This window comes from Chondrus crispus, genomic scaffold, assembly GCF_000350225.1.
Source record: "Chondrus crispus Stackhouse genomic scaffold, scaffold_131, whole genome shotgun sequence".
Classification (NCBI taxonomy): Eukaryota; Rhodophyta; class Florideophyceae; order Gigartinales; family Gigartinaceae; genus Chondrus; species Chondrus crispus.
The window spans coordinates 136,062-207,935 of NW_005178996.1; the positions used below are offsets into that span (position 1 = coordinate 136,062).

Below are 71,874 nucleotides of genomic sequence, written 5' to 3' on the forward strand. Positions count from 1 at the left end.
GACGCATTGAGAGGGGCATGATGGCCTCACTGTGAGTTAGACGGAGTGTTGCGAGGTAGAAGACTCTTCTGATTGCACACAATGCGAACAAAATGAGCAATGAGACAGAGAGAACGAGTATTTGCGGTCGGCCATTTTCGCAGTAAACTACTGATGGGCGGCCAAAATTAAAAATCTGGCCTGTGGAAAGCGTTTGGGGAAGGTACAGTTGTGATGATTATCGGGCGCATAAAACACCGCAGCAATTATAGATGATCTAAGGGACATGCGGATAACGACCATTTCGGGGCACACTGTGGCCACTCTTGCACGATGCAAAGTCCTTGGAGACCAATGCTGTGGCACTGATGTCTCTCTTCACTTGATGAGGTAAACTACAGTACTTATATATACTATCTCCAGTTGCCCTTCGGGCCGGTTGGGACCTGCTACTCAGGTTTCTTCGACCGTAGGTTCCCTGTCTTCGCCGAATCCGCATGCATCAATATTTCTTGTCACATGCACAAAGCCCATTACAAATACTAACCTCACCTATCACTTTTGGGCGGCAGCCCAAAAAAGGTAACACAACTTACTCGTTGCCTCTTGTCTGAGTCAGCTACCACAGTCCCCCATGGTTCCGTGAACCCGTTAGCTCACAGAATCATTAGAGGGTGCTGAGGAGCTTCTTTGCCTTAGATTCCAACTCAACCTTGTTGCAATTTTGCAGGAAATCATCAAGCGCTTCTGGTACATCTTTGTGCAGTTCTTTCGATGACTGCCAAGTGAAGTCTCATTTGCCTGGTAGTCCATCCCATTGAGTTAAAACCATTATTTCGTCATCTCCATCGTCGATATCCATCAATTTCTCAATGATTTCATACTCTGCTTCAGAGTGCTCGGCGTGCCGCAACAGCGCCGGGGACACTTCAGTCCCCTCAAGATATGCCCGGTAGGGCAGTAGGCTGGCTGCATACACAGTTTCGTGCTTTCCATCAACCAAGCTTTCCACCTCGTAAATCAACTCAGAAACCACCCTCGTCACCCTCCTAGGATCCAACCATCTAAATGACAGCTTGTGTCCTTTTTTCTGAGGCCTGCGAACGAAAACAAAATCACCCTTAACGAAATTAACGCTGACGACATTTGTAAAATGATTGCGAATCTCTGTTTTCTTTCTCCGATTCTAAGAATCGGCGAAAGAAATTTGAGAAGTGTGGAACGGGCAGGCAAGACTGGCTTGCCCGTTCCACAACATATTTGTGTACTGTATCCAGTATCTTTCGAAGCGTGTCTATTTTAATTAACTGCCTTGCTCGAACTCGATCCAGCATCACTGATTCTTCACTCTCCGCTTGCCGAGTGTAATAATATGGATCCTTCCGGTTCGGTTTTTACCCCGTCACGGAGGGGGTGTCCACGGCAGCGGTAAAACTACAACACCACCAACCTCTCTTTGAGGGCGGCGGTTATGACTCCGGTAAACGGGCGAGTGGAATTGCGACCCTGGAGGGGATAGGGCTCCATGGGCATACGATTCCACCAAGCGGTGGAACGACCAAACTGGGGAGCGTGTGCCTCCGGCCCTCAAGAATAACCCGCACGGGACGATCTGCCTCTTTCTCCTAAGTTCTCGCCCCGGGGGTCGCTACCCCCTTTTACTCTGGGAGCGTACTGCCCCCGCCCCTAAGTACGTCGACCTCCGGCGGCCGGGCAGTACAGTAGTGATCTACTTCTACTTTGGATCACTACAGTGGAGTACCTCTACTGTACTCCACCGGGGAGTGACCTGTACAGCGGCACACGTGGCGGTACTCCTGCCACCTGTACTCGCACGCAGAGCGCGCACCACGTGTTCTAGCTGGGACTCCCCCGGCTGACACTCCCATTACACTAATTTCTACGCCCCTACAGTAGGACGTACTAGTTTACTGTACCCGATCGGGACATTATACGTGCGGCGGTACACGTGGCCATTCCGCCGCCACCTGTCACCCGTGGCGGTACGTGCACCCCGTGTACAAGCTGAATTATCCCCTGCCTTTCCAGTATCGTCTCATCACCCCTACAGGATCTCCCTTCGGGTCGTTACGTTTACCGACACCGGTTGGTACCCGTTCTCCCACACACCCCTCTTCTTTGAGTGCGCCACGTCCTCGGGGCGGCCATTACGTTCGTGCCCCGCGCCCGTTAGCCTCCTTCAAGCGGCCGTTGTACGGACGTTACCGACGCCACGGGGCCATTGCGAAACTGGCCCAAGCCGGCCCGCTGTGAACTCCCTTGGGGTCGTGATTAGGCGTCGGTTCGCCTCCGCGACGCCTCTGCACGGCGGCCTTCGACTTCGCGGTACTCCTCCGAACTTGGACACACGGTCTATTCCCGTCAAGCCTTCCGTGCCCTTTCGGGAGTCCTCGCTGCTTCTGTCCTTTGAGGAAGGCCGGCACATTCCCGTCTGACAGAGGGGAGCAGGTGACCTCTCTCGCGTCCGCCCGTCCTGTGGTCGTGTCGCTTCCCCGCCCCTTGCGTAATTCTCGGCCATCGGACGATTCCTTCCTTCGCAATGATTAGGAGGCAGGCCCGCCGCCGAAGGGGCGTGGGCTACGGAGCAACGCCTTTCAGGCCGACAAGTGCGCACAGTACCTCCACGGACGTAATTCAGGGCGAAACCCACTGGGGCGCCCCTCCACCGCCGGGACGAATTCCGCGAACGGTGGCTATAAATACGGACGCGACGGCCTCCCTACCGCCTACAAGTCCGACGCTCGACCCCACATCCTTCATCTCGAAACCCTCTCGAGCACCTCCGACGCCTCCAGCTATGTCTCCTCTCGCGCCCGGGTCGGCGTCCCGCTGGATCAACCCGGCAAAGGAGTGCGACCATCGTCAGCGCCGCACCCCCGCCGAGGCTTCCCAACGTCCTTCCGTGGTGCCGTACCCGGTCTAACAGTACGTGGGCTGGTCCCATTGGTACTTTGACGCTCTCCGTTTTCAAGAAGTCTGTCAAGACGGAATCAGCCTCTCGATCGGGTATCGCCGAAGCAGGGACGAAGCATGGACCGCTCGCTGGCGCCACCTACCCCTGACACCGAACGACCGGACGCGCACGCATGGACGGGCCGATCTATCCCATGTTCGTTCTTGGCCCGAAAGGGAGTATCAAATCCGTCTGCAGACCATCCTCTCCGGTCTTTAACATCTTCCGTGACGTGAGGACGTCGCCCCTGGCGGGAGTTTTCTCCCTGCGGGTCACAGCGTGCTTGGGCTCCTTGCCTTCGAGCCCCCGTATGATCGGTTATATTGGCTTCGCGATCGGCGCTGGTGGGGCGACAACTGTTCCGACGAGTCCCGTGTTCGGAATACGCAGTGGTTCTTCTATGGGTGACATAATTTGGAATTCTTCGACATGCCTTCCCGACTCCGGCAGAACTACTACATCCGCGTGCCACCGCAACCCTTCTATCGGGACGTCCCTCGGTCGCTCTGCGTGCTCACGCCAGCCGTTTTGGCGTATCACGGTAGTTTGGATCTTCAGAAGAGTCGCCTCCGTGCATGGCTTTGGCAGATCGTCGCCGTGGAGTGGGCCGTATCGTCCGTCATGGCCTTCCTTCACGCCGCCCGCTACGAGATTCAGATGAACGCCAAGAACCGTGACTAGCGTCTCTTCCAGGACCGCGGTATCGCTTCCCCTGTAGGTCGGCTGATGCCTCTGCCTACCGGGCTTATTTCGTACGTCCGCGAGCTCGGCGTACAGAATATCGTCCGAGGAACGGAATTCGACCCTCAGGAGACGGAGACGCTTTTGCGATACGCCGCCGAAACCGATTGGACGAAGACCCCGGGGTTCCTTTGGTACGACTATGAGACCGACCGGTTCGCGCCTATGCCGCGTCACTCTGGTGGGCATGACGACGGCAAAGCATATCCCACTCGGGTCGTCCTTCCCGAGCCTCGTCGCTCCCCCTGGCCGGTATTGGAAGTCGCTGATTATTACCCCCGTGGGAAAGGATTCGTTCCGGAGTGCTTTCATCCTCCTGAGGTCGCCGCGGATGCCGTTCCGTTTTTTCCTCCGAATAGTCGCGGGGCTGTCTCGGCCGTGGCGTCCCTATACGGGGGCCAGTCCGTCGCTGCGCCTCTCGAAGGAAGGGGACCGTCTATTCTGGCGACGACGATGTTCCCTCTCCGGTACCGGTGGCTCCTCTGAGGTCCGTGCTGCCTCCAGACGACGGGGGTGGAGCGACCCAATCGGCCGCTGCGGTTGTGGAGGACATCGTTGAAGTTCCTGCCTCCAGCCAGCCTGCCGGGGCGACGGCTAGCTTCGTCGCCGCAAGGCCCGAACTCGTCCTGGAGACGTTCGACCAAGTGGACGTACCGCCCATTGTGGATGAAGACCTCAGGGCAGCTTGGCAGAAGTATCTTGAGAATGCCCAGACCTATGGGGCTGAACCGGCTGCTACAGTTCCGGCCGTCCTTCGTCAAGCGGCGACCCTCATACGGGACTCTCATACCCTTGAGCGTACCCGTTCGGCTCTGAATGAGGTTCAGTCTGCCCTTAGCGGGATTCTGCAGGCCCGCGTTCGGGACGTGACCGACGGCGCTATTTCGGACGTCCTCGTCCGGTTCGGGCTCGAGCCTGACCGTTCTGCCGGTAGCGGGGCCGACGGGGCCTCAGCCTCCAATTCTGCTGGCGCCCCTTCTCGTAAGTGTCCTCGTCCGGGTACTCCTACCTCCAAATAAACTGCCTTCGCATTTCTTTCGTCCTCCTCGCGGTTGTCTTCCTTCGTACGCTCTCCCGTACAGGGATTCTTCCAGCGGCAATCGTCGTCGCTGCGTTCATGATGGGTCGTTCGTGCGTTACTAATATCCATGTGGGGTCGGGACTTCGCCTTCGTTAGGCTAGTGACTGCCCGATCGGGGTTTTCCTTTGCAATAAAAATCGGACTTTTTGCCATTAAAACGTGCCTGGTTTTCTCGTCTTCGAGGCTTGTCCTTGTAAATTAACGAGCTCCCATTGGACATTCCCTCAAATCCTCGTGCCCCAAACCGCCTCCTTGAACCGCCACCAATTTCTTTTTGGGCGTTCCCATTGGGCATTACCATTTTTGGTCGATTTTTCACGTAACGTGATCCACTCTCGTCCACCAGCTTGCCTCTGACGCGACCTTCGGAGGCGGAATTTGGAGCTTGTCGCCCTCCTCGGGATGACCGCTGCGTCAGCTTGCTCGCATCCTTTCCCCTTCTGCTGCTCTAGTCTTCGGCGCCGTCCCGACCGGGTCTCAATTAGTTTTCCCAGAGGGGTCTGCTCTTGTCATGGGGACCTTTCCAACGTGGTCTCGATTGGGTTTTCCCTGAGGGCTCCGGCCGTAGGGACATGCAATCCCGGACGGGTCTTTCTCGGCCCTAATTGTTCGTCTTGTCCGTCTTTCGCCGTTCTCCCGACAGGGTTTACAGGTATATCCCAAGCAGGTTGGCTGGACTATTTGGGCTCTTGCACAGTTCCGAATCTCACTTTAAAAAATTCGGAACCCTTACCCCTCTTCTTGGACCGACCGTCTCGGTCAGTGTCTAGCTCGGTATCGGCAGATGAAGTTCTCTGGGAGGTTATCCGCTCGCTCCCAGGTGTCCTCTTTGGGGCTATAGCCGAGCCATCGGACGCGATAAAGTGGGGAGCCGTCGTCCGACTCGCCATGGGCGACGATGAGGTCTATGGCGTGCTCTGTATCCGCTTCGGCCTCAGCTGGGTCCTGATGGACGGGGACCTCGCTGTCCGGGTCGATGGAGACCGCCGGGGTGGTCTGTGATACGGAGGCCCTTTCGGGTGGTGTGGTTCCGCTTGCCGGGGGTATCGCCATGGGCGTCGACCTTACGGACGAGGGAGCCTTCGGGACGGAGGGTTGCGGCACCTTTGTCACACGGTTTATGGATACTGCATCCAAGAGACCGTTGCGCTCAATCGTGACGGTGTCTCCGCCCACTGGCGCCTTTATGACCCCATAGGGACCTGTCGTTTTAGGAAGGAGTTTCCGGTGGCCGTCCTCATTCTCGAGCGGCGTCGCGGAAAAATCTGGGGGTCTGTCGAGAAAGACCTCCTGTCCGACCTCGAAGGAGGGTAACGTCCTTACGGCCTTGTCGAAATTTCTCTTGTACTGTGCTTGGGAGTGTGTCAACTTGATACCCGCGCGGGAGAAAATCTTCCGCACCCGCTGTAGGGTGATTCGCTTCATTTGTGCCGATGTCGGTTCACTCCCACTTGGGGACGGTATGGCGCTAGAGGGAGCTTGGACCGATATCCCTGGTGGCTGCCGCGTCAAGATGAGGTCAAAGGGGGTCGTACCCGTCGACTTGTGGACCTGCATATTGTACGCGTACATCAGGGGTTGTACGTAATCGTCCCAGTTCCGTTGGTGTTCGGAGACGTAATGCCGCAATCGGGTCGCCAACGTCCGGTTGAACCTCTCGGCCTGACCGTTAGTTTGCGGATGAAAGGCCGTCGTGAGTACACGCCGAATTCTGAGAAGGCCGCATACAGCTTCGAAGAACTTAGCTGTGAACTGGGGTCCGTTGTCGGTCAGCAGTGTATCCGGCATGCCATACGGGTATACCCACGCGTCAAGGAATGTTTGGGCAACCTGCTGGGCTTGAGTCGTCCGAAGGTGTATAGCGCGGCACAGCTTGGTAAAGCGGTCCGTGATGACCAATATGTGGCGGTTCTCGTGTGGGGTTTTTGGCAAGGGTCCATACAGGTCCATGGCGACGAATTCTAGCGGCCCGGCGGCGGGGAACAACGTTAGGTTCTTTTGCTGGCGGTATTGCGTTCCCCTCACGCGGGCGCACGACCGGCAGTCGGCGACCGTCTTTTGGACGTCCGAAGCCATATGAGGCCAGTAGTACAGACGCTTCATTGTCTCGTACATGTTGCTCGTGCCGGGGTGTCCCTGTAATCTCGGGTAATGACTCAAGAAGGAGATTCTCGCCCTCAGGGACGCCGGGACCACGATCTGTATACTCCCGTCCAAGGGTGCGCGCCGGCACAGGAGGACGTGTTGATTGACCTTGAACTGCGTTCCCGATTTCCCGACCTCTTCCATCATGGTCTTACAATACGAGTCTGTCTTCTGCTCCCGAATTAGGTCGTCTTGCATCACGGGCAATATCTCGGCATCATCATGCGCGAGAGTCATCACGTCCGGGTTGCCGGGATAACGAGGTGTCACGCCCTCGGAGGACAGTGGATCTCCTTGTACGTCTTCTTCTGCCACATAGCAAGGTATTTCATCCGTCAGGGTCGAAGTATCCAATCCGGCCGTCTCAAGCCCTGAGAGGGCGTCGGCTGCCTGGTGTTCAATCCAGGCACGGTGTTCGACTATGAAGTCGTATTCCGATAACCGGAGGCGCCAGCGGGCTAGTCATCCCTTGGCATCGGCTAGGTTCAGGACCCACCTCAGGGAATCGTGGTCCGTTCGAACGGTAAATCTTTGTCCCTCCAGGTACGGCCGCAGGAGGAGGATAGCCCGAACAATGGCCAAACATTCCTTTTCCGTCGTAGTGTCGTCGCGCTCCTGCTTCGTCAGGGCTCGACTCCAATACCCAATTGGGACGTAAACGGGACCCTCTTGGTCCTGCAGGAGAGTGCATCCCACCTGATGGTCACATGCGTCTGTGTCCAATTTGTAGCCCCCTTTCTGCTTGGGCAGTGCCAGGATTGGAGGTGACGTGAGACGACGTTTCAGCTCCTCGAACGCCTCGTGCTCTTCGTCCGTGAGGTCGCCGAATTTTGCGGCCTGTCCTTTCTCGAGCTCGCGATTCAAGGGGGTTGCAATGCGTGCAAAGTTTGGCACAAAGCGCCGGAATACGTTACAGAGACCGATGAAGGAACGGATTCCCGTCTGGGTTGTCGGGGCCTTGGCCTGCCGGATTGCTTCGCACGTTCGTGAGCTCACCTCCAACTTTCCAGGTCGAATAACGTGACCCAGATGGTCCACCGAGGTTTGAAAGAAATGGCACTTGAGGAGTTTGAGGGACACTCCCGCATCTTTTAACATCCCCAAGATCGTCCTCATGTGGGTGAAGTGCTCCTGTAAGGTCTTGGAGTATACGATAACGTCGTCGAGATACACCAACGCGTATTGCCATCTAACCCGTGACAGGATAATGTCCACCGCCTTTTGGAAAGTCGCTGGGGCGTTCTTGAGACCAAACGGCATCCGGATGAATCGGTACAACCCCATATGGGACTATGGGACGTGAACGTCGTCTTATCCTTGTCAGCTTCATCCACCTCGACTTGCCAGTACCTGCTGTTGCAGTCGAGGGTGGAGAAGATGGTGGCGTCCCCAAGGGAGTCAATGCATTCGTCCATCCGCGGAATGGGGTAGGAGTACCGACGGGTCAACGCGTTGAGGCGCCGGTAGTCCACACAAAAGCGTAGGGTGCCGTCTTTCTTTGGCACCAGGACTACGGGGCTAGCCCATTCTGAGCTGGATGGCTCAATAACCCCCTCTTTTAACATCCGCTCAATCTCAGTCTTCTCGACGGCTCTGGCTCGATGCCCCGCCTGATAAGGGGGCTGATAAACAGGCCGGGCGCCGTCCTCGAGGTCTATCCGATGATTGGCGCTCGCTATGGTCCTCAATCGCCCGGACCACATGTCTTCGAACTCCCGTAACAGGTCCACAATTCGGGTCTTATGGGTCTGGTATTCGGCGCCTATCTCTAGCTGCTCCGTCCAGTGATCCGGTCGACTACTTCGCTCCTCACCAACTTTTCCTTCTTCCCGTCCCGGCGAGGGTGGACCACCAAAGGGGTCGAGGCCCAGCTCTTGAGCCTGTTGGGACGTTATCGTCAGCACCGCTTGGGGAGCCGGTAATGCGAGCCCTATGACAGCTCCCTTCGGAATCCGTACAGGCCGATCACGGAAATTGCTCATGCGGACCCAAAACGGGAGCCCTGTGGGCTCCATTACCCCGTTCGCCATCAGGCTGAGGTTCTTCTTAACCGTTTTCGGGTGACACTGGAGGAACACCAGGCCTCTTGCCTCGGTGTTTACCAATACCGGCGCTTGTGACATCGGTGGCAGCACAATCTGCTTAGCCACCCGCACCTTGTTGGATCTCGTCCGTGTCGGCAGGTTCCTCATAGTTTTCCGATTCCCTTCGGGCCCCGGGGCGCTCCCCAGCAGGGTCACACTTCTTCCATTGCGGAAGACAACTCGCCTCTCTTTTGGCAAGATGCCCCTCACATGGCGATCAATAAACTCCGTCCCCAAAATGGCGCTCACTGCTAGGTTGCTTCCCCCTAAAAAATGCGTCCTCGTGGTCATATCTCCAATTCGGACGTGTAGCACCACCACTCCGCTAAGAACCATTGCATTCTTTGAAGCGTCCGTTACCCGTGGGGTCGGTTTTCTCGCCGCGTTCTCTCTCCAATTCGGGGGAAGGACGCGCTCGTGGATAATGTTAGGGCTGGCTCCAGTGTCTAGAACACCCCTGATAGGAAGCATAACCGTCGGTCGGCATCCGACTGACAGGTCTAATTTATAGTTCTCCTTTCTCAGGACGCAAACCTGGTCTCTTGCTACATTATTCCCACGAGGCTTTCCCTTCTGCCGGTGGCGGTGTGTCCTTCGGATCGAGGGTGCTCCCCTCCGGACGAGGCTCGGTTTAAGGGAGACAGAAGCCTCTACGTTGCCTCCCTGTCGTTTCCCGGTCTCCTTCCGTGGGCGCCGCCGGAATACGCGCCCGGTTCGATAATCTGGGTCCCCTGCAGGGCCCCCGGAAACGGGGTTGTCCGGAAACTCGGTGACGAATTCGCCCTTGGTGAGTTACAAGCCCGTCCCCCAGGGCTGTAATTCCTCTGGGTGCGTCTCTGTTGGAAGTTTGTCTCCCGTTGGGCTAAAATCCGAGCTCGGACGTCCGGCGACATCCCATGCCAGCAAGGTCTCTCCCGCAAAAGGCAGAGGCGGCAGGGCGTTCCGCTGCTCGCGTCCTGTCGAGGCGGCTCCCAATGCCGGGCGTCTCCTCCCCGAGGGGGTGTGTTTGGCTTGGGCCACATACTGCTCCCACCCTCTGGTGCCGTCGAACCCAGAGAGGCTGTGAAGTACGTCGTGCGTGTCCCCGGGGGCGAGGGGAACGCGGCCGTCTCGACCGCCATCGCGACCCGGCGCTCCGAGAAAACATCCACTTCCTTGAGGGGACCCGGTTCGGACGAATCTTCTGAGAGGAGCAGGCTACCCTGCTGGCGTCCTGTCCGGTGGCCCGAGCGGTCCTGGCTCCCTGCGGTTGCCGGGTAATTCTTTCCGCCCCGGTAGGCCGTCCCCATGCCCTCGGCGTACCGCGTTAGCTCCGTAAAAGCTATGCGGGGATGCGTCGTGAGGTGGTGACGCACCTGTGTACGAATTCCCGGGAGGAGGCCCTCTGCGAAGAGCGACTTGAGCCGATTATCGGAGAAGACATTTCCACAGCGGAGGGCTTTTCTCCAGAGACGGTCGCCATACTCCGTCTCGGACATCCCCGAACTCTGTATAAAGTTCGTTACCTCGGCGTAGGCTTCTGCGATGACTTCATAGGTCGCGTATGTCCTGAGGAGGTAGTTGACAACCTCCGGATAGGACGACAACACTTCGTCCCCACGGGCGTCGGCTACACCAGACTCCCCCACAAAACGGGTCTGCACCTTTGCCAAGGCCGTGCCAGTCATGAAGAACTGGAAGCACCAGAGGGCCGCTCCCTCATGCACGCCGTTCTGGTTGGACGCCGCCGTAAACCTGGAGAGGAAATTTAGCACCGCAATCGGGTCGTCTCCACTGAAGGTCACGCCCTTCATCTGAAGAGCCATCCGCTTTCCGGCCCTCGAAACCGTGCTGGCGACTTTGGCGTTGTATCGTCCCGAACGGTTGTGCAGCCGATACCAGCGGTAATCCATGACCCTTTTAAAGAGGTCGTTTAGGGGGCGAATCCGACCCACATGCCTCACGTCTACTTCAAAATCGTCCCGAGAGGAGTCTGTTTCGTCCCTCGTGGCATCACTAGCTTCCGATTCGTCCGTCTCGTATCCCTTGCCCTTGGTCTTTCTCCGGTACTTCTGCGTCGGCAGCACTACGCGACCGGCCCCGGGCGGAAACGCGGGTGGCTGTCCCATCTCTTGGGCTTGAAGTCGGCCATCGCACTCTTCTCCATCCCACAGGGTCTCACGTCCCATATGAGGGTACGGCGGCCGGGCGTTCCCAAGCATCAGCGACGGCGGTAATACGTCCGTTGCCGCCAACGGCAGTCGCTCTGCCGGCGGCGCTCGAGCGCGCACCTCTGCCCGGGTAACGTCCCCCACGGTTGACGTGATCGTGTCCGAAAAGGGACCGCGTCCGACTACTTCGTCCACGGCGCTCCTTACGAGGGTCCGGCTGTGATCCTCAACGATCTTTCGGAGCGTGCTTGTCAATTGCGCCTCCACGGCAGCCGGGATTCGCTTGTCCAGCTGGGCCGTCAACCACGTGTTTAGGGCCGCCCTCAGGGTCAGGTCCCCTAGGTCCGGGTGGGCCTCCAAGGCGTCTCGGTGGATCGTCATCCTATTTGGACGTTCGTCGCCGATTATGGCGGGGGCCGGCTGGCTCTCTCCGTGTTGTCGGCCTTCGAGGGGCTCCTCCGCCGGCGTCGGTGGTAATGCCGCTCTGGTCTGCGATCGCGTCCTTGCGCGGGCCAAGCGCTCCACATGCGCCGCTCGTGCCTCGGCGCTTCTAACGGAGCCCACGTTCTCTGTAGACCCGTCCGTGCGACTTGGTCCCCCCAGCTGGGACCGATTTACTGACTCGTCGTCCCTTCCGTCTCGGGGGAAGCCCCCCTGCGATCTCGCGTCTTCTCGTCCACTCATCTTGAAACGAGGCGGTGATTCTCGATCCCTTCCAATCCCAGTCGTCCGATTCGGAGATCAATAAAAGAATCCTAGAAATAGATTTCTAGGTTGGGAGACCAGTTGTAATAATATGGATCCTTCCGGTTCGGTTTTTACCCCGTCACGGAGGGGGTGTCCACGGCAGCGGTAAAATTACAACACCACTAACCTCTCTTTGAGGGCGGCGGTTATGACTCCGGTAAACGGGCGAGTGGAATTGCGACCCTGGAGGGGATAGGGCTCCATGGGCATACGGTTCCACCAAGCGGTGGAACGACCAAGCTGGGGAGCGTGTGCCTCCGGCCCTCAAGAATAACCCGCACGGGACGATCTGCCTCTTTCTCCTAAGTTCTCGCCCCGGGGGTCGCTACCCCCTTTTACTCTGGGAGCGTACTGCCCCCGCCCCTAAGTACGTCGACCTCCGGCGGCCGGGCAGTACAGTAGTGATCTACTTCTACTTTGGATCACTACAGTGGAGTACCTCTACTGTACTCCACCGGGGAGTGACCTGTACAGCGGCACACGTGGCGGTACTCCTGCCACCTGTACTCGCACGCAGAGCGCGCACCACGTGTTCTAGCTGGGACTCCCCCGGCTGACACTCCCATTACACTAATTTCTACGCCCCTACAGTAGGACGTACTAGTCTACTGTACCCGATCGGGACATTATACGTGCGGCGGTACACGTGGCCATTCCGCCGCCACCTGTCACCCGTGGCGGTACGTGCACCCCGTGTACAAGATGAATTTTCCCTGCCTTTCCAGTATCGTCTGATCACTCCTACGGTATCTCCCTCCGGGTCGTTACGTTTACCGACACCGGTCGGTACCCGTTCTCCCACACCGAGGAAAGACTTCGAGTCGGAAGCGGGGTGGTTTTAGACTCGTCATGACCTCTCAGGCCGATCGATACAGCCCCTCATTGTTCTTGCCTAAGCTTTCCAAAGGCAACTCATTGAGAATCACCTGCACGAGATTGACAATTAGAGACCAGTCAGTCGGTCCCAGTCTGAACTTTGATAATGAAGCCCGAAACGTTCGCAACACTTTTCTCATGCACTTCTCCACTATTTCATCAGCCCAGGGGGAGTATTCCACCACTAAATGGTGTTTGATAGCGAAGGTTGTAGCTAGGCTTCTCACCACGGCGTTCTTAAAGTGGCTTGCTTGGTCACTGACCCAATAGTCCATTACACCAAACAGAGCAATCCATTTTCTCAGCACCGCCGCTGCAGTCTCGGAATTGGCGCACTTACCTGGCCACAACCACAAATACCTTGCCACATCGTCGCTCATCAACAGTAAATACTTAAGGTCTTTAATGCCGTAGCCACAATACAGAAAATCGAAGTGAAGCACCTCATTGTACCATGGAGCGTCAAGGCAAGGGGACACGGGATCTTGTTGCCAGCTCTGGATGTAATACAGTAAATGCATGCCGACACGAACGCTTGCAGTCCTCCGCCTGTCGCTTCCAAGTAAGGACTCATTGGATTCTGTCCAACGAGGCGTTCTTACCCCGATGACCAGCAGCTCCGCAATGCGCCGCGGCAATAATTGAGAGCTGTAATTGTATGTCTTTCTCTGGAATCCAAGTTTCCTCGTTCTCCTTCCAGAGTCCATCGACCATAGTTGCTTTTACCGGTCGCCCGTCTTCATGCACCGTCTGCGATTTTGCGCACTTTCTCAGCAGTAGGCCATTCGAATCCATCATCAGTAGGTGATGGCACTATACCCTTCCGATTCAGAACTTCCTTTATGTACTTGATAGCCTTCATTCTCTAACCCCGGTACCCTTTGAACCAACGTGTCATGATATCAGCCATCACGTTTTTCTCCGGCTACGTGTTCTATGGTATACTGGAACTGGCCCAAGAACAAACCCCACCGCTTTACCTTCGAGATAATGTGCCTTCCCAGGTTGGGGTGTACAGTATTCGGATAAGACACAAACAGTAAGTTGAAATGGTTAGTAAAGTTATGAGTGAAGGCACAAATAAATAGGTAGTCCAGTTTTTTATAATCTGAAATATTATGTAAGCCTCCTTTTCGAAGGTGCTCCAGTTTCGCTCGGCACCCTTGAAGGCAGCTCCCACAAAAGCCAAAAGATCGTGGCACTGCTCCACCATCGGCTTGTTCAGCTCAGGAGGATTACACTGAGTTACCAAACCAGCCCAGTTCTTCTGAGGCATCGGTAAATCGGCACAAAGCCTTACCCTCCTTCCTATGAGAGCGTGACTGATTGTCGCAGGTGGTCTTGTAAGGCTCGGAACGAGTCGACACATATCTGCCCCCAAGAAAGACTGGAAAATGGAACGCTCTTAATTGCCCTGCGCGTGCGCTCACGCGCAATATCATATGCCTCATCCAGAACTGCTCGTAAAGGTGCAACGGTACCCGCAAAATCTGGGACAGCATGCGCCATCCATTGTAGGCAGTGAATATAGTGACAAAATTCGCCGGCAGTCTCGGGTACGGAAGTATCCCTGATGCCACTCAATCTGTTCGGGTCGAACTGTACGCCTGCAGCGCTGATAATCCGTCCACACCATCGTACTTTGCGCGTGAAGAGCTTGTATTTGCGAGCGGAGAGTTTGAGACCTCGGGAGCGACAGACAGTAAAGAAACGACGCAGTGTCCCCAACAAATCTGCTTCAGCTCGGTCATGTATGAGGAAATCATCTAGCCATGCTTTAAGGTTGGCCATGAGCTCTGAAAGACACGGCTCGACCTTACTTTGAAAGTTGGGCACACTCGTCTTTGCGCCTTGGGTAGTCCTTAGAGGTTTCCAAACACACGTAGGTGTCATAAAGCTGAGAGGATCCTAGCGATCCTCATGTAGAGGAAGCTGCCAGTATCCACTTGTGAAATCTATCTTAGCAAAGACCGAACTTTCAACAACACCCTGGAGCTCAGACTCAATGTGACGCATCGGACAAGGTGTATTATCAATTCCCCGGTTCACCGGGCGATAGTCAAGTGTCATGCGGAACTGGACCGGAGGGTCCTTCGGCACGAGCAGCGGAGCAGAAGCCCAACGGGAATCGGGATTGGGCTCTATGAACCCATATTCATGCAGTTTAGCAGTATAGGAACAGGTAAACGCTCTCTTTTGCGCACTGTACCGACAAGGCTTCGTGATGCATGGCTTGACCCTTGGGTCTAAGCTCAGTCACATCGGCTCGACATCTGCGGGCGGGTTCTGCGCAAGCCGTAAGCGAAAAATGTCTCTGAACTCCTGTAGAAGCGCTTCCAGAGACTCAAATCCCTGCTCGGTCATGTTCTCGGACTTAGCATCCTCAATTACCTTTTTGAGCGCTTCCTGTATGTCCACTTCAGTATCCTCTCCTATATCCAGCCAGCCACTGTCTTCCGTGCCGTCAAGTGCATTGTCTACGGACGCGGCTGTAGAATGATACAGTCCGGGGGACATCAGGAGTGCGACAGTACCGTCGCGATATTCCGTCTCAGACAGTATCTCTGTGACCTTAACCTCACCATGATATTTGTTACAGGCCACCTCCAATGCCTTGCGGGCGTCCAAACCCAATGCTTCCAGTAATGGACAGCTGAGAAGAGGTTCAGGAATGGGTCACTGCCACTAGCCATGTAACATTGCGAAGTGTCGACGTGGTTTCATGACGGATGTGAAGCTCGGTAGTCAACTTGACTGCGCGATCGCACTCCACATACACGGGGATATCTTCAGGAGATGTTACTACTGCCATACCGTATTGACTTGGTACATTGAATACCTTTACGTTGATGTCTGCACCCTCGGATATCAACGCAGCTAGAACATCAGGCGGGAGAAGATTGATATCTGATCCAAGATCAGCGCATGTTTCACGCATCATCTTACCGGCAAAAGTTTCTGTTATCGTAGCCCCATTGTCCTTTGCCCTGCTATCTGCAGAGCGTACAAACTTTGCAGCCTTCTTTTTGTTTCGATGCTTCTGGAGCCACTTGTCCATTTCGGCTTGACCCTTACACTGCGTGCAATCCTTTATAAAATGTCTCAGCTTCTTGTCGGAACACTTCGGATGTAAACAAATGGGCTTCCATTCATCCCTCTTTCTTGTTCCATCTTCAAGTTCCAGGTTCATGGGGTTTTCATTTTTGGATGAACCCGATTTGTTCTTTCCAATTTTGTTCTTGTGAATAATACTGCTGTGAAATTCTCTACTGCTGTCGACGTGTTCAGCTTGTTCTTCCACATATTTTATGTATGATTTAACATCCTTCTTTACAGCTTGACGGTATTCCAGGTCTTTCACAACATTGGCTTTTAAACTGGGGGGTATAAGGCCTCCGTCAAATGAGAAATGGTCTTCTTGGGATTATCATTTCTGAAGTTTCCATAACCCACATTTTCGAGGCGTTCGAACTATTCCACGACGAGTTAACGGACTCGCATACGCGGGTCTTCAATTTGCATAGGTGTAGCATAAGCGCGGATCAGAATTAGATTTAGAATTAGATCGCGAGCGCGCGATCGCACGTGTACTATCAGCGCGCGCGATCACCCGTGTATTAACAGCGCTACAGTAGATGAGCACGTTAGGTCAGCACTGTAACGCGCTACAGTACAGCACGGAATGTACTGTATCCCTGTATGATAGACGCGACGATTTGTTTATTAAAACTACGGGGAGCCGACGGCGGGGAGGGGACGGGCAAGCATCGGCTTGGCCAGACCCTCACCGCCGGCTAACCCGGAACGCTTACTCTAACTCGGGAACGCTCTCTCTGTTCGCGTTTTAGAGAAGAAGGACACGGGTAGCGGGCGCGTGCGTGCGCGTGTGAGCTAGGATCCGCCTCCGCCCGTCGGTACTGGAATGTCACCCAGTGCCGCGCCGGGGCCTCGAGGCGTCGATCCGCTCTACCGCGTACAATAACGCGTTCGCGACCCGACCCGCTCTACCACCGCTACCCGCTCGTGTTCTTCCTCACGCGTTGGTTACTGGTCCTCTCTGTTCTTCTTGCGTTCTACAGGGTCTCTACGCGGACTGTGCATACACCCCCGCCGTTGGGGTGTTTATGCTACACATAGGCATGCGCAGGCCTATTACGGCTGCCTCGATGACTCTAGAGTCTGGCTCTTGTTTCCTGACATTAGTCACGACCTCCTCTATCGCAGCCTTGATGTCTTCAGAAGTGAGAGCCGTAACCTCAACATCCAGCGCGACCGTGACAAACATTCTCATAAAATGCATAGACCTAAGTACGTGTGGTTTGATGCAGAGCTTGTAACTAGCTGTAGTCATTGTGGGCACCTCTTTTTTCTTCTCCTCGACCTCTAACTCATATTCCTCGCCGAGCAGAGATGAACTTAATCATCTCCTTTGGGTCGAGACTTCCAAAAACAGGATGCCTGATGACGTTGAAAACGACTGAGTTACTGTAGTCGACTCCGTCTGCCTCTCGGTAATTGAAACCGGGAGCGTTCATGTCGACTCCCAGTGAGGCGAGCTCGCGGTTAAGCTTCGGCATTCACTCGATAATACAGAAATCGTACGAAAGTGGTTCCGCGGAACCAGTTTTAAGCTGTGGCTACTCTTGCACGATGCGAAGTCCTTGGCGACCAATGCTGTGACACTGACGTCTCTCTTTACTTGATGAGGTAAATTACAGTATTTATACTATCTCCAGTTGCTCTTCGGGCCGGTTGGGACCTGCTACTCAGGTTTCTTGGACGTAGGTTCCCTGTCTTCGCCGAGTCCGCATGCATCAATATTTCTTGTCACATGCACAAAAACCATTACAAATACTAACCTCACCTATGGCATTTGGACGCCAGCACAAAAAAGGAAACACAACTGACTGGTTGCCATTTGTCCGAGTCAGCCACCACAACACTACTAGTAGAGCATGAGACGATGTCGGGCAGGCACGCTCGCATTCAAATAGACGCAAGCACAGCGTGCAAGCGAACACCTGTCGGCAAACGCGTGTTAAGGACTCGGCGTTGTAGCCATAACGGCAGCATCTAGCTAGCAATAATAGCATAGAGGCGGCTGCCCAGCACTTCATGCTGAACAGCATTATATCCCTTCACTTCAGCTCCCCTCCATTCTCACCTATATCCAACCATTGCCATGGCGCCCCATGCTACAAAAGTACAGTAGGCGTGGGGAGCAGTTGCGGTGAATTCTTTCACATAAGCAGTTGTTTTCGAAATCAAAGCCGTTTGATACAGATTGACATCGAATTTACAGAGTTGCAGGGGAATATCGTAATTCAATAATCTTTAATTACGACACGACAAGGCTGACAGCAGAACTGTCCCTCTCCACCAGAGTGTTCATCCTCCGAGTTGGTCCCCATTGAACAAATAGACACAATATCATCGGAAGCCTCTGCATTTTCGCGCCAAACAGAGCAAACGCTACTCGGCGATGGTGCGCGGACACAATTATATCTTACCATGGAACAATTGGAACCCATCTACGGATCACACGAAAATTATTGCACTGTCAGCTCTTCCACACTTGAGACTTCTGCACGCGTACACACAGAAGCCAATCCAATCCTCTGCCCTGCTCATCCATCGCGATCGCCCGTCATGACACGCTCACTCAAGAGTGCCGATCCCGCTGCTGCGCTCCAGATACTTGGGGAACAGGCGGCATTACGGCAAGAGGAACTCGAAAATTTTGACGAGCTCGGTAGCCTTTCGGAGAGTGAGGAGGGGCACCAAAGTGACTCTACTATCATTGACAAAATTTTCGAGGAGAACGGCAATTAAGCCATCATGGACATAATACATTTTACTCTGAATGAGTTCATGTCCATTTGGAACAATGTGACCGAACACGTACGCCAAAACTATAACACTGGACGAGGTAGCAAATCGCCCATTCATGCCAAGGATTTGTTTTTATGACGATTACCGTAATGAAACATGGAAGCAAATGGAACATGATGGCATATCTTTTTGGAATGAAGGCACCGACGTTCAAAAAAAGAGTGACCAAGATGATCAAAATGCTTTCGAAACATGCTTACTCCAAGTTTGTCACATTCTATGAGCGCCGGTACTCGACGACCAGGCTCATATCGGAGAAGAAAACTTTCAAAAATTACAAGAGATGTCGCTTAGCAAACGACGTGACGTTTGTCCGGAGTTTTCGTCCTGGTGGCTCGCTTGAGGAGTCGAAAAAGTATTTTTCCGACATGCATAAATTGTACGGATACAAGATTGAAGTATCGGTTCTTCCTAATGGTCTAGCGATTGGATCAAGTCGGCATCATCCAAGATCTGTTACTGACATTGAAATAATGAGAGATATGATCGGCTTCATGCGGATTGTCTGGAAAAATCGGAGGAGGAAAAGGCAATCATCGACATCGGAAACGGGGCTGACCTGCACGCAGAAAACTGGTGCGTGCTACTAGACAAAGGCTACGTGGGAATCGAAGGTGGAATAAGAAGCATTATTCCCAAGAAGAAACCCCATGGAGGCGTGTTGAGCATTTCGGACAAGAGGGAGAACGAGACTAAGTCGGCTGACCGAATTTTAGTTGAGAACTTTTTTGGAAGACAGAGCACGCTGTGGGCAGTAGTGGCTAATAAATATTGCTGGGTTGAGGATTGGTTCGATGACATATTTCGTTTGACAATGGCATTGACTAATGTACATATGAGATGGAATCCGTTGCGAGACGGTGATGGTACAACGTGTGAACGCTATTTGAAACGTTTGCACGACATAGCACAAACCGGCGTGAATACGCGCAAACGTGCTCAGGCCTCGTATCGAAAGCGTAGGAAGCGCACAATGGAGCGCACGTTGCGCACGAGGGAAGAACAGGAGGGGGAAAGTGCTCTGTTTGATGACGAGGAGGAGGGGGTCAGCGATTGAAATTGTTCTGAGCCATTACGTTGACAGTCTGTACCTGGAGCGATGAACGACATTTGAGTAAAAATACCGTTTTTCTGCATGCGTTGCGTTACATCTCGATTCAATGTACCCCAATATGCGAAGATCACTTGCTTTCCGAAAAGGTCAACGATTTTCGCATATGAGAGGCCTACGATGACGAGCTGAACATCTGACTCCCAGACCTGGTAGATGGTGCATTGGGGAATCGCCCCGCGAAAACGTATTCTGTACGTTCGTTGCGCTCTGGTGCCGACAGAGCATACTGTAAAATTGGGCCTTGTGTCTGAGAGTGCCGTATTTTTGTGTTTTCCGGCTCAATTCGTCAGATTATACATGTACAGAACAGCCACTATTTTTTGCTAATTCATAGATCTCGATCCGTAATTCAAGCTCTCCGTGGACAGCTGAATGATATGTTAGATATGCAGGTCACTGCCTATTCTCTTGCTTATCTTTCCGCCATTGTCCAAAGCCATGACTTGGATCAGTTGTGCCTTCAAAAGATCATCTTTTGAAGCGCTCACGCAAGGAAGAGCAGTCGGCATTGTGCTGCTCACCAGTTTTGCAAAACCTGGCTGGAGTTCTGTCTCCGGTAGGAATAACAGGCAGTCACTCACACCTATATTTGTCACCAGGGAAACGACTGGTTTCGTGCAGGGCTGGCTTACCGGCAAGGCAGGGTACGTATTGGAAATCAGTAGAACACATCCGGAAATATGAGGCTCGATGTGGATATTGCTCAAAGACTTAGAAGTTACCGATAATATTTGGTAGTTACTGTGCACACCAAAAAATTCCGCAAATACGTGGGGTATTCCAGGAATATCCCATATGCTAATAATGAAAGCGAATTTATTAAAGCGATGATGCTTTGCGTATAGCAGCATGCTAACACACTATTTACTGTGGGCTTTCAGTAGTTTGATTTGCGCGGAACTTCAAATCAACACGCCTACGCCTTTCTTCACGATAGTTCGCCTGTACGCGCCTGCTTTTATCAATTTGAGTTTTACCAATCTTGTACCAACGATTGGTAATCTTATGGTACAGACGTCCGTCATCTGCCCTAAGGGGATTCCAACGAATATGCCACTTCGTCAGCCTCATGCACAACATGAATTTAGAATCATATATTTTCTCTGACCATTTCCGTTTTGACCCCACAACGTCCCAAATGCCCGACATCCTCCCAAAATAATTTTCCAGAAGTACACGCTTGAAATATGTCGATTCTCTGCAACTTGTGATGGTGACAGAACACCATTACGCGGCTTCTTAGTAGGATTGATAGCACGAAAAACTCCTTAGAACCTTGATAACCCTTGTCTAATAATATCCCCCATGTATCTGCAAATTCGTCTTCCATTGGACCATCATCCTCCAGCTCCAATTCATCAGCACACTTTTCAATTGCTCCTCGTGAAAGTGTCGCATGTCCTGAAAAATGCGAAAATAAGATACAAAACCAGGTTATTGGGCAATACAGCCAATTTCCATCCCATTTAGCAGAACGGATGCCTCAATGTTGTATCCATACAAGCCATGCTTCTTGCTAGAGAACAGCTTACTCTCGCTCAAGTTCCCGTTTGGGCGATTCGATGGCTGGAATCTCACACGTGTGGCATAGCAGGCCATCGGATAGTTGCGAAACAAAGCATTAGTATCGACCATCTCTTTCATACTCCATTTTCTGGCTTGATGGGAATTCCCATGTCTTAACATAATGCTCGTATATTGGTCCGGATATGATTGCGGAAAACGTTAGAATGATTCGTTCAAATGTTGCCGCCTTCATATGGAACATGTTTCCCATGTAATCCCACTGAGATCCATGCTTCAAAACGGCTAGTGTCATGAACAACACATTCTTGGCAGTCTTGTCATATTTCCGTCCTCGTCCGACATTATATTCGGACACTCTGTGCACTTTAAACGCCTCCCGAACCCCTTCAAATTCCACTAAGGAGAAGTTAGTCATCTCCCTGATACCTTCTGCCCCGCTCTGATCATAAAAAGTGTCCATGATTGGACACTCGGAACCGTTTTCCTGGTCAGTGTCCTCTTGGAGCGGTTGAGACAGCTGTACCTTGATTTCATTCTCTCTCTCTACCGGTGCATCGGCGAGTAGAGAGAGGGCAGTAGCTGCGTTAGTTGAAGTAAAGGGAGCCATGGGGAAGGGCTTTTGATGCGGTGGGGTGTGTACTTTGAAGAAGACCCCTGTTCTTCCGAAGTTACTGTATCGTTTTGGAAAAGAACGGGAGGCGTCCTAAAAGACCGCGCAATTTGGATATTACAGAAAGCGCAGAATTTGACTTCGTAATCTCAATTCACATTGCTTGCAATCCAAAATATTTATATTTTGATAAATGGTTGAGTATGTTGGCAATGACAAGTAGGGGTTGTCGCCTCGATTCGAGTGCAGACACGCGCCGAGTGCAGATATGAGCACCGAGGCTTGCCGAGGGCCTCATATCGCACGACGCACAGCGTGTTTGCACGATGGGATCGAGGCGACAATATGCTTGTCTATCGGCTGCTACAGCGACTGTCAGCCATTGTAATTACAGTAAAATTGTTGGCTTGATTATTGTCTGCACTATGGTGCAGACATTTTCGGCAGTAGTGCGGACATCTGCAATTTTTGCACTGCACTGAACCCCGCCAAGCCCTTTTCAGGGCCTCTTTTAAGACAGCATGGACAGCCATGTTTGGATGTATATGTTCGCGATTTTCAAAATATTACATGTCCAATAATTTAATGTATTGTGCCAGCGCGCCGTGATCCGTAAATTGGCTCAAGGGGTGCATCATACCGTATCGTCTCACACGATCCTTCATTCATCCATCCCTCACACATTCCCCATAGCACATCATGACGACACGATCCCCAGGCTCTTCGTCATCAGGAACATCTTCGGACTCCGATTCGTTTGTCGTCGTGGCTGGGGCTGCGTACCACTGGGTGAGGACCAAGTTCACAGGAAAGCGCCGACGCAAATCATATGTCTAGCGTCTCCTTCCATCTCGACATACAGTGTCCTTTGACGACATTACGAGAGCACTAGGCCCCGATCTGTTTCGAAAGTCATACCGCATGTCAGAAGCAGCATTCGCTCTGTTGCTAAACGAGGTGCAAGATCTCATTGACAAACCATTCAAGGCGGCCACAGAATATCGAAGGAGTACAGTTCCTCCCGCAGTTAGGCTGGGAATCACCTTAAGAATATTAGCCGGAGCAAGCTACCTCGACCTTGTCCTTGCCTATCAAGTGGCAGAGAGTACTTTGCACGAAGTATTCAATTCTACGTGTGAGGCACTGATGACGCGGCTTCGTTTGAAAGGGTTTCCTACTAGTAGCGCAGGTTTGCGATCCATTGCAAAGCGCTTTCAAACTTCAAGGAAATCTGTGAATCCGCTTTCGGGTTGCGTTGGTGCGGTAGACGGAATCTGTGTTAAAACTAAGAAGCCCGAACCTCAAGAAAACCCTGCTATGTTCTATTGTCGGAAAGGTTTTTATGCGATCCCGGTTCAAGCTCTTGTTGACTCTGACTATATTTTTCGTTTTTGTTCTGCAATTTGTACAGGTTCAACACACGATTCTCTCGCTTTTTCTGTTTCAGGACTGAAACGGGAAATAGACAAGGGCATCCTCGGCACTTGTTACTACATTGTAGGAGACGAGGCGTACTCCTGCACAGAGCACATAATCACGCCATTTTCGAAATCGGGTGCTGACACTGACCAAGACAACTTTAATTTTTTTCTATCCTCCTTGCGCATGCACGTAGAGCAGGCATTTGGCATGCTAGTTGCCCGTTGGAGAATATTACGTGGTGGGTTGGAGTTTTCTGTAAACAAAAGCACTAACCTTATTTGTTTGCTAATGAAGCTGCACAACTTTGTGCTCGAAAACGACAGAGAGCGCTCTGTGTTGACCCATCAGCTAACAGACTACGAGAAACAAGTTTTAGAAGCTGACATCAATCAGTGGTGCCAGGAATCAAGACAATTGGCTCGTGAGTTTCAGGGCAGATACGAGAGAGATTGCTGCAGTCACGACGGAACACTTCTGCCTGTCAGGAATGGTTCTAATTCCAGAAAGCGAGACAGGTTGGTTCAAATCGTTAAGGAGAAAGGCAGAGAACGGCCTGAAGTACCGCTGCACCATTACAGCGTAGATCATGAACGCATGTGAACAATTTATCAAGTGCAACCGTCTGGCCAATCAGGCAAGTAGTGACGGAAGGGATGTGGAATTGATTTCGCGACAAGTGGCAAACCCAGTCTCTATTTGATCTACTACCGTTGGTCTCACCAGCCTTGCCGGCATTCAGCTTTGCGTACAGCCGAAAATGCCGTCATGCGACGTACCCGACGTGAATGTGTGTGTTGATCGCATGTCGATCGCTGTGTGTTTGGCAAGGCTACGCGTCCTTCCTTTAGGTGGTGAAGCGATGCATGAATGGAAGCGACTGTATAGCGAGCGCACAGAGCAGGCGGACGTGAACGTGAGGACGATAGGAGGCTGGGAAATTCACCGGGTGGAGAGATTTGGAGGACATAGGCGGGTGGTTGTGAAGCGGTGAGGCGGGAGGGAGGAGGCGTTCTGGATGGCGCTTCATCGGCATGATGGGGATGAGAATGGGTTTGGAATGCACGGAGGGGACGATGGAAAGGTGAGGTTTCGATACGAGGGGCGGGAGCGGTATTTCGAGATGGGTGAAGAGCACTCGGCTGTGGAGACGGATGCGGTAGGAAGAAAGAAGGGGTTTGCGACGAGGGTAAAGCGGTGGCGTATGTGGATGTTTTCGGTTTGGTTGTTGGTGTTTCATGGCTCGGGCGCTGTTGACAGCGCTGACATCAGTCAGAAAATCGGACGCCGCTAGCACTGTGTGCGAGGATCGCGCCAACGTAGTACAGGTCCTGTCAAATTAACGTGTCGACATCAGAAGCGTCATTAATGATGGAATCGATGCAGACGCTCTTGTGTGTGATGATTCCGCGCTGCCGTCTAGCGTTACATCTTCACTGCCGAGTCCGAGTGAGAGCGCTGTACCAACCGTGAGTGCTCCTGCATCTATCAGCGCAAATCAGGTACCGGTTGGTAGTGCCACCATCAGCTCAGGTACCAGCTCGCCGTCAGCAAGCGCGGTGGCAAGTGCAAGTGTTCTGTTGCCGGTTACTTTAGAGACGCCGTCGGTCTCTCCGGGGTTTGGTTCTTCTGTCAGTCCTCAAGCTTCGAGCAGTATGCTGCTGCCCCAGATTTCCGCCACTCCATCGACATCTCCTGGCTCGCATGTATCGGTGAGCCCGCAGGTGACGGGGAGCATCTTCGTGCCATTGATCTCGTGTACGCTGTCGCCTAGTGCTACGGGTCCTTCCGTGAGTGCAGCGTCTTCGGGAAATATGTTGGTACCCCTGATCTCGGCCGCACCGTTCCGCTCCGTGCGGCTGATTTCCCTGTTTTTGCCAGCCAGTCGTTGCACATAGCTGTAGATTTGCGCTTCAGATGAATTCGCAGACGTCATCCAACTCTAATGAGGAACTCGAATCATCACGGGACAAACAACCGGAATCTTCTTCTCCCACTTCCTCCCCCACCGCAACGGACTCTGAGTTAGACGAGCCTCAGCTGGACTCCGGTTCTGGTTCTGGCTCAGCCATATCTGGAAACGGAGGCGACGGTCCCGGTAAGCGCCAACCAGATGACGGCGGGGGTAAGAATCCCGAAGGGTCAAGAAACACCAACCCTGTCATGCCAGAGGAAAAGTCGCAACTAGAGCAAGTCAACCACAGCTTCAAGAAAATCATCGAACTACCGGCTGGCATCGTGTCCACAGTCACCAGAACGGCATACGGCTTTTTAACAGATCGCGTCAGGGAGCTGTTACACTTTGTCCCAGCCCCGGTAATCGTCGCTCTCATCTCCACCGTATCTACTATTTCAGGGACCAGGTACAACGCACGTCGCAATAAGATGGCTGCCATTGCCGCACAGCAGAAGGCGGCCAGGGCTAAGAAAGACGAAATTGAGCGGCTGCTGAGAAAGAAGTACATGGAGCTGTCAGCCTCTATTCTGAAAAGCGCTGCAAAGCTCGCTGACAGAATTCACTCTATCGTGGATGCAGACTGGGACCGCGTGGAAAAGAAAGGTCTTGACAGCTCTCTTTCTCCAGCATATTCAGCCTATTTGCTCGGTCGATACTTCGCAATGGTAGAGATTATCAAGCAGGAGAGCATTATTTTGGATTATGGTTTCCATGCAGCAGATAGAGTCTTAAGCAATATTCTTGGTAGGATTCAAGGTGTATTTGCGGCAAGCGACGAAATTCTTATCGAGATGCAGATGACGGAGCATCTATTCCACCCGCCTGATGGGCAAACGGCTCTTCGCGCCGGCCCATTACGTGTTACACCGCGTGCACAAGCTGTCCTTGGCGAGCTCCTGCATCGCAAGCTCTACAGCGGGAAATTGGATTTCGTGGATAAAGCAGAAAACGAGAGGCGTGGGCAGGACGCGGTCCTTTCGTTCCGAGAATTTTCTCGTATTCTGGAAGTAGATGCAACCGTCGCGCGCTGGTACAAGCCTGTGATCCGAGACTTTGAGACTTTGGAGGCCTTCGTGCGACGTACTTCGCGAAGCAAGAGACGATGCGATCGAGTTGGGTCACGACTGTATTTCGCGCAGTCGGCCTTGATGGACTTGGTCGAGTTTTTCGACCCGTTGCCGCAGGCACATGCCATTCCATTCTATCGGCGGAGAAGGCTTCAGCTTGGAGGGGTTTCGTACTCCGAGGAGCAGCGTGCACCGCTAAGCCTTCATCTGTTGTACAGAGAGCTGGCGAAAATCAGAGATCGTCGCTCGATGGTGGGGAGCAAGATGGACCGATTGAAGCTCTGGATCGGTCAGAATCGAGAAGCTGACCGCATCTAACTTTTACATCTGGAAGCAGAAAATCCAGCTACTGCTTGCTCTCCGAGATGTCGATCAATACGTTCTCGAGGAACCCACACACAGATCCTTGTCGATCTCATTGCAAATATTTCGAACCTCCACGCCCGCCGCTCCCACGCACCATCTTCTTCTACACGGCTCCGTGGCCCACTCCCTGACGCATTACTTTCGCCGTCTCGCTGCCGACCCGCCGCGCGCATCACGTGCTGCTATCCGCATGCCGGGCGCGGCCGCTGCGAGGCGTGGCGGGCGTGGCCGCTGCGGCGCGTGACACTGCGCGGCTGCACGACGCAGCAAAACATTGCCCCCCCGCACACGGTGCTGCGCTGCGCCGCCACTCGCAGGGCCTAGACGCGGCGTGGCTCAACACCCTCGTGCGGCTCACGGATCTGCTACTGGGCGAGAGCAAGCGGTACAACCTCACAGCGATCCGCACGCGCGATGCCGTGCGTCTCAAGCACGTCATGGATGCGCTTAGCCTGCTACTGGCGCTGGACTCCGGTACCGTTGTTTACTGGTAGCCCACTACTGCCATCGACTGGGACACCGCTGCCGTCATCAGGTGTTGTTGCAATTGTACCGACCGAGACCCCAACGCCCCTATCAAGTGTGAACGACTTCTCGCCGACACGGACGCCTACTCCTTCATCAAGTGTCAATGAAGCCCCACCGATCAGGACACCAACACTAATACCAACACCAACAACAAAACCAGCGCTTTCATCAAGTTTCGATGAAAACCTATCGACTCAAACACCGATCCCTTCTTCAAGTGTTTCCGAAACCCTTGCAACCGGGAATCTTACGCCTTTACCAGGCGGAACCGAAATCGTACCGACAGAGACATTGAGACCTTCCTCGAGTATCAACAGCATACTACCCACGATAACAGCAACACCTACGCTAAGTATGGTCACAATGCTACTCACGAGGACATCTATTCCATCATCGAGTTTCAACCCAATAGGACCGAGTGTATCACCAGATGCAGCGCAGGTTTCCATCTCGGCTTCACCAGTCTTTCCGAGCCGACCTGCAGATGTTGACGACTCGCCTGATTTATTTTCCGACCCACCGACTCCCGTTGCTCCGTCATCTGAAGTCGACGTTCCCAATCCGGTGATACCGACTGACGAAGAAGACCCAGGATCATCTCCGGAAGCGTAGATACTAGGAACGCCGGAGGGAGTGGCAGTCTGGTTGCCGGTGTCGAACGAAGATTATGTTCCCTTGTTTCCGTGTGCGGATTACGGCCTGGTCTATGACATGCGAGAGCTCAACCACACAAACAATTATCAAAGGGATTTTCCCTTTGATAATTGAAAAACTTCTACTATGGAGATTCCTATCGACTCTGTTTCGTTGCCCGTATTTAGAAAGGTTTTGGAATACGTGTAAACCGGCACAATCGCCCTTCAAGCTGCAGATATATATGATGTTTGCTCGATATCTGCGCAGCTTGGAATCGGTAGTCTGCAAAGCATTGTCTTTTCCTACCTTCGAAACGAGGAGAATGTGCGTCAAATCGTCACCGTCTTAGATCGTGCTCTCCAAGACTCGGAACAGAATCGCTTACTCGTCGTGAGGCTCACAGAGTATCTGGCCGAAAACTGTTCCAAGTTACTCTGGCGTGCCCCGTATGAAGAATTATCTGTCGACCTTATGCTGCACATTGTCAAGCAAGAAAACCTTGGTGCTTCAGAATATGAAATATGGCAAGCGCTTGTGGAATGGGGATGCATGCAATGCAGCGTTTCGCCGCCAAAAGCTGTCTCGGCAATGTCTGAAAGGGAGAAGAAGCGAGTCAGAGAGTGCTTGCAGAGGTTTTGTCGGCCGGGGTACCTGCGCATTCTAAATTTCGACACAGAGACTTTCGCTCGCGAGGTAGAGCCGCTTGGATCATTTCCACCGGCCGAGATGCTTTTGAAGTATCGTTTTGACGTAGTGGCTGGTAACGCCGCCTTCGAGCATGCCTATCACGGAGACCGGTACAGTTTTCTATTGCGAGTTCGACAGCGAACCGCTTGTTATGAATCTACTAGTCATCCACATCCGAGAGGTGGGTCTCAAACGTTCAAGGTTCAAATGCCTCGGTGGGCGACGGAAATGAAAGTGGTTTTTGATCCACGGACGGCTCTGGGGCGATATTCTGAGCTTGCGTTTTGCACTGACGAAAGGCGCGCGATGCGGGTGTATTCGGTGAGGGCTAGTGAAGTGCCAGGGACAATGTGTCTGCTCTCCGATATGGAGACGACGACGCCATATTGGGCGCAATCACGGTTACAGAATCACGGTGAGAGATCCGGCGTCTCAGCGCGCGCGTTAGGAGTCGAACCGATTTACATTAGCGGGAACAGCTTTTGGTGTACCTTTTTGCTCTCCGCAGAACGTCGGCGATTCGGCATGGGGCTACAAATTTTTCGTTTCAATCGCTAGGTAGCTCAACCGAAACCGCAACAAACCCTGAGTTTTCTGAAGAATTGTTATGGCTTGTTTTGCAAGAGTTGACGCTGCCCTCTGCACCCTGCCAATGGTGAGAACGACGACAACTCATTCGTATAGTCTTTTTGGTTCTTCAGGCCTGGCATAATTTCCCGTTCGACACTCGGACGGTTGTCACCGTCACTAACTTCATGGCTTCGGAGGTGTCCTCGATATTGCCATCATATCTGACACCTGCAATACCCTACCATACATTCAATCGCATGCAAGTCACATGCATTGAGGCATGGGACAGCGATTGCAACATGCTCGTCTCAGCGCCTACTGGTTCTGGTAAAACGCTTTGCTTTGAACTTGCCCTTCTTCGCTACTTGCATCTTGCTCTCACTTCATTAGAGAAAAAGTACCTACCTGCCAGTGGTTTACCCAGGAAGGTGGTGTTTATTGCTCCCACTAAAGCCATTTGCATGGAAAAGGGACATGACTGGAAACGGCGATATGCGTTTCTCGGCTTACGGGTTGAAATCATGACAGGAGATGTGTATGCGGCAGGTTCCAATTCAATCTTGCTGAATGCTGACCTGATCTTGACGACTGCTGAAAAGTGGAATAGCCTCACGAGGAATACTTGTTCCCAAGCAGTACCCGGCGTTTTGTCCAATATTGCTTTGCTCTTCGTCGATGAAGTCCACCATATAGGGAACTCACGAGGTGGTACACTTGAATCTGTCATAACTCGCATGTTTGGCACCAGCGACCAACTCAAGCAGAACATATCATCTGCTCAAGTTCAGTCTCTGCGTGTCATTGCATTGTCTGCCACCGTCAAAAATGTCGGGGAGGTCGGACGCTGGCTACGAGTTGACCCGGAACATATTTTGCAGTTCGATCAAAGCTACAGGCCTATTCAACAGCTGATGAACCCACAGCTTTCGGACTTGCAGACAGCGAGTGTCGAGGATTCGGAACAGAAAGGAGGTAATATTGGATGTACGATTGGGTTGGTGTGCCTTGGGGTTGTAGGGGTTGTGCTGGCAATATTTGTTGTTAATGACAGCTCTACGAGGGGTCGCAAGTGCAGCAGCTGCTACCGCACCTGCCGCAGGTGAGGAAATGGCCTGGGAAAACGTCAAAGAAGTGTACAGAGATACAAAATATGAAAACTATAGCTCCGGCAGGTTATCGTCGTCCCCTTCGAGGGGGCCGGTGTTTGCCACTGTCTTTACTGGCTTTAAGGAACGCCTCATCCTCCTATCATGATCTATTGAAGCGTATCTCATCCTATTCTATCGCCGCTTCACAGTCAGCCGGGGGAATCTCTTCTTCCTGTTGCAAATTGCTGCTGACAAAAGGTGGGTTCTGAACCACGTCCCCGTCAGACCGCCGCCCATTGCAAAGATTGCCCATGGGTCGGGACTGCGGCATTAAAAACGCCTTTTTTAACTCCTCCATTTGGAGTTTTGCGCACTCCTCAAAAGACTCATCTGGGTCCAATCCCTGGGCTTTTAAAGTCTTGTAAAGGTTTCCCATGGACACAACACACCATTGGCGCTGATGTAATTGCTGCATTCTCGAATTTTCTATCTCGGTCTTCCTTTTTTTAAACGCCTTCTCTTTTCGTTCAGCGGCCTTCGCTCGCTTTTCCGCAACTGCTGCTTCGGAATAGGTCCTCCACGAGTGCTCAAACAAATTCTCCCCCCGATTAAAACTCCTGCGATTTCCCCGTCCGGACATCCCGCTGGTTCCCTGACTGCCACCCTCGTCACATCCCCTATCGAATGGGATCACCCTCGTGCACAAATTCGCAAACCGGGTGTCCTCATTTTCCGTTCCTTTCCGTGCGCAGACAAAAAGGACTACATTCCGCTTCCCTTCCGCGGTCAACTCCCCCCCCCGAGTCCCTGCGTAACTTTTAAAATTCCCGGTGTTGTTTTGTCCAGACCTTGACCAATTTTCCACACACGTCGTGAAGGACCTCCGTGCATCCAGAAATTTTTCTTTCAAAAATGTAGCCGACCGATGACAAGGCGGTGCCACCTTAGAGTCTACCTCGTCGACATTCCCAACCATGTTGAGATGAAGGCGCAAATTAGGATTGTTAAAGCGCTCTTCTATAACACCCCAGTATGAGTCTCTCGTAAAACCCGCATCCAGCTGACTCCTTGTCAGCTCCTGCCCTGTCCCATCCAGGGCGCATTTCGCGTCTTCATCATCCCGCATGATGACGCATAGGCGAGCGAATTCGCTGATGCTAAACGTGCCCAATCCGCTAACCGGACCAGCCTCTCTCTGACTGCCACTTGTCTCGTCCAATTCTTCTCCACCGTGATCTTCACTTCTCACAACTTGATCCCCATTTTGTCTTGCTTCCTCCAAGTTTCCTTTTTTTCTCTTGAACGTTTCAACCTCTTTCGCTTCCAAAAGCTTGAATAGCTCGGCATCGGCGGGAACACGGGAAAAGTAGAGCGGAGAACGCAGGTCGAGTGTCACACGCTGCTGAAGCCAAGACTCGAATCTGGCCGTTTCTGGGATCGAAGACATAGCAGCACAAATTGTTCGTCCAGATAAAGTAAAAATTTGTAACTGTAGAAAAGCTCGAGCGACGAGGGTGCCCTTGTTACCTGATTGTTTCCACCTCCATTCCTTCAATATGACCCTTAGTTGCTTGACATTTAGGCTTGACAAAAAAGAGAATGCCGCGCACTTATCATCGGCTGTCGAGGCTCTGAACTCACCAGCTGCTCGCTGGTCAACTGAGAGAACGCGAGCACCTGCCAATGGCTCCATTGGCGAATTATTTTGGGAGCCATCGACAGGACTATGTGCGGAGCGAGGAAAAGATTCTTGCTCTGATCTGTGCGTAAACTGCAGCACGCGCATAGTTTGGGCGTTTGGAGATGGCGGAGACGAGGGACATGGTCTAAGGAAACGAGGACTGCGACGGAGAATGAGGGGGGACTTTTGTGTGGTCATTGTGATGGGGATCGGAAAGCGAAGGGAGCGAGGAGTTGGTAGGGCAGGCCGCGGTAGGTTGGGTTCTGGGTGGGTGCTGTTGGGATACGAATTGCATCTCCTTCGGATGCCAGTCTCCCGCCGTTTTTCAAATATAGTGGCATTTGGGAGCATCAATAAAATGATTAAACTGAATTCGATATGTGCAAAATTGGATCTACATTGAATTCATTCACACTTATCCAGTGGCGATAGCCAATGATTTTGTTTTGCATGGCACGTTGGTAGTGATGGAAGCTATTATTTTAACATTGTGTGTGCCATCATACTGTTAAGAAAAGTATTATATAGACCAATCAGGTGCAGGCCGACGTCCATGCATGTCCACACATGCCCGTCCATGCTGTCTTAAAGGAGGCCCTCAGTAACATGACGGTTTTCCCCAAAACCTGTTAATGTCACCGCTGTCACGGCGCGTATGTCCCCGTCAGCCGCCAGACAATGCCTATATGCCTATACCGTATCTGCGCAGGTGCGTACAGTACACAGTTCGTAAATGCGGATGCCCATTCAATTTGCACAAGTGGCCTAATAAATAAAAATAAACTAGATGCACGCGGGGCAGTTTCGAGAAATAGATAGAGTGCGGTGCTGTTTCGAGGTGTCAGCACTTTGTGCTGCTGACCAAAGTGCAACACAACGCAGCATAGATGAGTGCATGCTCCAGCAAGCATCACGACTACGCTCGCAGCTCGCTGCGGCAGGGCACACTTCTGCCAAGTCGTTTCCTGCTCACGACTACAATCTATTCAACATTAGAGGTTGGACCTGCAAATTACCAGTCCTGCTCTCGGCTCTTGGAAGAGGGCCCAACTCTGCACATGCTTGAGGACAATGGCCGCAATGTGTTACACCGTGGTAGTTGCGTTGAAACACGTTTGACGTGGGTCTTGACACTCGACGAGGGCGATATACTGTATCCAGTACAAATCTAGTGCACATCAAAATTTACTTGAGCAAGATCACGCCCCTATCTGGTCACGGAATACATTTACAAGTGCCTGCCCAATGAAACCATCAATCCCAAACCCAACTCCTGTGCTTAAGCAAGGTCCTCTGCAAAGGGACTCTTTCCGGGCTTGTCCGCCATCACCATATTCGCAATTGACACCGGAGAGATGCCATCCGGGAAAGGTTCCACAAGCCTTCTTCTCTTACCACGGCTATCCCCAGCTCCACTTGCCGGTTCAGCTGCCTCGAGGTTCAGATACTGCACCGACGGCCCGGCGGCCGTCATTGGTAACTGATCTGGAAGGAGGACGCTGTCAATGTTTGGTGACTGCGCCAGATGAGAAAAATCCCGCTTCTGTCCTCGGCTGTCTGGCGCAGGCAGCGGAGGGAGCATCCGTTCCACCATCACCGGCGATGTTGCAACCGGCACTTGCGGCGTTGAAGGACCAACGAGCGGAGGCACTCCCGGCTGACCCTCATGGCCTAGGAAAAGGGAAATGTCTTCGTCTAGCAACCATTGCATAGGTTGCGTCGGCGCGAACGGGATTTCAGGCCGCCTTGCAGGTTCCGGTCTCACTTGTCCGCGCTTCGTTCCCTTCTGCTGATCCTTTCGTCGCGACTTTCGCTGCCGCTTCGGCTTAACCACTCGAGCCCCTTGCACGAGAGGGATCGTCGGCAGCGGCAGATTAGGCAGGACCATTTGAGGCAGCTGATGACCTTGTTGCGATGCTTGAGCGGCTTGTGCAGCCTGCGCGGCTAGCTGCCGGTTTTGCGCCTCCCTCAGCGCAGCTGCTGCTTTTCGCGCCCGGCGTCGGTGATTGTTCCTGGTGTACTGCTTACACCTGGCACGAGGGGGACAGCAGTTGCGACAATGCGTGCACTTCCACTTCACGCGGGGATCCTTGGAGATCTCGAAGCTCTCGCGCTCGTAAAGCAACAGACATTTATCACACACAACCTTGCGACACAGGCCAACCTTGGTGTTCGCACAAACGGCAAATTCGATTCGCGAATTCCGACCACAGACATGGCAATAGTTTGAGGCACTCGCCCCCTTGGAGTACCGATTCTTCGACTTCGTCGCTGCTTTTGGAACCTCCGGAATGCCCACCTGCCCCGACGCCTGAGTCACGTACGACGCCGCACTCGTCGCGCTTGGTACCCGATGCATCAAGCTTGTGTCGGCACTTGTTGCTGTCATGGCGCTGTTATATGGCGTGAGCCCAGAGTGCGCAGGAGTACCAATCCTCTGCATCGGAGCAAGACCATGGATAGCCACTCGTGGAGAAGGAATGAGCCACGGAGGAGCAAAATGTCCCGGTGAAAGGTGCGCAGGAGATATGTAGCCAGGAGACATATAGGAAGGAGGCATGTGCCCGGCATTAAGTGCACTCTGCAGGGTTTCTGGTACAAAGTCAGGAGACAATGGCGGTGTCCCTGTCTGAGTCTGCGTCACCCATGCCGGTGAGTGCAGATCGTGACCGATGTTGCCTTCGAAACACGTATGCGGTGTAAGTCCCGGTTCTCCTATGGACTGAGGATAAGGAGGCGAGCCAGGTGAGAGGGCCTGGAACGCCAACTCTGCTGGAGGGTTTCTACGCAGAGCCGATACAAGCGCGGGCGCGTCCTTATTTGCATACATCGGGGTGTCAGGATGTTGTCCAAGCAGCGGCAGATGTGCATTGAAGATGGGCGGCGAAACGGGGACGGGACTTGGCTGAATCTCATCCCGATCGAGATGGGCATTGTTCGGCTGAATCTCATCATCGACGCATTCTGCTTTCGCGTGGCTCACCGGAGTGCTGTGCATCTGACAGGCGGTTTGGTTAGGAGAAGACGCCGGTCGAGGAAGCGGAGCGGAAAGCAAGTCGGCAGGGATCTTGGATGTGTTGTCGTCAAGTTCCAAGTACGAGAGCTTTTTTGCGAGTGTGGGTAGCGGGGTTTGCGGCTCATCGATGGCAGTCTCGATCCAGTTCTCAATAAACTTGAAGTCGGCTGTTTCCGCTGCCGACGGGGTGCTGTTGAACAGGTTGTCAACGGGAAAGGTGGCTTCATGATGCTCGAAGGCAACATGATCTTCATGGTTGTCCATTATTGTAGCTGTAGTGGATGAAAGCTTGCGGAAGAAGTTTGTAGTTGACGTTTTGTTGATGAGTTGTCGTGTAAGACAAGTAATGATGAGAAAAGGCAATTAAAACGGTGTGAAGAGGAGGAACGAATGAATGAGACAAGTCGAAAGAGACCGGGGATGAGGTGCTCGTTACGCAAACAGTGTAAGGAAGAATGTCTGGGAAGTTTTGAAGGAGTTCTTTGATGAGCTGAGGGAGACTGTGGGACTGGGGTGAGGCAGCAGCGGGTGTGTCCGTTCTTCCCACCTCCTTGCCTTTATACGGGTAGGACGGGCATGATCAGAAAGCCCTCACTTGTCTGTAGCACATGTAGATTTTGGGCATACACAGCATAAGCGCCAGACAAGTGAATTTCGCAGGCGACTCGGCGATCATAGGGCTAGTAAGGCGTTGCTTAGGCAAAGCTAAGTTTGCGAGATGCAGAAGCGCCTTAATGATGCGCCGGCCTGAAGAGCGCGGACACCTTTGCGGATAAAAGGGCACATGAACGGCTGAGAATGGGAAATTCACCGGCACAATTTCGTGTCGAGGGAAGAAGAGCGGCCAGAGGTCCCGGAATGGTGATCATTAGTGCGGCAGAGATACGGGCGAGGACGGAATCTGCGACGGGAGGTTGTGCGCACGCGCGCGGCGGACTGCCGTCCGCCCGCCGATGCCGGCGGCCTCGCCGAACGAGGGCAGAGGTGAAGCCAGGTTTTGGCCACGCAACCAGGAAGGGAAACGGGCGGCTGGGCGAGGGACGAATTCATGAGGCAGGAGATCGGGCGGCAGATGCCGGTTCTACGTCCGCGTGACGCGATTGGTCCACGTCAGATTGGTGGACGCACTGCAATTCGCCTTACAGCACGCGCCTTTGGAAACGATCATTGCAGTACAGTACTGTTGTGGCTCGTCCTGAGACACAGTGATTGCCGAGAAAATCTTTTACCTCCTTTCGGCGGGAGGCCAGGCGTCAAGAACTCAAGAGTCCACTTGAGCTCCTTGTCGAGAAATCCACTCGATGCCTGCCTCCTCCTTTTTCTACGCCCCCAACTACCGCTTATGTAACCTTACTCCCCGCTGCTCGCTATAAACTACCACTACCCTCGATCGCAACCCCCGCACGTAGCCCGCCAGTCTTCTCTTGGCCCATTCCTGCGCCCAGTCCTCCGCTTGCGGTTCACGATCTCCTTGCCCGCCTTCCCTCTGGCCCGCTCCTGCGCCTGCGGTCCTCCGCTTGCGGTTCGCGCTCCACCCGCTCGCGCACGCCCTCGTCCAAACGCAATGCCGCGCGCTTCGCTTCGCCCTGTCCTCCAAGCGCAAGTCCCGCGCGCGCCCTTTCCTGCGCAGCGTGCATCCTTGGGCGCTGGGCTTACAGCATTCCTAACAGTACAGTACTGTTGCGCCTTGGATATGATTTCTACGCTACACGTGGCAATTGCGCGGACCGGCGCCCAGATCCCAAGACTGGATCATCCAAAGTGTGCGCGCACACTTTGGATGCGCGGCACCGCCCGACAGTGGCGGGCGTAGGTGGTTACGGGACCGGGGGAACGTTGGATCCAGGGATGTCTGGTGGTTCAAGTGAGACGTAGCCAGTGTCGGGGAGGTTGGGTGGGGGATCAGGAGGACGGCTCGAGCGAGACAAGCGGGGCGCACGGGCGAAGCGAGGCCGTTCGAGGTGAGCGGAAGGCGTCGGTCGGGCGGCTGGAGGAGAGGTGAAGGCGTGGGGAGGACGGTGACGACGGCAACGGGCAGGCGAATCGCGCCGATCGCAGAAGGATGAGGTCGACAGTGGGCGCACAAACGGCAGCCGTCTCGACTGGCGGCTCCCCGTGCCTACAACTGCGCGACAGGGGGCCAGCTAGACCTCGCTCCCAATTTATCAAGGGTATAAGATAGAAGCAGTGCGTAGATAGAGGCGGCATCGAGGAAGCAAGAGGCAACTTGGAGGTAAACTTGAAGACCAACATCAGACTTTGCGGCGCTCTCGATCGGTGAGGTATGGGGCTTGGATTGGCCGCAACAGTACAGTATACTGTAGAGAATTTTTGGTACAGTAGACGCCCCATCCTGCTCCTTGATTGGCTGTTTGCCGAAGTCACGTGCGGGTGTGCGGAGCACATGTCCCAGTTACTCGCTCGGTGCAACACAGAGCCGTGCATTGGACGCACGACTGGCATGGCAGGGGAAGGATGGTGCGGCGATATGCTTTCGGGAACACAGACCGCCGTAGTCAGCTAGTGTCTATCCGACCGGGGCTGGCCGCATATGAGCACAGCTCTTTTTTGCAAAAATATACAAATTAAAATAAACATTTAAAAGGCTATCTTGAACACCCTTCACGTACTTGTTTTCGGCGATAACCTCCTGCAGAACGCCAGGATAGCAGCTTTGAATACGCAGGAAGATTAAGAATTGAATGAAGATTTAGTTCCTCTTCGTCCTTTATACTGGCAGTTCTTGTTTCCATGTTATTTTACATGCGGTTTTAAGGTGATTTAAAATGGTTCTTTTCTACACATATCTAAACACGACCAGAAAGAAAATTCTATTCTGTTGAATTCGGCACCAGTATCAACCTTGATCCGCCACAGGGTTGGTACTGTAATGGACCGATGGGCAATTTGTGGGTTCTGAAATCGGACCCAAAAAATAGAACCATTGAATACGGACTCGAAATCAAGGTCCCCGAAATTCGGTGGTCCACGCACGCGCGAGCATTTGCGTCCACGCCGGATCCCCAGAGAGCTAACATGTGCTGCACCCGATAGCGGGTTAGTCGCCTCGTAGCCATACGGATGGTATTACTGTAATACGGCAAGTATTAGACCAATTACGGGTACTCTTGTCACATAGCACGTAATGTAGGGCTGCGAGAAACCTGTGAACTTAAGCACAAAGATCCGAGCAACGACAGCATAAAAACTACAGAACACAAAAACGAGTAAACCACGACGACATCTTCCGTGAGTTTTATCAGGTTATGCCGCCCAGGACGCCAATTGCGCACCTGTGAATCTGTCACGACACCAGGACCCGAAATCACAACTTTTACTGTACCGCTCGGCGCTTGAGTTCATCGGGCTACATCAGACCTGTGTTAGAACCCTCCGGGCTATTGTGGAGCATCGCTCCGATACCCGTCGAGAACAGAAGGAATCATGGACTCCATCAGAGAAGGCACCGTCGACACGTCAAGCTATCGCATCGCATCACTCACTTCAGAGAACTACTACCTCTGGGCGCACAAAATGGAGTTCATACTTCGCGCAAAGGGGCTTTGGAACATCGTAGCTGGGACCGAACGCCCACCAACTGAAGAAGGAGATCTTGCGAAGTATGAGAGGAGGAAGGACCTCGCGCTCACGACCATCGTTCTAACCATCGATGACTCTATCAGTGCTTCAGTTATCACGCTCCGTGATGCGAACAAAGTATGGACAACACTTCGTACTATGTTCTCTACTGTCTCTGAGGCTCGTGTGGATGCCTATCTAAGCCAGTATCAGAATGCTCGCATGGAATCTGGTGAGAAGGTGCTTCAATTCTCGAACCGACTCAACGAGTTCGAGAACAAGCTAGCAGCTATTGGTCACTCTCTAACCGAATCAGAGAAGAAGCGAGCACTGCTAAGGGGACTTGATGAGCACTTCGCCATTCCTGCAGGCGTGATTAAGGCTACTGCAAAATGTTATCATGATGCTTTGGCCTATCTGGTTGCATGTGAAGTTGAACATGAAGTGGAATCCCTCTCCGGCGCTGGTACCTCCACTACCGCGCTAACCACCAGGGAAGGGACTTGCGAATTCTGCAGGAAGATCGGACACAGCAAACAGGATTGCTTCTTCAATCCTAATAGCCCGAGCTACAGGCCCCAACTGGCGAAGAAGCGCATTGACAGACGCCGGAACCGCGGTCAACCGCGGAATCAGACGCCCCGCAGGAAGAGCTACCATCAGAAACGACCAGGTGACAGCGACAGCGCCTATGTGGACATCTCGCTGGCAACTACTAAAGACCATACCAAGACTAATCTGTCTGGGACGCTACGTGAGAAGTGGTACATCGACTCCGGGGCCTCCGCACACATGTGCAACGACACTGCACTATTTGAGACACTCGAGAAATCAACTCAAAAGCACTGCGTGTCCGTCGGTACTGGAAATCCCGCGGAGGTCATTGGTACGGGATCAGTTTTATGTACGACCACAGTAAGTGGTACTACGACCACAGTACGTTTTACTGATGTGTTGTGTGTCCCAACGCTGGTATGTAACCTCATCTCTGTTAGCAGGATGAGGAAGGCTAAGCTCAAAACCACGTTCGACTCGGACAGTAATGGAGATGGTATGTGTCAAGTCACTACGAGAGACGGCAAAGTGGAGTATCTGCACGGAATTGAAAGCACTTCTGCTGGACTGTATGAAGCGGTACTGAAACCGACTGCAAAATCCTCCGACGCTGTGTTGGCAGTCTCACAAGAGCAGTGGCACGAAAGACTCGGTCATGCCAGTGAGTCGACAATGAAGAAGTCCCTTTCCCTCGTACGTGGAGTTCAGCTACAGGACGTGAAGGACTTGTTGAGCTGTGAGTCCTGTAGAGTTTCAAAGTCGACCAGAGCCCCTCGACCATTGCGTGAAGAGTCCCGCAAGACCACAAAGCCGCTCGATCTCGTGCACACGGACCTGGTAGGTCCCTTCAGGACTTCTTCGCTTGGCGGGTGCCGCTACTTTATGCCCCTCTACGACGACGCATCTGCTTTCTCGCTAATAAGATTTCTCAAATCTAAGACAGAAGCAGGAGCAGCACTGAAGTCAATGATAATGGAACTGGAGAAGCTGAAAACTGGGAGCTGGCGCACGTCATTGGTTAGGAGGGTACGGTCTGATAACGGAACTGAATTCATGTCTAGAAACCTAAAGCAATGGTTGTCCAATCGAGGCATTACGCAGGAATTCACTGCCCCGTACTCGCCGGAGTCTAACGGCAAAGCCGAGCGACTAAACAGGACCCTTCTCGACATGTCTCGCACAATGATGGTGGCTGCAGAAGACCTTCCTCACAAAAATCGGATGTGGGCAGAAGCCGTAAACTTCTCAAACTACCTTCGAAATCGCATGTTTACATCTGCCGGGCACTGCCAGGACATGACACCCTTCGAGTGTGTCACTGGCCAGAAGCCTCACCTCGCACACATTCGGAAGTTTGGAAGCAAGGCATATGCCCACATCCCCAAGGCAAAGCGACGAGGAAAGTTTGAACCTCGAGCAGACAGTGGATACTGTGTCGGCGTTGGATGTGGAAATGGGTACCGCATATTTCTACCGCAACTACATGCAGTAGTCATCTCCAGAGATGTGCAATTCGATGAAACCAAATCTACTGTACCCCCAGCTGCGGACGTAGGTCCTGCGGAGCAACATTGTGACATTGAGGAGATGCTTGACTCGGACAAACCACAGCTTATACCACCTGTATTAAACCCAGTACCAACACCTACGACTACCGATACAGTACCGCATGAGTCCACAATGGACCTGACCTACGTCCCAACTTTGCGCCGCTCCAGCCGTACAGTACGAACCCCACGCAAGTACTCGCCGGAAGACTCCGCCATGGTTCTTGCTCTCGTACATCACATGGGCAATGAAGATCCCCATGTCCCGCTTACATACAAGCAGGCGGTGGATTGCTCCGAAAGTGAGAAATGGAAAGCAGCAATGGATGAGGAAATCTCGCAGCTAAATAAGAACACATGGAAACTTGTACCGCTACCCCCTGGGAAGAAAGCAGTAAGGTCTAAGTGGGTTTACCTCAATAAGACTGATGCTCAGCAACGTGTTACTCGGCAGCGTGCTCGACTAGTCGCGAAAGGATTCACGCAGCGCTATGGGATCGATTACGATGAAGTGTTCTCCCCAGTTGCGAAGTACAGTACGGTACGATTCGTCCTCGCAATGGCAACCCAAGAGCAGCTCGAGCTGCTGCAGCTGGATGTCAAGGCGGCTTTCTTGAACGGGGAACTGAAGGAGGAGATCTATATGGAACAACCTGTTGGCTACTGTAACCCAGATCATCCAGATTTTGTCTACCGTCTTTTTCGAGCCATCTATGGTTTGAAGCAAGCCTCGAGAGCATGGCACATGCTTTGTGATACCTTTTTGAAGTCAATTGGATGTGTTCAGTCGGATGCAGACAAGAGCCTGTACCAGCTGGTGCTCAAAGGAGACAAAGTGTTCATCCTCGTCTACGTTGACGATATGCTACTCGCCGGACGGAGCATGGAAGTTTTGAGAGAAGTAGCTGAGATTATTGGCAACCGCTTCGCAATTCGCATAGAAAAGAAAGTCACTAAGTTTCTCGGTATCGTCATTGACCGATACAGCGAAAAGGGGGAGACCCATATCCACAGTGCAGCTATGATTACACACATGCTTGAAACTTTCAACATGACGACTTGCAGGAGTGTATCTAACCCCCTTGCTCCCGGTACAGTGCTGAATACAGCACAACGCAAACAGGATTCTTACAGCGAGGGCATGGACCAAAAGCCATATCGCCAACTTGTTGGCTCGCTACTGTACTTGGCGAACACCACACGTCCCGACATCGCGTTCTCCACAAGTCTTCTCTCAAGGTTCCTGGAGAGACCTTCTTCTCAACACTGGGAAGCAGCAAAGCGCGTCTTGCGCTATCTTTCGGGGACAAAAACCCTCGGCATCCGGTTCAGCCTGAACAACAAGGCCGGGCTACACGGGTACACCGACTCAGATTTTGCTGCTGACAAGGAGACACGGCGCAGCGTTAGTGGATTCGCATTCAAGTTTGCTGGCGGATCCATCAGCTGGAGAAGTAAAAAGCAGGAGGCTACCGCCCAGTCGACCCTGGAAGCAGAGTTTGTAGCTATGTCGTACGCAGCGCGCGAAGCAGTGTGGCTCCGTCGGTTGTTCAGGGAATGCTTTCCGTCCAACACTACGTTGCCAGCTACAGTAGTGTTTGGGGACAACGAGGGAGCCATGAACCTCGCTTACAATGACGTGGTGAACGAAAGGTCCAAGCACATCGCCGTCAAGTACTTCTTCTCGAAGGAGAAGGTCAAAGATGGCACCATCGTCTTCAACTACATCCAGACATCCGAAAATGCCGCTGACATCTTCACTAAGATATTGTGCGTCGCTACCCACACGGAAATGGTCCACAAGTTAGGTATGAGTCATAGTTACACATCACAGCAATAGTGGGATGCAAGGTTGAGGGGGAGTGTTGAATTCGGCACCAGTATCAACCTTGATCCGCCACAGGGTTGGTACTGTAATGGACCGATGGGCAATTTGTGGGTTCTGAAATCGGACCCAAAAATAGAACCATTGAATACGGACTCGAAATCAAGGTCCCCGAAATTCGGTGGTCCACGCACGCGCGAGCATTTGCGTCCACGCCGGATCCCCAGAGAGCTAACATGTGCTGCACCCGATAGCGGGTTAGTCGCCTCGTAGCCATACGGATGGTATTACTGTAATACGGCAAGTATTAGACCAATTACGGGTACTCTTGTCACATAGCACGTAATGTAGGGCTGCGAGAAACCTGTGAACTTAAGCACAAAGATCCGAGCAACGACAGCATAAAAACTACAGAACACAAAAACGAGTAAACCACGACGACATCTTCCGTGAGTTTTATCATATTCTGACAAAATTCCTTCTGCCCTCAAGGCAGCAGTCAAGTACGATGGCGGGGGTGTCATTTTCCTCTTTGTTGAGAAAGGGCAAGTCAAGAAAAATAAGTCGAAAATGGTTCCTCCTGTGAGAACACCGGCCAGATAAACCTTCGCCGCTAGAGACCAACTAGCAAAATTGATGGGGTAGTTTCTGAGAGCAAGGAAGTACCTTCTGCCGTTTTCAAATGTCTTATGTCGCGCTATCACTCGAAAAGACTCTCTGGCGGTCGCAAGTCGCAGCTTGGAAAACCAAGAAACACGCGTTTCTGGGGGTCTTAGAGCGAAGGACACATTTTTAAGTTGAACTTTTCAAACTGCTTGCATCAAATCGATCATTTCTGCAAACTTTCACTCAGCATCTTTGCTCATCCCATAGCTTCGAGCATCTCTCTGCTCTTCTCTTAAAGGGAAAGAAGTCGTGGAATAGTGGTCCAGCACGCAAGTCCGCAATACTCCTCCGTCCATATTTTCTACTGAAATGAACCATCTTGCTTCTCGGGCATCTGATTCTCCTCTTGCGTCTAGCAAGGGGACAAATTGGCGACAGGACAATCGCATAGTAGATGGATGTAAGGACAATAGATGTATACGGGGCAGCAGTGGATGCCCTGCCGCATAATGCTCTTTTCCGAAATTGCATTGTCAACATTGCCCTAATCCAAAGCTCTTTTGCATTCCGTCTCACAACGTTTCATGATCTTTTTCGTGATTTTTGAAGCCCTGTCCCCTACGCATACTCTCTTTTGCACCAGATATCCGAGTAGGGCATTCTGTTACAATATGGTGTGAAGCATTGTCGTCCTTGCCACAACTTCCGCTATGGCATGTGGAGTGACAGTTGGATTATCTATGTCATGTATCAAGTAAGGGGAGATGAGCTAAGACGATATTGTCATTACCGCCAACACCAAAACATCTGTGCATCTCTCGTTAGATTTGTTGCCAGCGCTATACAATTTTATAACGAGCAGCTACTTGAGAATAGTATAAAGGTAGGCGATCAGGTAACTACAGTAAAAACTCAAGCACGAACCCACAAGCCCAGCCGAACCCGTTTTACATTCTCACGCTGCAACCCGCAATAGACAGAATCGTCGAAGCGAAGTCGAAACAGCTTACGGAAGTAATTTGATTGAGCTGAAGCGACGACGGCAGGGATATGGTTTACGACGGCATCTCATTGCAAGGGTGCATTGGAGAACATACGTCGTGACAAAGACAGCAACAAGAGCCAACTTGAGACTTCGCATGCGAACCACATTGTAGAGGCGAGCAACATCAATGTGCTGGATTTAGCTGCGGCGAATCATAAACGGCAACTCAAGTACGCGTTTTATAGAAAAATAATCAAGCTGTGATGACGTACCATTTCATACATGCATGGCGCTATACTGTACTCATTGTGGGGCCTGCGTTCATAGAGTGATACCGTCGTAATGCCAAGTTATGTCTCGCTTGGGCGACAACTCACCAATCAGAAAAATTCGACCGAGCGAAACTATAGTGTTGTATCCATCAGCGACCTCTTAAAATATTTTATTTCCGACTCTTTTCGAAAAAGACCATATCTGACATTTTGTATGCATTGTGGTGTACGTAGTTATGTAACGGTTGAAGGACAAGCACAGTATGTATGTCTTTGTAGTTTTACTTTTTATAAACATACTGCGCGTGGCTTTCCCGAATGGGCTGGCTCCTCCATTCTTTAAAAGGATGGCATAGAACTACAACATAATTTCTATGCCATACCTAAAAGAATTGTCAAAGGAGGAGTACAGTATCCACTAGTACTAAAGAGGATGGTCGGGGAGATTGAAGGCAAGGACATAAGCGATTGTATGGAGATTAGTTGTAGAGTGAAAGGATAGTTTATTATAGTCTAGCAGGTACTGTATTGTTCTAAGTTTCAGCTACGATTTCTATAAAAGGCGCGGCGTTCGGACGGGGAAAGCAAAAGGGGTCAGGCACAATCACTCACTAACCCTGAGAGCCACCCAACCTGCAACCCCAAGTGTGTCCAACTTAAGAACCGGTTCGCAAACCATTCAACACACGTAAATCACTCTGTTCATTTTAATAACCCTGCGCACCGCTAAAAGTGGTAGCATCGCCAAATCGATCTAAGCCTATTTTTTACCAAAAAATTTCCAGTGTGCGAAATCAACACCAACAGCGCAGATTCCACACGTGGCACAGGCAGCATCAATAGCGAGCCGGAGCCCATTATCGTCGAAAAACAAGGCGAAATTCAAGCTCAGAGCCAATCTACCTCGGCTAACAAGGCAACACCGCTGCCCGCTGAAAAAGAGTTACTCCTTAATATTGCTCTGGAAAAGGGTGAGCTCGACGGTGGGGCTACCTTCGAGCTACCGTCGGCTAACGCAGGACCGAGTGGAGAGAAGTGCTCCACTTGTCAACTTAACAAGCCGTACAACCAATCGTGGCCGGAGCACAACCGGTTTGAGTCCCATATAAGGCACCTCATTTTAAGCCGTGGATTTGGCCCTGCTGTGGAAAACCTTAACCGCGAGCACTCTAATATCCTTACAATAAAGTGCGATTTTTGTCATACGAACTACAGGAACGCCTTATTGTTCAACGCGCATAAGGTTGAAGACGAGCACCGCCGCCGTGTCAAGGAACTACATCGACTAGTACACTTGGCATCGAGCAAGGGCGTGATTGGACGTTGGACAAAGGTTACTAAACCGAGAAAAACGAACCCCGGTGTACTATCGAAGACCTTGGGGCACTTCAAGAAATACTCCAAACGTTTAATTTAGAGGTATTGACTACAGTAGAAATTTTGCATTAAAAAATTGCCTTGTTTGAAAATTTCAAAATTGTCTACTGCACACTATGGAGCCAGATTCAATAATCCAAATGCAAAATGAGATCAGCTCTCTCCGCCAGCAAGTAGCTCAAGCTAATCAGTCATTACAGGAGCAAATAGCTCAGACAAATCAAGCTGTTGCTATCGCCACCCAATCTATTTCTAACGTAAATACCACGAATAGCAATAGCAATAGCCTTTTGTTAAAAATTGGCAAACCTGAAAAACTCAACAGTGAAAATGCCCGAAGCTGGTTGAAAAGTATAGCAAATATTTTTGCAGCGCACAGCAATACAATCGATGACAATACGAAAATCAACTCTGCCGTAAGCTATATGACGGGTGCGGGACTACAATGGTGGGAGTTAGCAAACCTAAATGACAATTCTATAACATCATATGATGAGTTTCAAAAAGAACTATTAAACTATTTTGAACCTGTGAACAGAGAGTTGACCGCAAGAAAAATGTTGAGTGATCTAAAACAAATGGGCAAGTTAACCTTAGCCCGGGAATATAATAGAGAGTTCTCAAGATGGCTCTTGCAGATCCCAAGTATGACATATGCCGAACAGATATTCCACTACAGCCAGGGACTTAAGACCCGCACAAGAATCGAGGTCGAGCGGGCGGAACCACAATCATTACAAGACGCTATGAAAATTGCGGACAGACTTGATAGTCTCTTCAATAGTGGTCAAAACTACTTTGGATTCGCAAGATCAACACCTAATTTCTCCTCTGCGCCTACACCAATGCAAATTGGGGACATGCAACCGCGCAGAAGTACGAAACTGTCCCCAGCAGAAAAATCGCGAAGAACTGAGCATAAGTTATGCTTCGTCTGTGGTAAACAAAACTGCATAGCCAGAAACCACTACAACAATCAGAGGCCTAGACCTAATGCGTTCACCCAAAAGAAAAACTAGTTGTTCCGTTAAATGAAGTCGGCACATTGGCGGATAAATGTACTATAACCGAAGACAAAACTACAAAAACACAAAAAAATGATAAAAACAAAAAGACAAAAAGAAGCAGTATTCAAGAGAGAACAACGGTAAAGAGTCCGTCAAAGTATGTACATTCTCACCATACAAGAAGAGAAGAAATACAAAGAGGCAAGCTCTACTAGTATTCAACGGGGAGGTGCAAGATGCAACCGACAATTCCCGTTGCACTGTTCTAGTAGACAGTGGGTGCGAAGAAATAGTAATATCAAAGGCATATGCAAAGAAATTGAAGTTGAGAAAGGAGAATACTAACCTGAGTGCAGAACTATGGGACCGAATACTTGTTCCTATGGAACGGTGTTGCGAGAACCTTATCATACGGATTAGGGAAGCTACCATTACCGTACGGCCATACGTGGTAGACTGGATTGCTTACGACTTAATCCTAGGCAAAGCGTGGTTATCCGAAGCCAACCCTTTAATCGATTGGAAAATGAACCGTATGCTCCTTAAACAGGAAGAAAGGTTAATAACTCTGGACGCAGAGGCTCATAAGCATGAGGAAGCCCGCCTGACATACATGCTTACGAGTAAACAGTTCGTGAGGTTAGCGAAAAAGCAGAAAAGCACCATATATCATGTCGTATTGAAACCTTCTCAAGAGGAAGGAGAAAATACTATGGAGAGTAGTGAAAAGAACGATTACATGAAACAGTTAGACAGACTCCTGGGAGAATACAGATGCGTATTCCCGCAGGATCTGCCTAAAAGATTGCCTCCGAAAAGATCCGTTGAAATGAGAATAGACTTAGAAATGGATGCAAGACCCAAAACGGGTCCCATCTATAAACTTTCAAGAAAAGAGCTGGAAGAAATGAAGAACCAGCTAGAAGAAGCCCTTGAAAATGGATTCATACGCCCAAGTATAAGTCGTTGGGGTAGCCCTGTCCTGTTCACTCCAAAGAAAGACGGTGGCCTAAGAATGTGCATCGATTATCGAGCACTCAACAAACAGACTATTAAGAACCAAGTACCCTTACCGAAAATCGATGAAGTATGGGATCAAGTAGGAGGATCGAAATACTTCTCCACCATTGATCTAAGATCGGGGTATCATCAAATAAGGTTGAGGGATGCTGATATTCAAAAGACAGCATTCCGGACTAGATATGGTCAATACGAATACCTAGTAACGCCCTTTGGATTAACAGGGGCTCCAGGATGCCTCCACACACTCATGAACAATATCTTCAGACCACACTTACATAAGTTTGTCCTTGTCTACTTAGACGACATTCTTATCTACAGTAAAACGAAAGAGGATCATCTGAACCATCTTAGGACAATACTGCAAATATTGAAGGAGCATCAACTATACGGAAAGCTTTCAAAGTGTAAATTCCTTTGTCATAATCTTGAGTACCTTGGCCACATAATAAGTGAGAATGGTATTCAAGTGAACCCAAGGAAGATTGAAGCTGTTCAAAAATGGGAAGCTCCTCGTAATGTAAAGCAAATTCAAAGCTTTCTTGGTCTTTGTAACTACTACCGGAGATTTGTAAAGGACTTTGCGACGATAGCAACTCCTTTATCTAATCTAACAAGAAAAGGTACACCTTTTCAGTGGGGGCCATCACAAAAAGGAGCATTTGAAGAACTGAAGAGCAAACTAACAGAGGCTCCCGTACCTCGATACGCAGATCCCAGTTTACCGTATGAAGTAACTTCTGACGCATCTCAAACAGATGTTGGTGCTGTCTTGACGCAAACTGACGAAACAGGATGCCGCCCAGTAGCATACGCTTCACGGAAACTGAATAAAGCAGAACAAGGATACAGTACACATGAAAGGGAACTTCTTGCTATTGTGTACTCTTTACAAACTTAGAGACCATACCTACACGGCTCAAAGTTTAAGATACTGACTGACCATCACCCATTGAAATACTTGGATTCACAACGAACCTTATCCCGAAAACAAGCCAGATGGGTTGAATTCATGCAAGAGTTCGACTACCACATTGATTACATCAAGGGAAAGCAGAATACAGTAGCTGATGCATTATCGAGACAGTACTAGGAAGTGCACCAGACATCAGCCAGTGTTGTGAAACAGTTGATAGCATTTACACTAGTAAAGGTGGATGAAAATATTCTCAAAAGCCTTGAACGAGAGTACAGAAAGGACCCCGATTTCAAGAATGCGTTTGAAACCCAACCTGCTCCGTTCAGTAAGAACAAAAACCGCCTTTACTTTGAGAATAGGCTCTGTATTCCGAAAGGAAAGATCAGAGAAATCGTGTTGCACGACAATCACGAATCTCTCTTTGGTGCACATCGAGGATTCAAAAAGACCTTACAATATGTCAGGAGACATTTATATTGGCCTAGCATGAACAAAGAACTACACGAATACATCAAGACATGCCCAAAGTGTCAAGAAGCCAAAAGCCTAACCCAGAACAAAGTGGGAAAATTCAGACCATTTCCGCTACCACTAAAGAAATGGGAACAGATATCTATGTACTTCATATTCGACCTCCCGAGGACAAATACGAACAAAAGTGCTATACTTGTTGTTGTGGACAAACTCTCGAAACACACGCATTTTGTTCCAATTGAATCAAACCATACTGCCAAAGATACAGCAGAGGTGTTCTACAACGAGATATACAAACATCACGGTCTTCCAAGAAAGATAATATCAGACCGTGACACAAGATTCACAAGTACTTTATGGAAGGAAATCATGAAGCTACTACGAGTCAAGTTAAACTTATCAACCGCCTTCCATCCTCAAACTGATGGACAATCAGAAAGGGCATTCAGAACATTGCAAGAAATGCTACGTTGCTTTGTTAGCTATACGCAAAGAGACTGGAGTAAACACCTACCAGGACTCGAGTTTGCGTACAACAATCACATAAGTGACACAACCAAACAAACTCCTTTTTTCCTAGAGTATGGCCAGCACCCACTCTCTGTTTCTGACGTCCTCCACTCTGATGGATCAGAAACACCTACTGTGACCACACAAAGGTTTTTGGAGAACATAAGAAGAGCTAATGAAATAGCAAAGCTGTCCATCACAGCTTCGAACGAACGAAACGCCCAACAAGTCAACAAACACAGAAGAGATCATTCATTTCACCTAGGAGACCAAGTAATGCTCTCGACGAAGAACTTACCACTCAAGACAGGAAGAAGCAAAAAGTTATCACCGAAGTACATTGGACCATTCGAAGTCATCGACATCCTAGCGTCCGGAAACGCATACAAGTTGCAACTACCAGAGAAATATCAAAACCTTCATCCTACATTCCACATATCTCTTCTCAAGCCATACTACAATGATCAACATAGAAGAACTATCGGTCGCGAGTCTGCATTTCAGACCGAAGACAAGATGCCGCCTACAATTGACCTCATTTCCCACCGCAACACTCAAGACTTTATCGATTTCTTAGTATCAGAAACTCAGGAAACATACTTCAAGACAAATGGATTGACGAACAAGACCTTCCAAGCCACAAGCCTTCTATTCAACGTTACTTCGACTCCATCACCTACTACCCACCTCCAAGCTTATTTGAGGACGAATAACCATCTTAAAGGGGGAGGAGTTGTAACGGTTGAAGGACAAGCACAGTATGTATGTCTTTGTAGTTTTACTTTTTATAAACATACTGCTCGTGTCTTTCCCGAATGGACTGACTCCTCCATTCTTTAAAAGGATGGCATAGAACTACAACATAATTTCTATGCCATACCTAAAAGAATTGTCAAAGGAGGAGTGCAGTATCCACTAGTACTAAAGAGGATGGTCGGGGAGATTGAAGGCAAGGACATAAGCGATTGTATGAAGATTAGTTGTAGAGTGAAAGGATAGTTTATCAAAGTCTAGCAGGTACTGTATTGTTCTAAGTTTCAGCTACGATTTTTATAAAAGGCGCGGCGTTCGGACGGGGAAAGCAAAAGGGGTCAGGCACAACCACTCACTAACCCTGAGAGCCACCCAACCTGCAACCCCAAGTGTGTCCAACTTAAGAACCGCTTTGCAAAACCATTCAACACAAGTAAGTCACTCTGTTCATTTTAATAACCCTGCGCACCGCTAAAGGTTTCAATTAGGAAGACCAGTTCCGACTAAAATGTATGCTATTTTCCAACTGTACGGAAAATGACTATTTTAGCAAGTCAGGGCGGGCAGGCGCCCACTAAATTTGAAGACTGTTTCTCTTAACCTCCTTCCTCTTCGCCTCCTTCCCCTTCTCCTCCTTCCTCTTCGTCTCCTACCTCCCTCTCCACTTCCCCCCTACCCTCCTCCCTCTCGCCCCCTTCCCCTTATAACATCACAAACATTTCCATTGACACCTCAGAAGTTGCTCCAGAAGGACAACAAAATGGTTCACTTTCAGAGGGCGTCGTGGAAAGTTTAACACCCTACCCAGCCACTGCAGTCTCGGATGCTCCTAATTCTAATCATACCAACAGGGACGTTGAAAGGGAGTGCAGGCCTCCTGTATGATTCGGAGATGACACAGGGGTAATCTAAAGGGACAACAATACTGCTCTTCTGGTAGTCGGTGACAGAGACAAAGGTCACGTTATCCCAAACAGCCTAAGAGAATCCACGCTGATAAACGATAGTGAAAATGGCTCAATGGTGTTGATGAGGAAGTCGCAGAACTAAAAGTAAAGGTGCATGGTAAATCGAGCAAATGCCACCAGGGGTGAGGACAATGGACTCCAAATTTGTGTTCGCATCGAAACACAAAGCTGACGGATCAGTGGACAAGTACAGTGCAAGGATATTGGCCAAAAGATTTCAGGAAGAGAACGGTGGAAATGTGTACTCCTCTGCTGTTGATTTTGCATCGGTAAGGCTAGAACTCGCTCTCATGGGAAGAGTGGGTGGTGAAGTACACCAGATGTAATGGTACGATTGTGAAGATCAGATGACTGGCTAACTTTTTGACTCGTTACCCCTCGATTCTCTTTTTCTTGAAGTTCTGTGTGTTTTATTTTCTTAGAGTTGCTGCCCGAGATCCAACTTATACTACTGGGCATCTGCAGATGTGGTCTCAGTGCGTTCCAGATCATGTGAGGTAGATGGCCTCAATTCTGCTGAATTACGGAAATCAATACAGTAGCTTGTTGGTTAGGGCCATTGACTACGGGTCCGATAACACCGAATCCAATTTAGCCATGGTGTCACTACAGAACAGTGCTAACGTATTACGTGATCCACTCGTAGAACCATAGAGGAAAAGTGAAGGTGTAGGGCTATTATCAGCAATTGCCACAATTACACAACAAGATGGACGTGAAATCAGAATTCTGAAATGGTAAGTTCGAGAATGATGAATGCATTTTTCTCAATACACGCAAAGGGTTGGAACTGGGATTGAAGCCCGGATGCACTTTGAGGCTAAACAAAGCGCTGTACGGATTGAAGGAGTCCTCGAAGAGGTGGAACAAAAACTGGAACGGGGCCATGCTTAATCTCGGCTTTGGAAAACTTAAGATCGATGAATTTTTTTACTTCCTGAAACATAATTTGCTGCATGGTTTGGGTGCTGTTATATGTCGAAGACGTCCTGGTGATGGGATTGAGTGTGGAAGTTTTGGAACACACAAAGCAATTGATGAAATCTGCCTTTGAGATGACTGATCTTGGTATTACCAAGTTCTTCCTGGGAGTTGAGTTCATATTTGGGGAACATGGAGTAACACTGCGACAATCCTTTTTCATTCGACAGATACCGGATAGTTTCGGTATGCTTGAATGTAAACCAGCAATTACACCTCTCCCAGTTGCAAGTAAGACGGCCAAAGGAAGGTGATGTTTTACATCGCACTACGTATGCACTTGGGAAGTGTTATGGTTTTTATGGTGGAGTAATTTAGTAAAGTACTACTGTAGTATCCGTAACAGTATCTTTTGGGGATAGTGATATATGTAATGATTCATATTTCGGCTAACACTAGGGTAATGTGGGGTTATCTGATCTCGGATGGTCAGGATAATTCGTAAGGCGCTTCGGGAAACTAATTCGGAGGCTTCAGTCAAAAACAGGTGACGACAGGCATCCGGCGGCGAAGTCTAGACAGATTGCAAAAGAGAAACCCCTCAAATTCCGACTTTCGGAGCTCTTGCCGATAAGCATACATATCGGCTACGGCGCACTAAGAATAAAGAAAAGAGGTCATCAAGACCAAAGGAAAGCAAGAGCCACTCCGGGAGTTTCAGGAGCACCCAGGGTATAGGTACAGTAGTAGAGGTATTCATCAGTGGCATTTCCGAAGAAATCGGAGCTCCGAATTTGCTTGCGTATCAAAGTTTGGAATCGACCTCAACGCCAACCGACTTCAAGCCCGTCAGAAGCAGTTTCATAGCCAGACTTCGGACTGCTTTTAAGCAAATTCAGAAGTGACTTCTCGTCACATGCAATCGGTCTTGCTCCATAGTAGTAAAGAACGAGCATCCACACAATAACTCCAGCGGCAACGAAGATCATCCACGACGTCGGTATAACCCACCATAAATTGACGGTGGTTATATTCACATCATTGACAGGAACTTTCATACGAGTTCGAGTTTCCACTGCGTACGCAGCTCCAAAGACGGCCCTTTCGATGTCTCTCGAAATCCGGGTATGTATGTGTGCCCAGTCCGCAATGTCTTCTCTACGTACTCCGATTTTCCGACATCTCACGGATTGTTCGGAAGTCACGTTGCCTCTCAACACTTGTGAGCCGCAAATCCATGCCTTATCGTTGACGTAAGCTATTCCTTCACAAGACTCATATGATATAGGGTTCCCGTCTCTATAAGGACCAGAGCACACCAACTCAGCATTTTCACATTGAAGTATTGACAAAGATCTGCTTCTCACTGGTGTCTCCTTACATTTTCCCACTGCAACAACAATATCTTCATAAGAGAGCGCAAGAGTTTTGACGTAAACTCCAGCGGTATACTTGTTGTAGCAGAGACCATCGATTACAGAACTGAAACGGACCTCTCCGTCCTCAGATCCGGCGCACTGCATGTAAACTTCTGAGGCATTGAACAACCTTTCAATAGTCAAGTCAGTTAGAATGCCCGGTTGGCGCACAGTTACATCCCTTTCAACTAGTGTTGTCGTTGAACGTCCTTGCAACCCAAAGTTACTCAGGAAAATTGCAATTAAAACTGATAGGCGAAGCAAAATCAGTAAGATGCGACATCGACCAGATTTCATTACTATTCCTCCGCCGATATGAGGTACGGAGAATGGAAGAAGGGAGATTTCGTCCACTTGACGCACTCGAGAGTGGTTGTACATTCCCGATATTCTTGATGTAATGTGCATAATGAGCGCAATGAGAAGGATATCGAAAACGAGGAAGTTCAGTGAGGTGGTGATTTCAGAGGCAACCGGAATATCAGCTGAAAACATTGTACCTCAGCCTTCGTCTCTCTCTACGCCCCCTCGCGTTTTATCCCAGTTGACGATTGAGGCTACACTGTGAATAAAGGCACAACAACTTGAAGCAGAAGTCCCTTTATATACATGTTCGCATCTGCAGTTGACGAAATTTCTGTCCAGGACATGTCCGCAGTCGGTTCAGGGAACATTTCTGTCAAGGAAAAGACAGATGAACGTAAGAAATGTTGGGCAATCCTATGCCCACTTTCCATTTCTTCTTCTCGCATTCTAGTCTCGGGAGCATTGCTGTAATTGTATCATATTCAGCATCGGAAGTATTTGGGCTTTGAGTTTAGTGCCATTAGAATACATAATTCAGGCACATGGAATATATATTTTACCAGGTTTATGAGAAGCGGATGTTTCTGTTTGATTTTCTTTGAAAAGAAAAATCATTTTGAACCAGTGCCTTTCTGTTCAAGTTGTGAGTTTTAATACAGCATCCAAAAAAGGCAGGTATATGAAGATTACAATATGTTCGCTTGAGTACCATTTGGACTCTCACTCTGCTTCTGAAGTGGCAGACGAAATATCGACAAATGAGTTTGCGCTTCTGCTCAAGTATCTTATTCTTGTAGGGGAAGCGTCGCAATAGTGCTCCTGGCATGCCCAGACGAACTCCCCTCGCCCCTCCTCTTTTGTGCATACATTAATATTAGCTTGTGGTTGCTTTCTTCAAAGCTAAGCCTTGCGCAGTACCTTGTACGTAAAACCATGTTTTCCTATCGTGGAAGTATTACATGAAATCCCTTGAGGATGGATCGCACCAATCACGAAATAGGAACCAAAAAGGCAATGGCTTGACGCTGCCGAACAGGACATCTGAAGAATTCGAGAATGTTAGTACAGTACAGTATCCCACCAATAGATTGTCACGGCGCCTGAGTGACGCGTAATGACGAAATGTATGATATTCGGACTACTTGCGAGTGCTCCATGCTTTCTGCCATCCCGAGGGTATACTACACTACGTTGCATGATCCTAGTTGCATATTGTGGTGCATTGTATACGTCATTGTGACTTTAGCAGAGCAGTGGCTATTGGAAAAATATGATAGGCGACGATCAATAATGCGGGATATTCTTCTGTCATATTTACAGAAAGCAGAACTATCATCGTACTGAGATCGGGGATGCAACTCTGACGACAAGTGGGAATTGCTCCATTACTTTCCAATGCATAGAACCCCTTCGTGTTCTTCTTCGAATGCGGGCAAATTGGTATACACAACCATGTTGCTATTGGTGTAACCTATCCAAATCCTCTTACGCGCACGGCTCTCTTCATTTAAAGATGGCAGTGGCGAATTTGTTGAGGAAGTCACGGATATCACCCTTAATCTGAGGGCATGGAGAAGAGGCGGGATGTATGGAACATTTTGGTTTGTCACGTGCAGGTTTGCTATTTACATGGTTTTGAAACGGCCTTGCTGTTCTTTCATACATGCTACATGATTTGTAAACATGGTATTCGTACAGTGTGACCTCAGCGTGATCATGCAGCCCCTGCATGGGTGTTTTCTTCTGACGGCGAAAGGCATGCTATCGTCGAAGGTCCAATACTGATGTGGCAGGGAGACATGGTTTCGTGTGTGGTGCTGAGCCTTAAAGGTTTTCCTCATTGGTGCCGACATGCGCTACAAGATATAGGCACATCAACCACGTACTCGCGACAATGATTTCGTTATCGTCGGGCACTCAAGTTGTAGCTTTTCGAAGAAAATGTGACATACCGTTTGAAAGTGGAAAACCCCCCAAGATGTCACAGCGATGAAGAGTAAAACTTTGTGTTCCACACGAAATAGCGCAACCGCTTCTTGTTCAGGCAGGGAGTTCCTCATATGGCGCGCATGGCAGCTCTCTAATACTGATGCGAAGTATATGGCTTCGGGAGGATTCTGCATGCAAGAGGAATACGCATCCCACTAATACTAAATACTGCCATAAAAGCAAACAACGTATACACACGCAGACAAGTGCAGTTGTACAGTATATACAGTACAGTAGTTGAATGCCTTTCGACTCGCCTGCCCCAGCTCAGCCCGGCTGAGTTTCTTGATCAGCAGCACGAACAATTTTCTACAGTGCTGTATAAGAAAATCTTCCACCTCAGCACAGTGCGGTGGACTCCGTTATGGATGAGTTATGGACGCTTGGATGCACATGGGCGTTCTCAAAAAGTCGCAAGTGCGATTCCGTAATCCACGATGTCAACTGGAGACAACATACATGTGTAACGTACCTGATGTCCAGTTTTTTTCGGTATAAATATCGACGTCTACTGATTTCCGGCGTCTCTGCAGGAGCAGTCTCATTTCAGCACCGGGTGCAATGGTTCATTACGTATCCCACGGGGTGCTATTTTATTGGTGTTAATCTGCACGCATGGAACCAACGAAGGAAATGGATATGATAAATCAGGCTTGCGATTCTCGAAATGGGAATCTGAAATTCGGGGTTGATATCGTATACATGGCATATGCGCCAAATACAGTATCCTGCCAGCGGCCATCGTTTTTGCTTTATCGAGAGGCACCTAGCTGGAGCATTAGGAATGAAGTAGCTCTGCATTAGCGATATAAGTAGATACGTTTGCGGATAGATATCAAAAGAAACAACAACGAACAAAAAGAACAGAACAACACAGTGCTTTAATTGCGCAACCAAATCCTAGTGCAACTAGTCCGGCATAGTCGAAGGCTCGAGAGGGCGTCAAGCATTGACAACCGAGCAGTGAGGAGACTGTTGAACCACGCGGCGACATACTTCGCGTTTGAATCTTAGAACCTCGCGCACGGAATCAGCCTATCCAACTCGGCACCCCTGTCTCCGGGCAACGGTGACTTGTTGCATCCGCTGCCCTTCGGTAGTCTACCTTCCTGCTGTACGCGGCCCGTTTGTGGACAAACCGGAGAGACCAACTCCTCCCGACAGTTCCTCTCGTAAGCGGCACGCGCTCTCGGAAGGGTCGGCTTTTCAAGATCTGACTCGACATTGAAGTCAGACATATATTTACGTCGGTAAATATTCTACCAACGCAGAGAACAAATTGTAACGGTTTTGACAATTGGTGATATATTGCGAATCAAGGAAGTCGTTACCACCCTGTTTTCGAATGCCCTGTAGATAGCCTGTCACTATATGCGGTCTGTCTTATCGCCACCACATGTAGGAATAGGGTGCGTGCTTACAAGGAGGGAAAAAGAAATATTTGGTACTTTTTATTTAGCAAATTTCGAACTTGCTCTTTTCCATCTTTCTCGTGGAGGGCTATTGACCTAGCATTTTGTTTGAAAATTTTGGTTCGTACATGTATTGAATAAAGCTAGCCTCCTTCATTTGTATAAAAAGTAGTTCGAGAGCATGTGCCAAGTTCATGGGCGGAACGAAGACTAATGTGTTTGTACACTAGAGCTTCAGATGGTGGGGAAAAGTGTGGCAGCATAGAAAACCTCGCACTGTGTGTCAGAAATTCACAGTCGCCGGAAATAAAACGACCTTGATGACCCACTGTCCCGTCTTGCACAAGCACAGGTCAACCTCAGCATTAACAATTTTTGGATCTTAAAAATTGTGTGTAATTTGAAGCGAAAGCCCGATGGAGGATTAGACGGCATTCCTCAAAGGTCGGTGGAACAACATGAACTGGGAGTATGTAGCGGAACATGTGTTTGTAAGGTACAGAGTACGAAAACGCTCCACATACCCTGGCCCATTCCAATGACAAAAGGAAAAGTTCTGTTGAAATGGTGGCGATACTCCGCCAACAAGGCCATGAAAATGAAGATTCACCACAGCTGTAGTTCTTCGTCATCCAAAAACTAAGGCTAACAGTACCAAGACGAAACATCTAGTGTCACGCAATATTTCCCGAATCGTAGAGCACGCCACAACCATGGATCATGAGAGGAGGGGCATCTGCAGTGTGCGCTACTCATCTTCTCCGACGTGCCAGAGTAACCACGTACACCACAATACATACAAAATGAGCTCAGATATGGTATTTTTCGAAAAGAGTCGAAAATAAAATATTTCAAAGAGGTCGCTGATGGATACAACACTATAGTTACGCTCAGTGGAGTTTTTCTGATTGGTGAGTTGTTGCCGAAGCGAGACATAACTCGGCATTACGACGGTATCACTCTATGAACGCAAGCCCCACAATGAATACAGTACAGCGCCATGCATGTATGAAATGGTACGTCATCACAGCGTGATTCTTTCTCTATAAAACACGTACTTGAGTTGCCGTTTAGGAATCCCCGCAGCTAAATCCAGCACATTGAAGTTGCTCGCCTCCACAAGATGGTTCGCATGCGAAGTCTCAAGTTGATTCTGGTTGCTGTATTTGTCACGACGTATGTTCTCCAATGCACTCTTGCAATGAGATGCCGTCGTAAACCGTATCCCTGCCGCCGTCGCTTCAGCTCAGTCAAATTACTTCGTAAGCTGTTTCGACTTCGCTTCGACGATTCTGTCGATTGCGAGTTGCAGTGTGAGAAAGCCCTGCTCGGATATCTGATGCAAAAGAGAGTATGTGTAGGGGACAGGGCTTCAAAAATCACGAAAAAGATTATGAAACGTTGTGAGATGGAGTGCAAAAAAACTTTGGATGAGGGCAATGTTGACGATGCAATTTCAGAAAAGAGCATTATGCGGCAGAGCTTCGCACACTGCTGCCCCACATGCCTCGTATGTATTCCCCATGTTGGATGCTTTTGTCCTGTCGCCACTTTATCCCGTTGCTAGACACAAGAGGAGAATCAGATGCCCGAGAAGCAAGATGGTTCATTTCAGTAGAAATTTTGGACGGAGAAGTATTGCGGACTTGGGCGCTGGACCACTATTCTATGACTTCTTTCCCTTTACGAGAAGAGCAGGGAGATGCTCGAAGCGATAGGCTTGAGGAGCAGAGAAGCTGGGTTAAAGTTGGGAGAAATGATCGATTTGATGCAAGCAGTTTGAAATGTTCAACGTAAAAATGTGTCCTTTGCTCTAAGACCCCCAGAAACGCATGCTTGTTGGTTTTCCAAGCTGCGACTTGCGATCGCCAGGGAGTCTTTTCGAGTGACAGCGAGACATGAGACTTTTGAAGACTGCAGAAGGTACTGCCTTGCTCTCAGAAGCTACCCCATCAATTTTGCTAATTGCTCTCTCGCGGCGAAGATTTGTCGGACCGTTGTTCTCATAGGGGCAACACTTTTCGAAATTTTTTTTCTTGACATGCCCTTTCGACAAGAAGGAGAAATATACCCCCGATACCTTACTTGAATTCTGCCTTGGGGCCAAAAGGAACTTTGTGAGGATAGCATTTTTATTCCTGGTCGTGTTTAGATATGTCTGGAAAAGAAGCTTCTTAAACCACGATGAAACCGCATGTAAAATAACATGGAAACAAGAACCGCCAGTTTGTAAAAGGACGAAGAGAAACTAAATATTCATTCAATTCTTAATCTTCCTGTGTATTCAAAGCTGTTATTCTGGCGTTCTGCAGGAGGCTATTACCGAATGTGGTGCAAGGAACGATGGTCCGATGTTAACTGAGGCTAGAGGTCGGTGCACTAAGAGGAGCGGCGGCGGAGCGACAGAGGCGTCGTCTCTGGGGTGGACAGCTGGCGTGCGTGTGCGCGTGTGACAGGTGTACATGGGAATCGTGACAGGAATCATGACAAAATTAGAGGCAAAGCGACCATACAGCGACAGAAACCAGACATGGGAATCATGACACTCCCCCCGTCGCTGTGTGGTCGCGGCCTGGATGAGTAGGCGGGGGTGGGGGTGTGACTTTGATTTGCGCCGTGAGGTTGCGGAAGGGGTCGGTCCTGAGCGGCTTGGTCAGGATATCGGCGAGCATGTCCGCGCTGGGGACATGGGACATTTTGATGTGTCTTTTCTTGGCGTGTTGCGATAAGTAATGGTGACGCAGGTCGATGTACTTGCGTCTTTTCGTGGGGCCGGTGTTGTGGGCGACCCGGAGGGCGGACTGGTTGTCCATGAAAAAAGGGCTGGGGCTGGGGCTGACCATGCGCATGTCGACGAGAATCCTGCGAAGCCATGCGGTTTGTTGTACTGCCGCTGTGGCTGCGATATACTCCGTTTCGCAGGTGGAGAGGGCGGTTATTTTCTGCTTGAGGGAGCCCTAGCAGATGGGTGTGCCGTTGTACAGGTGGACGATGCCTGAGATCGACTTGCGATCTGTGACGTCTGCGGCATGGTCGGCATCGGAGTACGTGGTAAGAAGGGATGCTGATGAAATAGGATGTGCGGCGGGTGTGTTAGGGTGCAGCTTGTGCTGCGCGGCGGGAAAAAATAACCCGTAGTTGGGCGTGTGTCGAAGGTAGCGCAGAAGGTGCTTCAGAGCGTTCCAATGGCGCTTTGTAGGAGCCTTCGAGGCGACCAAGAGACGATTCACGACGAAATAGATGTCAGAATGGGTCAAGTCTGCGATGTAGCGCAGATCACCAACTATTTGTTGGTACTCTTTGGCCTGCTTGTTCAGGGATTCGTCCTCGGGGGTGGGGCCGTGCAATCGAATGCTGTCTTGGTACGGGGTTAGTTTGCTGCTTGCGATGTGCATCTCGCATTTGCGGAGGATGGTAGCTATCGTGGTGGGCCGGCAGATATGGCGGGCGCCGTCGCGTGATTTGTGGACAGTCCATCCGAGCAGCGTCTTGGGTTCCCCTAAGCGTTTTATGGTGTACGCCGTTGTGCGTATTTTTGCGAAGTCGTCGAAGAGCGTGGTGGAGGTGGCTGCAACCGTGAATTCAACCATGCTTATGGCCACGAAGGTTGCCACGTTGCGGGATATTTTGTGGAACAGACATGTGTTGGCTTCTGAATGGCGAAATCCGTGGCGGTGGAGGAGGGCGAAGACGGCAGTGAGGTACGTGTAGCCTGCTTGTGGCGTGCCGTAAAGGTTTTGGAGGAGCTTGCTGTAGCATAAACACCCCCAGCGATAGGGGTGTATGCACAGTTCGACCGAGACCGTTGTTGATCGGAAAGACGGGGGTGAAGCGGGACACCAGCTAACGGCACCGGGCAGCGGGCCCAGGTAGCGTGGTAGAGCGGGAACGGAGAGGACGCCAGTACGCGCGAGCGGTTCGACGCCTCGACGCCCCGGCGCAGTACTGGGTAACGATCCAGTACCGACGGGCGGAGGCGGAGCCGGCTCGTGAGCGTACCGCACGCGTCCTCAACCCGCGCTCGGTGCCGCTCTAAGGTAGTTAGCGAGCGCTACCTTAGAATAAGCGGGAAGTCGGACCTTGACGGTCGGTGGGTCACAAGTCCGTGCTTGTCCCCCTCCACCGCCGCCGGTCCGCTCCATATTTAATATACAAAACAACCTATAACACTACAGTACCAAAGTACTGTAGTGGTCTACTGTAGCACCGATCGGACCGTACTGTAATACTGTCAGCCATCGTGGCTGACCGTACACGTGTGTGTGTGCGCTTCCGTCCCGCGCGTACACGTGTGCACGTGTGCACGTGCGCCCCGTACCCGAGGGGTACACGTGGCCACGCGCGGTAGTACTGTAGAGCATCGGGCTCTACAGCACTAGATCCCGTTGTTGATCTAATCTACCTAAAAAGCCCCAGGGGGGGTTATACTACACGGCCTCCCCCTTAAGCGGGGACGTCCGCGTCCACGGGTGCTTGTAGAGCGCGAGCTATGTCTGACCGCGTAGTCGACACGGTCCTTCCCGTTCGCGCTGGCGACTTCGTTTTCCGGTCGTCGTCCTTCGTGTCTCGCCCCGCCCTCATTTGCGCGCGTGCCGGGCTTTTCCTTCTCGCTTCGCCCTCTGGCTATCCTCCCTGTCCCTCGCTGCGTCTCTTTTCCCCTCCTCGCGCGTCCTTGCGCGCATCCGCGGATCGATCCGTCATCATCCTTCTGTCCCCTACGTGGGGACACGTCTTCCCGTTTCCGCCCTTAGACCCGCGGCCGTCGTTCGTCCCCTTTTTGAGCTTACCAATTCGTTCTCACGTCCGCGTGGCTGGTCCCCTTCTTTGGGACCCTAATATGACAGGCCTTCCGCCCGTTCGTGGAGGTCCTGTTCCGGCTTTGTCACTCGCCCGCCGGGGGTCAGAGGCGCCGGCACTCCCCTCTCCTGCTATTGGCGACGCTACCCCCGTCGAGGGGGACGGGGCATGCGAGGTTCTTCCGGTGGACTCCGCCCTGCCGGTCTCTCGTGCGTGGCCGCTTGAGCGGCCCTTCCAGAAGTCGCGGGGAGCCCGCGACCTTACAGTATCCGAGGAATTGGTTGCTCCTTCGTCGGCGGCTCGCTCGCCGGCGATTCCACCGGCTCCGGCGTCCGAGGGCTCGGTGCCCGTTCGTGGCACGCGCGCCGACTGTGCGATCGAAGTATGTCAAGGAGGGCGAGCCATGGAACCGCACGACTGGCTGTACCAGCCGACTGAGGGCTCATACGGGGCCTTCCGCAGCTGCCGGCGCCCCGGGGCGTTACCGACCGCCACTCGACTCGGCACTGCCATGGGGGAGGAGGCAGCCGACGCCTCCGCCCAGTGGTTAGGGGTGCCCCTAAAGCGGTCGATTCCGCTACCGCTTGGTCGCTTGACGCACCCGTGGCGCCGTCACGCTCGGTCGGGCGTCACGGTCGGCGAACTCTTGGCGAGGACGTACTTGCGTCCCGATCTACTACGGGTCCGTGCCATATACGAAAATGGCTTGACGGAGGGGGCGTCCCTCGCCTTGGGGCGCTTATTATCGGAGGGGGACGGTGCCCCCTATCAGATTCCGGACGCAGTGCCGGGGGATAGGACGTTCGCCTATGGTGTGGAGGAGGTGAAGTACGTCGACCGGATGTCGACGTACTTGTTCCACCAGGGCACCCGAAGTCCCCGTCGTTTCATCCTTTCGGAGGTAACAGGGCTGTACGTCAACCCCCGTCCTCGTGCCTTTTCGAAAGCTCGTGCGGCTCTTCAGAAATCCGACTGCTCTCTCATGCGTCTCCGCCATATCGCCTTGGCGCCGACCGATTGGTCGGCGTACCGCCACACCGAAGAGGAAGACGGACGGGTCTTCCCGTCCGCCGCGTTTTACCCGGGTCTATCACGAAGCGATTTTCCGGGACTTCCGGCGAGCGTAGGGGAGGCACTCCCTCGTTGGGGGTGCATCCGTTGCTCCCCTACGCTTTGAAGCACTTCGGCTTCGCGTGTAACGGCCCCACGCACCCGGCCTACGGGGACTTGGTCTACAATTTCGAATGTGAATGGGCGTGGTCCCTGTGTAACGCCCTTATGTAGGAGGTTGCGTTGCACGGGAGGGCCTTCGTGCAGCCCCTCGGCGTACTGTTCTTCCTCGGTCGGGTCTTGCCGTCGCTCCCCAATGGAACGTTACACTCCTTGGAGCGCGGCTCTCCGCACATCCCGTGGTCCTATTTCTCGGTCCTCGACTTAATGCACCGCGCCGTTGCGGTGCCCGAACGTAACCGCCGCCCCTGGACGGATTACAAGACAGGAATCCGAAGCCTCTTCCTTGCATATGACTGCCGGACCGACTCCTTCGTGGCCCGCCCGAGCGTGCTGGCTGCGGGGCCGTCCCGTAGCAAAGGGGTGGTAGGCTCGACGGTGCGGGAGACGCGACAGAAGAGGTATCGTGACCTCGACGGCGAGCCCCCAGCCATCGCGTTGGCTGGGGCTGGCACAGTGAGGCCTCCTCCCGATGTCGGTTACCATACCGGGCCGGGGTCTACGTTACCTCCACTCCCCTCCCTCGGTTCCGTTGGGGGTCCGGGTACCCAACGGACCATCGCGCTCAGTCTTACCCTAGCTCGTGGCGAAATTACGGCAATCCCCCGGTTGTCCCGTGCCCTGGGGAACTTAGTCGATCGGACCTGGAACGTGGAGGAATTACTTCGGGCCCTGACGAATTGGTATCTCGAGCGCAGTAGCGAAGCGCGCCGCCTCGGAGCGGAGCGTCATGCCTTTTCTGTCGAACGGGACTCCCTCGCGGCCCAGCTCCACGGCGCTCAGGGCGAACTCGAGGCCCTACGCGACGCCTCTACGCGACGCGGCGAGCGATCTCTAGCGCGCCATGGCCGAACGCGATCGGTACCGTGGTGAGCGAGATTTTCTCAGAGCCGCTTGTCTCGAACCCGCGTGGTCGGCTTCCGTACCGCGGCAGAGTCTTCGAGACCCTTACAAAGGTCGCCGGTACGGCCATTCGGCGATCGACGGACCTGCGACCTCGGCTGATCCATCTCAGGATCGGGTCCCCACGAGGAGGTAGCGCTTCCACCTCTCCACGAGACGGGGGCTGACGTGCCTTCGCACCCCAGCTACTGTCCTTCGAGAGGACGTGCTTCTGGTTCGTCGGCCCCCGCGCACGGTGCGAACCGTTGAGCGTACAGTGCTACTGACGCTTTAACCTCCCTCGATAGTTCCCTTCTCGTAATGCCCCTAAGGCACCGTCCCGTTCTGATGTGCTGCCGTAGACCGGGTGAGAGACGACTTCTGAGGGCCGGTGTGTTACAAACGAATCCGATCGGAATGCGGAACGGGCGGATCGTTTGCCCGTATCTACTCCTGGTATCTCTCCGAGGAATAGAGGAGCGAGGCGACCTCCCTCAGGTCCTTGTCTGTTGCCGCGTCGGACAGCACGATTCAGAGCCACGTCTCCTACCGCACGTGTCGAGGTCATGGGGGACGTGCGTACGTCATGCTCCTCTCTACGACGCTCTTCCCCAGGCCGCCCCCATCCATGGGAGGCGCGAGCAGGGGCGTGTCCCGACAGCATATTGTCCGAGACCCCTTGCCCGAATGCGCATGCGTGTGCGTCATTACCGTCGTGCACGCTGGTTGCCCCTTTCTGACGAGTTGCGTCTCGTCGGCCCCTGCGTCGGAGCGTTTATCTCATGGCACTGTGTTTCCGGAGGCACACGCGTCGTAGGCCCCCGCCTGCCTTTTATACCCCCTTTTCGACGGAGTGGGTCCGAGGCGGGGGCGTCAATTGGCGCCCCACCGCCATGGGACACCCTCACAACGCGGTATTATCGAAAGCGCCTTGCCTCCCTCCGTGGGCCGGCAAGCATTCCGAGTGTCCGCCGAGCGAACGAGCTTCCCCATCGATGCGCACCGGGGAGAGGAGGACCGGAGTCGGGTTGAGGCAGGGACCTCGGCTGAGATGATGCTCTCGCTCCGGCGGAGTTTGACGAGCTCCCGTTGGTCGGCGCGCTCTTACCGGGGTGAGGGAGCGCACATGAGTGATTTTCCCTGCACCCAATTTAACGAGCTCCCATTGGTCGGCCCCGCCGACTTCCTCCTTTCAGCCTAAGGGGGCTTGTGGATCGAACCTCCCTGTTCGCTCGTCACCTCCCCTTCCCCCGGGGGGCGCGCTCCGGCACGCGGTCTTGTCTCCCGTCGTGGTGGGTCTCGATCTATCCTTAACTTCGGCTCCCTCCGCATGCATCTTCTGAGAGGCCGTAGTCAACACCCTTATTCGGAAGGCTTAATCGTTCCAATGCCGTGTACCCTCCGGGCTCAGGGGTCGGGTAATCCTGCCCTTCCTGACTTGAGTTCGTCGACGAGCCCAAGTGTTCCATCCCGTAGATCGTCCTTCGCTCCTTCGTGAGGTCCCGGTACTCCCCTCTCCTTACTCGGAAAAGTAAAAAAGAGGCAGGGGCAGAGTGCGCTGAACAAAGGGGCAAGGGTACGCGTCTGTCAGCGCAACTACTGGCTACTGGTGGGGACGTGTCGGACGGGTCCCCACCAAGCGTGTCGTCTCACGGGAGGGTCCCGCGCATGCGAGCGCCGCCCGCGTCAGTCTGCCCTCTGTGATCCCCTATCGTCAGGCAAAAACGGCCCTGCTACAACGACACCGGGTCGGTGGAAGCCCGCCTTCCCCCCCCCCCACTCGGGGGCGTAGTTCCCTTGACTGGCGTATTGGGGTAGCGGTATTCCCTCGAATCGTCGCCCTCGAGGCGGACGTTGCGACAGACGGAGCTCGTCCCAGACCTCGCCTTCGTCGTCGAGTATTCGACCTCGATCTTGTGAGGGCGACCGGGTTTTATTCCATACTTACGCGTGATCGTCCGCACGTGGCGGGAGAGGGAAGCGGGGAGGAGTCGATCGGGCGACTTGAGGCACGCCTCCCGACTCCCAACGACGTCCTCCTCCGCAATTCTACGTCTCCTTCCGCCCAACGAGGGGCGGAAGGTCACGAGGCGGCGTCGGCGTCGTCACACGCGGCGCGTCGCGACGCCTCGTGTTGCCAAGGCCCGGGTGAGCGTCCTAGCCCGCCTTTCTGCGATCCGCGGCACTGTGCCTGATTGAATTCGTCCCCGCGCACGCATTGGTGGCAACAGAACGAAACGTTAGACAGTAGCCAAGAGCGTGGGTGCTGGTATTCCGTGTTGCCGTCGGCACCGAGCGCGGGTGGTTCGCAGCATCTTCTAGCGTCCTCGGCGGTGTCGCGCGCTTAATGTCGACGCGTTCCGCGCGTACTCTACCCCGGGGAGGCGTCGGTTCCTGATCGTGTGTCGAAGGGTCCGTAACGGCGGGTCTTGTGGGGTACGCGTCTCCGAGCGCCTTCTGCCTTCGGCAGTGGAGATTCAGATGGGCGGGGGATACGTGTGCTCCTCTCCTCACCAACTGTGGCCGGCCGGACCTCCGTTGAGCACGGGGAGAGGGACGGCTTGTCGTCCGAGATGTCGGGGCACCTGCTCGAAGCGGGCGCACGCGACCACCTCACGCCTGCTTCCCTTCCCGGTCAGGGGGCGGACGTGTGTACCTTCTCGCGAGCCATTGTACCCCCGGGCAGCGCCGTCCGCCTTTTCTTTGCCTATCGTATGGCGTGCAGTAACTGTGCACGCCGCGCACGTGCGGCTGTAATTTTTTCTCCCTTAATTTTTTCGTTGTTTTCGGGGTATGGTGGCGGCAGTGGTTTGATGATGACGCAATCAGTGTCGTGGCATGGCGCGCGCCTCCGGCGTCGCTCACGTGTAACGTTCTCCTCCCTTGCAATTTTCCTTATTACAGGGCCTGTCTCGGCGGCGGGATTTTGGGGTATCTCGAGCCTGTGTGTGGATATCACTGTTCCTCGGATCGCGTTGCTCGCGCTTGCTCGCTCTTACTTAACTGCCCTGGCGCGCGTTCACCCGACGCAGCTCCACTCTCCTGCTCATCTGTCAGGGCGTTTTGCGCGTTTTCTCGCGTACTACCCCTATCGATAGGGTCATGACCACGTCGTCCGTCGGGTGATCGGACCCGGATGCGGACTGAGGGCTCGAAGTGAGCCCCAACCTTCTCGGATATTCCGAGACACAAGCGACGGGCATTCTGGTCGCTTACTCTGCCCACCGAGGGCTCTCGTGAATCGACTGCTGATCGCCTCGTTCGTTGGGCGCCTCTCCTCGCCGTGGTTGCTGGACTTAACGGATCCTCCGGCAATCTTGTTCGGGGGGGGGGTCGTCTGACTTTTCCGATCCGAACGGGGTTTTGCGGTCCTCGTAATGTCGGTCATTACGAGGGCCCCACATTTTTTCAGGCAGTTCGTACTGTCCTGTTCTTATGTCTCGCGTCCTTGACGTCCGAGAAGTCAAGACGACTTGACTTGAACACGTCCCCTGCTGTGACCCTCCGATAGGGTCCCCCGTCCTCCTTCGCTTCCCCTTCTAGTCTGTTTGTGCAGGCTGGGGTTAATCCGAGAAGGAGCGGTTGAGGGGCCCCCCTTAAACGTGAACGTCCGCGTTCACGGTTTGGGTGAGGTCTCTGCCGGCATGTCTCCTGAGGCGTTGGGCGTAACGAAACACCAACTCCTCCGGGACGTGAGTCCGCGCAGTCCAAGTGGGTGTGTCGTACTCCGCCCACTTGATGAGGAACTCCGTAGTTCCGTCTTCCATGACTCGATGTCTCAGCAGCCGTTCGACTGCATACTGCGTTCCCGCGGTGACCTCATCGGCGAGGTCCCGCGGGGTCGTCGTACTTGCTCGTGGCGCGTCTATCGGAGACGGCGCGTACACGCAACGGTCGGGGTGGACTTGCTCGGTGACCCCATCACGATCGATCGTGATGGTTCGGCGGTCATTGGCGAGCACGCGGTAGGGTCCGACAGCGGGCGAGGCGAGCTTGTTCGATGTCTTAGCCCCATCGGTGGGGTTTAGATATAAGTATTCTCCGGGTAGGAGCCGGGAATTAATACGTCGTATGTGCTTATCGAAGTCGCGCTTGTAGCGAGCCTGCGTCCGACGCAGGCTCCCATAGGCCTTTCGGATAGTCGAGTCCAAGGTCTTGAGGAACTCGGCACGTTGGTTCCCCCTATCCGAAGGGGGCGCGTCGCCGTCCGCCCGTCGGAGGGAGAACTCCGGCGGTGGCCTGCTGAGCACGAGCTCAAACAGAGTCGTGCGTGTGGTGCGATGTACGTGGGAGTTGTACGCATACGTAAGCGGCCCCACGTACACATCCCAGTCGTCCTGGTGATCACCCACGTAGTTCCGCAGCATCGAGGCTATTGTTACGTTATATCGCTCGACTTGCCCGTTCGGCTGGGGATGGTACGCCGAAGTGTACAAATTCGTTGTCCCCAGGACGCGGCAAGTGCTGTGGAAGAACTTGGCATTAAACTGAGGGCCGTTGTCCGAAAGCAACGTGCGAGGGACGCCATACTTAAGCACCCACCAGTCGCAGAACGCAACAGCGACCGTGTACGCTGTTATCGTGCGGAGCGCAACGACTTGCGTTTGTGGTATAACCCCAGACGCAAATTAGATTAGGATTGAATCAGGGACAGTAAGCCAACGAGCCTTACAGCCATGGGCGCACACACGTGTCCTCCACATGTACGGGACGTGTACTACACGTGGACTGTCAGCCCCGCCGGCTGACAGCGTTACAGTGTCGGTAGACCGGCACTACTTGTAGTGCAATAATGGGCTCTACAGGGGGGTGAAAAGAAAGGAAAATATTTGGATTTGGATATGAAAAGTAGTCCGGGTTGGGGGGACACACGTGTGAATAAGTGCACAGTTTTAATTTTTAATTATTTTATTTAGTTAATTAGTTGGCATTAATTTTGCTGACACTAGATTAGATGTAGGATCTAACGCCGCGAGCTACTGTAGTGGCTCCGGCGGGGCGATATATACCTTAGCCCTCTGACCACCAAGTCAGCAAAGGTAACCCGAGTTGCTGGAGTTGAATGTCGCCTTGGTCGAAGTCCGTCTCTACCAAGACGCTCCCTTTTACCTAAGCCTACGGCATCCTCTATTGCTCGGGGGTTCCCTTTTCTCTTTCCTTTATTTCCCTATCCCTTTGTATCTCTATTTCTACATATTTTTCCCTTATCTTGTGTTGGTGCCATCGGTGTCGGTTGCGACCGAACCGGTGTAGGTGTTTCGAGCCATCGGGCGGCACGGTTGACGTAGCGCTGCTACTTTCATTTCATCCCGTCGGGCTGCGCTGCGACGCCCCCGTCGAAGGCCTTGTCGCGTCACAAGGTGTCGAAGAAGCTCAACGAGCATTGGCCTTACAACCCGCGATTTCGGGTTGTTTTTTCATTTTTGCTTTTTGCTTGTTTATTCATGCAGAAACTGAGAAACTTCATGATTCTTCATGAAGAAACGACTTCAGACAATGGTAGCCACGACTTACACGTTACATCGCCATGATGGAGATGGGCTACAGGGACCCTAGGAAGGCATGGGGGATCTCGATTTCGATGGTTGATCGCGATTATCGGTGGGTCGCCTGAAGAAGGCCGAAGTGGTGATTTTTTCATTTTGCAGCATTATCTGGCAGTTTTTGCGCGCAATTGCGCGCAAAAACATGATTTAATGAAATCGCGGCTTACAACCCAGTGGAACCGGGGTACCTACGTACGCGCCCCACCCCACACTCGTCGAGCAGATCACTTCGCAAGTCTCTACCACACCGATCCCGGGCCGGGCTATTTCTATGTGCCCCCCTAGCACGGATCTGAGCTACAACGAGTCGCAAGCTCGTTTAAACGGAGAAGGGAGAGTCGGACACTCCGTAGCGCTGTGCCATCAGCAGTTGTTCTTTTTGCTGCTGTTGTTGTTTTTGCTGGACCATCGGACCGCGGTCTCTGCCCGACAGGCGCATTGCACTACTCTACTGTAGAGTTATGATGTACTACAATGTACATTGAATATGAGCGGACCGCCGGCGGTGGGGGACGACAAGCACGGACTTGTCAAGGATCCTCCACCTTGGCCCGCCCGCTTACTTTTAGGTACTTCCGTCCGTTTTACCTAGGAGTCGCACCTCGCGCGGGTTGAGGACGCGCGTAGCACACCCACGAGCCGGCTCCGCCTCCGCCCGTCGGTACTGGATCGTCACCCAGTACCGCTCCGGGGCGTCGAGGCGTAGAACCGCTCGCGCGTGCACGCGTCCTCCCCGATCCCGCTCTACCACCGCTACCTCGAGCCCGTGCTCGGTACCGTGGGTGGGCCGTGCTTCTATCTTCCCGCCGATCGGGGTCTTTACGAACTGTCAGTACTCACCCCCCTCGTCGTTGGGGGTGATTATACTACAGTGGTCTCCCGTCCTAGAAGAATCTCAAGATCGAACCGAGAAGACTATCGTTTACCTCCGCGTCCGTACGTGTCGAGATGGGTGGCGAATACCGCACCTCGATTCACTCCGAGCCCGCCGATGTGCGAGAGGCAGCGCTCCGCGTCCGAGTCGGCGACGGCGACGCTGGTCGTCAAGACCGCGAACTGTCGCCCGACTTCTCGGAAGGACGCGCTGGCGCGATGTACGATCGCATCGCGGAGTATATCGAAGATATCCGAACATCTCTCCGTATCGACGTCTCATACAGCGTTACTACATAGCCCCCTATAAAAATAGAGCGTCCCCGCGATGGATATTACCCGTGCATCTTGTCACCAGCGGGGGTTGCGGTCTCTGTTCTGCCTTCGTGCCGCACATCCGGGGGTAGCATTTGGAGATGCGAGGATGGCTCGGGGGAAACCTGTAGCATAAACACCCCAACGGCGGGGGTGTATGCGCAGTCCGCGTAAGAGACCCTGTAGAACGCCGGAAGAACAGAAAGGACCAGTAAGCAACGCGTGAGGAAGGACACGGGCCGGTAGCGGTGGTAGAGCAGGTCGGGTCGCGAACGCGTTAGTCTACGCGGTGGAAAGGATCGACGCCTCGACGCCCCGGCGCTGCACTGGGTGACGTTCCAGTACCGACGGGCGGAGGCGGATCCTGGCTCACATGCGCACGTACGCGCCCGCTATCCGTGTCCTTCTACTCTAAAGCGCGAACAGAGAGAGCATGCCCGAGTTAGAGTATGCGTTCCGGGTTAGCCGGCGGTGAGGGTCTGGCCAAGCCGATGCTTGCCTTCTCCCCGCCGCCGTCGGCTCCCCATATTTTTAATATACAAGTCGTCGCGTCTATCATACAGGGCTACAGTACAGTCCGTACTGTACTCTAGCGCGTTACAGTGCTGAGCTACCGTGCTCAGCTACTGAAGCGCTGTCAATACACGTGTGCACGCTCGCGCTGTCAGTACAAGTGTGATCGCGCGCGCTGATAGTACACGTGTTGGCGCGAGCGCGCGATCTAATTCTAAATCTAATTCTGATCTGCGCTCATGCTACACGGCCCCTCCCCAAGAGTGAACGCCCGCGTTCACCCTGGGCTTGAGGAGGATGCACCCTGACTGTCCCGTCCCATCTCGCCCCCGTGTTTACC

At 52.0% G+C, this 71,874-nt stretch overlaps 2 protein-coding genes across 2 annotated transcripts; both read right to left on the reverse strand.

The window, feature by feature from the left end:
• Window positions 1-26,206: 26,206 nt before the first annotated feature.
• On the reverse strand, window positions 26,207-26,491 carry CHC_T00002250001 (hypothetical protein). Its single transcript, XM_005713202.1, has one exon. It carries the CDS (start codon window positions 26,489-26,491, stop codon window positions 26,207-26,209), a length of 285 nt encoding a protein of 94 aa, XP_005713259.1.
• Window positions 26,492-32,931: 6,440 nt separating this feature from the next.
• CHC_T00002251001 (hypothetical protein) lies at window positions 32,932-35,611 on the reverse strand. Its single transcript, XM_005713203.1, has 4 exons — window positions 35,531-35,611; window positions 35,225-35,443; window positions 33,268-35,091; window positions 32,932-33,087 (listed from the first exon to the last, which is right to left on the reverse strand). Exons 1-4 carry the CDS (start codon window positions 35,609-35,611, stop codon window positions 32,932-32,934), a joined length of 2,280 nt encoding a protein of 759 aa, XP_005713260.1.
• Window positions 35,612-71,874: the final 36,263 nt, after the last annotated feature.

Coding starts and splice junctions, on each gene's coding strand:
- CHC_T00002250001 (XM_005713202.1), bottom strand. CDS start 26,491: ATGGCATGTGCCTGCGGCAACGGGTCGAAAAACTCGACCAAGTCCATC.
- CHC_T00002251001 (XM_005713203.1), bottom strand. CDS start 35,611: ATGATCGCCGAGTCGCCTGCGAAATTCACTTGTCTGGCGCTTATGCTG. Junction 35,444..35,530: donor TCTACATGTGCTACAGACAA/GTGAGGGCTTTC, acceptor GCCTCACCCCAG/TCCCACAGTCTCCCTCAGCT. Junction 35,092..35,224: donor ACTACAAACTTCTTCCGCAA/GCTTTCATCCAC, acceptor GCCGACTTCAAG/TTTATTGAGAACTGGATCGA.